This window comes from Medicago sativa, chromosome 2, assembly GCF_051527215.1.
Source record: "Medicago sativa cultivar Bolivia chromosome 2, Bolivia_mono, whole genome shotgun sequence".
Lineage (NCBI taxonomy): Eukaryota > Viridiplantae > Streptophyta > Magnoliopsida > Fabales > Fabaceae > Medicago > Medicago sativa.
The window spans coordinates 4,554,710-4,626,798 of NC_140750.1; the positions used below are offsets into that span (position 1 = coordinate 4,554,710).

Below are 72,089 nucleotides of genomic sequence, written 5' to 3' on the forward strand. Positions count from 1 at the left end.
TGGAACTAAAATCATCTCTGATTTAATTAATTTAATATAATTAACTAAAACATTTTAAATTGAATATTCCTAGATAGATTAAATATTTTAATTTTCAATACATTAATACACAAATTTTTACAATCCTTATCATTTATTTATAATCTTTAAAGGATAGTATTTCACTTATTATTGTCTCAATTTAAAATCCATTAAAAAAAAGTAAAATACAAGTAGACCACTAGAAATGACACGTCACTTATTGTTGCCAGTGCTTTTGCTTGTTTAATGTCAGGTTCAACAGCACCATTGCACATAGTCTTATGTATGTACTTTTAGCAGTTCGCAATGGCAACATCAAGAAATAAAGAAGCTAAACCAATATTCTGAGAGTTTTCTATTCTAGTTTCTAGAAAAGACAAGGTAAAATAGTAAAAGCTAAGTACAAAGTTGATGACATTGAAAACGACTAGACAAGGTAAAACAGTAAAAGCTAAGTACAAAGTTGGTGCCATGAGTTGTCCCACAATTTTTTAAAGTTTAAATGGTCTTTTTAAGAGTAGCCTCTTGATTCAAAAACTAATATCATACCCGATTCAATTAACTAAATATAGTTTAAATTATGTGATTTTCTATTGATATAATATAATTGTAAAATAATCTATTAATACCTGTCTAAATAAATTCTATTACTACTAATATTAATATTATAAAATCATGTTAAAAGGAATATGTTTACTGTAAAATAGGACATACAATACCTTAATACTAAGAAATAATGATGATTGATAATAAGTAAAGGTGAATATCTTGATTGGTTTGTCCAGTTTAATCCGATCTACATAAATCCGTTCGTTAAGACAATTTTAAATCAAATGTTATAAGATTATGGTAACTCAAGTAATTGAGTTGAAATTTGAGACATCCAAGAAAATACATTTTTTTTTGTTGAGAGGATACCCAAGAGAATACTAGTACGTAGATTTCAAATTTTGACTACGAATATAACATATCGGATAATTAATGAAAGTGAAGAGTGGGAGGTGACTCAGCAAAGTTCAAAATGGGAAAACATTGGGAGAAAAGAAACCAATGGCAATGGGATGGGACAGAGCAAACGAAATGTGAAAGGTGGTAGGTACTGTACTATACTACAAAGTACAAAGAGTGAGAGCAACTGAACAATGTAAAAAAATATAAGTACACACCCTCACTGATTGAGAAATCAACGAATCATTTTTGAAAGAGTGGTATTGCACTCTAAACTTGTCTTTATATTCAACAAAGCATTTCTAATTCCAACCACTTTTTGTAAATCTCCATAAATCCATTGTATCATCAACTTTTATACTCCCTCCGTCCCGGAATAACTGACCCATTTTCTAAAAAAAAGTGTCCCAAAATAACTGACTCATTTCAATTTTCAATACAACTTTCATCATTCCCAATACAATATAACACTAAATAATACTACTTTTATCATTCCCAATACAATATATTCCACTTTCCCCTTTATTTATACACTTTTCTTAATCTGTGTGAAAAACCAAAGTAGGTCAATTAAATTGGGACGGAGGTAGTATTTGTTAAAATGTCATTTTAAAAGAAAAAATAACATTTCAGTTTATAAAAATCATAAGGTTTCTATATTTTATTGTAAAATTAATTTTGGTACATAATATAGTATAAAAGTATATTTATAGGATCAAAATCATATTTAACCCTAAATAATTTAAAGACTTAAAAGAATTAAACCATATGAAAGGGAAAAGGAAATGTCACTTGCTTAATACATAGGACATAGACGTGTTGCAGTATGCATATTAAACTAGTTGAATAAGACTCATAACAACCACCTCACCTCATTATGGTGTTTCTATTTTTGATGACTGAGTAAGGGTTTCTCCCTATTTATTACTGCCAATTACCACAGCTAGACTAGAATACATATTTTTGTAAGTTGGATAAAAGTAAGTAGCACATGTTGGTGCAGTTCAAATGTGTGGTTGTGAAGAAGTTACTAGTACTGTTGATGAGTAATGAAAATGAAAGAAGGTGAAAGAAAGAATAATGGGCCGGACAATGATTTGGGCCGAAAGAGAATTGTGGTGGACATAACCGACCCGGGTAAATAATTTGTAACCAAGCGGCCGCTCTATAAATACATGATTTCTGGGCATATTTTACTTTGCTTCAGTTGAATATTTTTTCACCAAGAGAATAGGTTGCTTGCTTTTACTTCTCTTCTTTACTTTCACTTTTCTGTTTTTCTCTTTGATCCCTTTTATCTAATATATGTTCTTTTACTTTTCTGTTTTATTTTTTTGCAGTTTTATACTTCACATAATGTCTTCCAGTGGCAATAGTTACGAGGTTGATTATACTTAATCAGTGATTTTAATTACTTTTTTAGCAGATCAGTGATTTTAATTACTTTTCTTTAGCAGATCAGTTCAGTAATTTTACTTACTTTTTTAGTAGATTGATTATACTATTGAGAAATGATATTTTGACAACCACTTTTTGACAACTTTTAGACAACTTTCTCCCTCATACTCACATGATGTTGTTATCCTCTCTCTTCCTTTTTCTCTCTCCATTGTTTTTGACCAATAAGAAGTGAGAAAAACAAAGTTGTCATCAAATGGGTGTCAAAATATCATTACTCTATACTATTTTGTTTATTAGACTTCTCCCGAACGTTTGGCGAGAGAAAGACGTCGTGAAGAACGACGTGCAGCTGAAAACTCTATGATCGATAATATGTCCAATGAAAAGGCTCGTCATATTTTTAATCTTGATCTTGATCTTGATAATGACGTGGGTTTTCATTTTGTAAGAAAATGTTACAAGAAAATTATCAAAGCTTTGACAACAGTATGGGGTGCTCATATTTCAAAACATGAATCAGACTTGAATACACATCTTGAAAATGTTAAGAGTGCATATGAGAAGGGCGGCCGTGATTTTAGTGAGATGTAAGTAATTTTTTCATCTACTTTTACAATTGGCACCGTTAATGTTTTATTATCTAATCTTTCCTATTATATTTTCAGTGACCCTGGTGATATCATGTTCGAGGACTACCTTCCAACTCAGTATGGTAGGCTCAAGGCCTATGAAGACCGACTTGAGTACTGGGATCGCTTGATCACGCGTGCCAATCGTTGTTGTGCGCCCAGGGTGCAGCCTCTTGGCCCACAACGTCCAGCTAGTTATTATACTCCACCTGATTATGGATTAGAGGATGATGATTGATGGAACTACTTTTCTGAGGATGATGGAACTGTTTTTCTCTAGTTTGCACTTTGGTATCTAAATCCCTAGTAGTATTAGTAAGGAGTAAGTAGAACTGAACTTATCTCTAGTAGTTTGCGGCTTTGGGCATCTAAATCCCTATTAGTATTGTAATTTATGTCTCCTTTTGGGGTACCTAAATCCCTAATTATGTATAATTAATGTCTCCTGCTCTAAACTGTTATTTACTACTCCCTCTGGTCCTTATTATAAGAAACAATTGACTTTTTTGGTTCATAGATTAATTAATGTATCTTGTTATAAATATAGACTAGATACATCACTTACACAATGAACCTAAAAAGTCAACTTTTTCTTATAATAAGGACCGGATGGAGTATGTTATTGTATAATTAATGTATAATTAATGTCCCTAGTATTCTAAATCCCTAGTTATGTATAATTAATGTCTCCTGCTCTAAACTGTTATGTATATTATAACTAGGGTGTTGGTTGCTCTAAACTGTTACTTTCACTGTCTTTTAAGAAAGAACCGAATCACAGTTATTGGATTAAGAATGTGGACTATTATGCTTACTAAGAGCATCCACAATGGTAGTTCCCTAACAAGGACTTCTTAAATGGACCCCACATGACACATCACTTATTTATAATTTTTTAATAAAAGTACCTATCAAGGACTCAATGACTCCAATGGCAATACACTAATAAGGACTCCAATGAAAAGTACTTAAATATGTCCCACTATCTTTACATATTAAACAAAAATAATTTATCTATTACTCATTTTTACAAGTGGGACCAAGTAGTACACATTTTATTACTTCTTTATGCAAGTGGGACCAAGTGGTACACATTTTATTATTTTTTTAAACGTGGGACCCGTTAGTTACTCAAGAGAGAGAGGGTCCTTATATAGTTGTCTGTTCCTTAACGGGGACTCGATTTTTCTTCCTCCAATGGAGGGTCCTTAACGGGGAGTGGTCCTTGTTAAGTAAGGACCCCCCATTGGAGATGCTCTAATAGTGACAAGAGAGTAACCAACACCAACAGTGAAAGTATCGATCTAAAACAGAAAGCTTCTTTTTATAATAAAATAATCATTGCATGGTTCTCGTGGAAATAAAATAATGTTGGATTGGATGAGTTTTTTTTTTTGGTTACAGGATTGGATGAGTTGTTTGCAAGTAATAATAAAATTGAATGCGTGCCACATGTGGCAGTGTTTGTTTATAGTACAAAATTAATTTTATAGTAATTAAAAAGGTTAAATAGATAAGGTAAAACACTAAAAGCTAGGTACAAAATTGATGACATTGAAAACGACTGGACTACACAAAAGTAAAAATACAAGACACAATTTTCTGACAGTCAAATAAATATAGATTTTATTTTAGTGAGTAAATATTTTGGTAGGAAATCATGAACCAAACTAATTTTTTACGGTGAAGTTTGAATTAGTTTTCTAAAAATAAATCACTCAATTCAAAAACTAAAATCATCTCTGATTTAATTAATTTAATATAATAACTAAAATATTTTAAATTAAATATTTCTTGTTAGATTAAATATTTTAATTTTCAATACATTAATACACACATTATTGCGAAATAATTTTATCAATCACACCTCTCAATTTTAGCATCCAAGATCTTTTTAGCAAATTGATACACAATAATGAACCATAATATCATTTCATTCATACATAAAGATGATGATACATTTTTCAAGTTCATACAAGGTTCAATATCAAGATATCATTTTTTTTTTGCATAAATCAAAATAATATATATTAATAACAATGATGTTACACCCCGCACAAGGTATGCGAAAAGTGCTTCACCAAACAAAATATAAAAAGTGCATAATACAGAGTACATGGAATTCTAAATACAAGGTAGCAATTATATTCTAAGAAGCAAGCTAGCAACCTAAAAATATATCCTTGTATACATTAAGTGCGCAGCAAAATCTTTCCAAAACAAAAGTTGTACTTCTAATTATCTCCACCTTTGTCACATAAAAAAAGGACATAAAGCACCCGTGCTCCAAGCAGTGGGAGAAGACCCAACCCATCAGAAGATGATGAATCTGATGGAACCGACATAGGGATAGCAAGAGTTAATCGAAGCCTAAATTTATTAAGTACATTTTCATGTCGAGATCAAACAGTATTATCTTGAACATTTTGCTTGTAATAAATATCCAGAATAAACTCTCTAGGATATATATATATATATTGTTAAAGAGTATCGGCAAAAAAAACTTAATTATAAAATAAATAAATCTGAAGTTAAAAAAAAGATATACATTGTTATCTTCTAAACTTCTTGAACGACCTTTTGTCTTCAAAATCGAAGTACTTTTTTTTTTTTTTTACGAAATGAGACCAAAGTACTTGTTAACTTACCTTGTCACACATACCAATGTATAATTTTGATCTTAAATAACTTTACTAATTTATTAGAAAAATTATGAAAATTTAATATTTTGAAAATATCCATCGAGACGAATCCAACGATATTTTATATGATATTATTTATCTTTGTATATTAGTAGAAAAATACGGTCAAAGTATGTTAGGTCAATAGTGCACATTTTCAAATAGGTCATCTATTATAGGACGGAGGGGGTATAATTTTCAAATAGGTCATCTAATGTAACAACAAATTTTGAGAAAAGTATGCATCAGAGGAAATAATGGACTGAGAATGTATACAAGGGTAAGATGGTAACAAATTTTCAAATGGGAGACTCCTATGCTTTTTACCATTACCGGACTTATAATACCCTTCTCCTAAACTCAATTATAACTATAACACAAAGGTTACACTTGATATTTTGCAACTAAACTCAACTTTCCCACTTTTATCAAAATTTCAAATTTCAAATTTCAAATTTCAAATTTCAAATTTCATTCATTCACTTGAAATTTGAAATTTCATTCATTCACTTTATATTCCCTCTCTTACATTCTTTCTACAAAAACATACTTCATTTCTCTCATGTCTCCTTCTCATTTTAGCTAAAACTCTTTCTCAATGTTATATCTATCTATTTCTTCTTCTTCTTCTTCACATTTTATTGTTTTCTATTCTTATAATTTACCTTCTATTTCTTCAAATTTCAAACTTCACTGATTGTTTTTATATCCATCATTTACCTTCTATTTCTAAAAATGTGTATCTTCATTTCTCTCTTCTATCCTTCTCATCTTCTATATTACTACTACTTTCTCTAATTTTCAATTCATTTCTGTCATCTCTCATCTTCTACAACTAATCTTCTCATTTGATTGTTGTTATTGCTGCAGGTATGAGAGAAAAGAAATTACTCGTCTTCATCAGGTGAAGAAAGATGTACAAACCGAAAATGAGATGATTTTAACTGTTAATTTTGTTTCCTTAAACTGTCGCCTGAAATTGCAAAAACTGAAGAGTGTGTGGGAGAGAAGGTACAAACTGACTCTGTCTTTCATGTGCTCTGTCTCTTTTCTCAACCTTAAAAAAATGTTTGAATTTCTTTTCAATTAGACCAACCACTGTCTCTCTGCTCTATAAATGTTGTTGCAGGATAATGTAATGGAGTTTTTGTCCCTTCATTGATCTACAAACAAAGAAAAGAGACACAAATGAGGTGATAGTTTGCAGCAAAGTCATTGTTATGAAGAAATAAATATGAGGTGATGATTCTTCATTTATATATGAAAATTATATATCTATTATAACAAACAAATATCTAACAAACCTGCTTTTTTAAATCTACAGATTAATATATTTAGAGAAGAAAAAAAAAAACTTGACAAGACTTTTAAACAAACTTTTTCGAGATAAAAAATACAAATAGAATAATAAATAACAAATTTTAAAATGAATTACTTATTTTTTCATAAATGTATTTTGAGAAGAAAAAAATAGTTAAAATCTGATTTTTAAGTCACTTTCAAATATTTATATGATAAAAAATATTTGGAGATGTATAGTTTAAATAAGAAATTCAAATAGCTTATTTCAGATCTATAACAAAGTTTAACACTATACTCGATATTGTTACACAAGAATTTTTGTACAAAACTTTGAATTTGCATTTTGACTTAATATCTGAAAATATTTTCAAGAATAACAAATTACCCTTATCTCATTTATCTTATTTGAAAGATTGAAAGGAAGATTGAAAGATGAAGAATACAAACAATTGCAGAAAGGAAGAGAGAAAGAGATGAAGATGTACATAGAAGAAACTTTTGAGTAATTTACGGTGAAGAACATAGAACCAAAACACGTTTTACAGCAATGAAGTTTGAGTAATTTAAAGAAGGCATCTTTTTGGAACATAGAACATGATGTTTTGAGTAATTTAATTAATGTATGTGACTTTTGGAGAATGGTGTTTTTGTTTTGTTGCTTGCCACTAAGTTGTATTGATTGCCTCAATTATCACGTGAAGGTTGCTTTTCTTCTTCTTGGTTTTTGCATTGCCCACCATCATGCCTTTTGTTTAATTTATCTTAAAAACACTATATATTAATGCTAAATATATTTTTTGTAACAAAAAACAATTACTAACTATATTTTTCATTTATATTAATACTCAATATTTAATATTAATACTAAAATTCAATTAGATATTTTGTAAAAATAAAAGTAAACTTATTATTTGTAAAAAAAACCAATCAATTATCTTTAACCTTTCATTTCTTTTTTGAATATTATTAATATTAAATATATATTTTTCATACTTTCTTACTCCTTATATAAAAAAATTCCGTGAAACTATCACAATACACGATTATTTTTTTTACCGATTTATAATCTATAAACATTAAGTGTCTTCGTAACTATTAATACTAATGTTTTAAGATATATCTATACAAACTGTTCAAATTTGAATACATAAAATAAGAGTGCAGCCAGGCAAATCAATAAAAATTCATAACTTTGCAAAATAATATTCTACTATGTTTATCAATTTTTCAGATCGATTTAATATTAAACCGTTTATAAAAAGGTAAACATTGATATTTCTAATCTCAAACAAAATTGTACAAATTATAACATAGATACTTCTGAAAACAAAGTTTTTTTTTTCTTTGTTATGTTTGTATCAACAATAATAAATTCAAAAAATCATTAAGAAAATGGAAGTGTGAGTGATCTTCATACAAAATATTTTTCATTAGAAAATTCAAAAATAAACACAAACATATCCTACACTAAACAATAAAATAAAAGCTTACATGATCAATCTTGCAGATCTGGTACTAATCTTTATGCGAGTCAAATCTAGATTACAGGGAAGAAGTTTTATTTTTTTCTGGTGGAGAAATATGAGAAGATTATAATGACCCTTTTTTCAAAGTGACTCCTTAAAAAAATTTGTTTTAACAGAAATATAGAGGAAGATTAAAGGATAAAAAATATTATTTTTATTTGCAAAAAAGGTGATCGGAAATGGACATAGGTGGCCGGTTTGTGGCTGGAGGCTTGAGTTTTGGGAGAGATTGAAGAAGAAGGAAAGTGATAGAATGAAAAGTAATAATGGAATGGAATGGGTGAGAGATTCCCGAAACATAAATGGGGAATAAGACAAAATTTAATGTCACTTGTGTGAGTTGAAAAGTCAAAGATGGAAAGAAATCATAAAAAATTGATAAAGTTTCTATTTGAGAGCAAATTGATTTGTTTGTGGGACAAAATTAGTTTTTTTTTTGAGAGATTGTGGGACAAAATTAGCGTTCTTGCTGCTCTGTTTTTTGTTAAAAAAAATTTAGGTGGGTTTTGTATAAAAGAACAACAATATCATAATCTATTATGATTAATTAAACTTCAATTTGTTTTGTTGTTTTTAAAAAATATATCACTAAAAAATTCGTTGGAGTGTCAAATTGTAAGATGAGATCCATTTTAAGGACTACAACGAATGATCAATTTTAATTAGTATTTTTTTTATATCTCTAATTAAACACCGCGATTGTCTAAATTTTATTAATATATTAATAAAATATATGTCGATGTATCAACTATTATTTGATCACTTCACTAAATCGCGGCAAAACACTTCACGACCCTAATGATCTGACACCATCAACAATTCTATTCATGACAGATTTAAACAAATTCAGCAGATGGGAATTTCGGAGTGCTTCCCAATTCAGTCAAAGTTCCCCAGTATTCACAAAATCAAGATATTATGTCTAAAACCACCTTCATCACTCTTGCTCAGATTAATAAAATCAAAAAATAAAAGTTATATCAAAACTATATATATCAAAACTATATATATATATATATATATATATATACTAATTAATATATTCATAAAATAGTCTATGAAATGTATTTTACGATAACAATATTATATAATACATTAATAATAATAATAATAATAATAATAATAATAATAATAATAATAATAATAATAATAATAATAATAATAATAATCGATAAAAAATACATATGGGACACAATTTATGGGACACAATTTGATCATTGGTCTGATGTATACAAAAATACATATGTAACTTAACGATTGTCAACCCATATTAGTAAATACAACAAGTAATCAGTTTTAATTATTACCTTTTTTAATATATTTAATTAAACATCATGATTGCCTAAGTTTTGAATATATTAAAAAAAATATGTCAGTGAATTGACTATATATTAATATATATGACTATATGTTTGTTTTATGGGAATATATATTGATAGAATACAAATGATTACTTAAACTATATATTAACAAAAATATATCTCACTATATTTTTTTTATGGAAATATTTTAGTATATTTTTATTTATGAAATGTATTTTACGATAACAATAAAATATAATACATTAATTATGATTTTTCACGGGATGTTTATTAATATTTTTCACACTAAAACAGATTAGTAAATAAAAACTATGATTATTTTTATTTATTAGGTTTTTAATATCGTCAATACTAAAATTTAATATATATTTTTTCATATTCAAATTTAATTATTTTATAATTTTTTATTATTACTAATCAATATATACATTATTAATTGACATACTTTACATATTTTCACTATGGACAACAAAAATACTATACGAAGCACAGCCGAGACACGACACGCGGCGGAGCCGCGGCCATACAGCGCGGCGAAGCCGCGCTACCCGTGCTTAGCACGGGTATCTCGACTAGTTGAGTTGAAATTTGAGACATCCAAGAAAATACATTTTTTTTTGTTGAGAGGATACCCAAGAGAATACTAGTACGTAGATTTCAAATTTTGACTACGAATATAACATATCGGATAATTAATGAAAGTGAAGAGTGGGAGGTGACTCAGCAAAGTTCAAAATGGGAAAACATTGGGAGAAAAGAAACCAATGGCAATGGGATGGGACAGAGCAAACGAAATGTGAAAGGTGGTAGGTACTGTACTATACTACAAAGTACAAAGAGTGAGAGCAACTGAACAATGTAAAAAAATATAAGTACACACCCTCACTGATTGAGAAATCAACGAATCATTTTTGAAAGAGTGGTATTGCACTCTAAACTTGTCTTTATATTCAACAAAGCATTTCTAATTCCAACCACTTTTTGTAAATCTCCATAAATCCATTGTATCATCAACTTTTATACTCCCTCCGTCCCGGAATAACTGACCCATTTTCTAAAAAAAAGTGTCCCAAAATAACTGACTCATTTCAATTTTCAATACAACTTTCATCATTCCCAATACAATATAACACTAAATAATACTACTTTTATCATTCCCAATACAATATATTCCACTTTCCCCTTTATTTATACACTTTTCTTAATCTGTGTGAAAAACCAAAGTAGGTCAATTAAATTGGGACGGAGGTAGTATTTGTTAAAATGTCATTTTAAAAGAAAAAATAACATTTCAGTTTATAAAAATCATAAGGTTTCTATATTTTATTGTAAAATTAATTTTGGTACATAATATAGTATAAAAGTATATTTATAGGATCAAAATCATATTTAACCCTAAATAATTTAAAGACTTAAAAGAATTAAACCATATGAAAGGGAAAAGGAAATGTCACTTGCTTAATACATAGGACATAGACGTGTTGCAGTATGCATATTAAACTAGTTGAATAAGACTCATAACAACCACCTCACCTCATTATGGTGTTTCTATTTTTGATGACTGAGTAAGGGTTTCTCCCTATTTATTACTGCCAATTACCACAGCTAGACTAGAATACATATTTTTGTAAGTTGGATAAAAGTAAGTAGCACATGTTGGTGCAGTTCAAATGTGTGGTTGTGAAGAAGTTACTAGTACTGTTGATGAGTAATGAAAATGAAAGAAGGTGAAAGAAAGAATAATGGGCCGGACAATGATTTGGGCCGAAAGAGAATTGTGGTGGACATAACCGACCCGGGTAAATAATTTGTAACCAAGCGGCCGCTCTATAAATACATGATTTCTGGGCATATTTTACTTTGCTTCAGTTGAATATTTTTTCACCAAGAGAATAGGTTGCTTGCTTTTACTTCTCTTCTTTACTTTCACTTTTCTGTTTTTCTCTTTGATCCCTTTTATCTAATATATGTTCTTTTACTTTTCTGTTTTATTTTTTTGCAGTTTTATACTTCACATAATGTCTTCCAGTGGCAATAGTTACGAGGTTGATTATACTTAATCAGTGATTTTAATTACTTTTTTAGCAGATCAGTGATTTTAATTACTTTTCTTTAGCAGATCAGTTCAGTAATTTTACTTACTTTTTTAGTAGATTGATTATACTATTGAGAAATGATATTTTGACAACCACTTTTTGACAACTTTTAGACAACTTTCTCCCTCATACTCACATGATGTTGTTATCCTCTCTCTTCCTTTTTCTCTCTCCATTGTTTTTGACCAATAAGAAGTGAGAAAAACAAAGTTGTCATCAAATGGGTGTCAAAATATCATTACTCTATACTATTTTGTTTATTAGACTTCTCCCGAACGTTTGGCGAGAGAAAGACGTCGTGAAGAACGACGTGCAGCTGAAAACTCTATGATCGATAATATGTCCAATGAAAAGGCTCGTCATATTTTTAATCTTGATCTTGATCTTGATAATGACGTGGGTTTTCATTTTGTAAGAAAATGTTACAAGAAAATTATCAAAGCTTTGACAACAGTATGGGGTGCTCATATTTCAAAACATGAATCAGACTTGAATACACATCTTGAAAATGTTAAGAGTGCATATGAGAAGGGCGGCCGTGATTTTAGTGAGATGTAAGTAATTTTTTCATCTACTTTTACAATTGGCACCGTTAATGTTTTATTATCTAATCTTTCCTATTATATTTTCAGTGACCCTGGTGATATCATGTTCGAGGACTACCTTCCAACTCAGTATGGTAGGCTCAAGGCCTATGAAGACCGACTTGAGTACTGGGATCGCTTGATCACGCGTGCCAATCGTTGTTGTGCGCCCAGGGTGCAGCCTCTTGGCCCACAACGTCCAGCTAGTTATTATACTCCACCTGATTATGGATTAGAGGATGATGATTGATGGAACTACTTTTCTGAGGATGATGGAACTGTTTTTCTCTAGTTTGCACTTTGGTATCTAAATCCCTAGTAGTATTAGTAAGGAGTAAGTAGAACTGAACTTATCTATAGTAGTTTGCGGCTTTGGGCATCTAAATCCCTATTAGTATTGTAATTTATGTCTCCTTTTGGGGTACCTAAATCCCTAATTATGTATAATTAATGTCTCCTGCTCTAAACTGTTATTTACTACTCCCTCTGGTCCTTATTATAAGAAACAATTGACTTTTTTGGTTCATAGATTAATTAATGTATCTTGTTATAAATATAGACTAGATACATCACTTACACAATGAACCTAAAAAGTCAACTTTTTCTTATAATAAGGACCGGATGGAGTATGTTATTGTATAATTAATGTATAATTAATGTCCCTAGTATTCTAAATCCCTAGTTATGTATAATTAATGTCTCCTGCTCTAAACTGTTATGTATATTATAACTAGGGTGTTGGTTGCTCTAAACTGTTACTTTCACTGTCTTTTAAGAAAGAACCGAATCACAGTTATTGGATTAAGAATGTGGACTATTATGCTTACTAAGAGCATCCACAATGGTAGTTCCCTAACAAGGACTTCTTAAATGGACCCCACATGACACATCACTTATTTATAATTTTTTAATAAAAGTACCTATCAAGGACTCAATGACTCCAATGGCAATACACTAATAAGGACTCCAATGAAAAGTACTTAAATATGTCCCACTATCTTTACATATTAAACAAAAATAATTTATCTATTACTCATTTTTACAAGTGGGACCAAGTAGTACACATTTTATTACTTCTTTATGCAAGTGGGACCAAGTGGTACACATTTTATTATTTTTTTAAACGTGGGACCCGTTAGTTACTCAAGAGAGAGAGGGTCCTTATATAGTTGTCTGTTCCTTAACGGGGACTCGATTTTTCTTCCTCCAATGGAGGGTCCTTAACGGGGAGTGGTCCTTGTTAAGTAAGGACCCCCCATTGGAGATGCTCTAATAGTGACAAGAGAGTAACCAACACCAACAGTGAAAGTATCGATCTAAAACAGAAAGCTTCTTTTTATAATAAAATAATCATTGCATGGTTCTCGTGGAAATAAAATAATGTTGGATTGGATGAGTTTTTTTTTTTGGTTACAGGATTGGATGAGTTGTTTGCAAGTAATAATAAAATTGAATGCGTGCCACATGTGGCAGTGTTTGTTTATAGTACAAAATTAATTTTATAGTAATTAAAAAGGTTAAATAGATAAGGTAAAACACTAAAAGCTAGGTACAAAATTGATGACATTGAAAACGACTGGACTACACAAAAGTAAAAATACAAGACACAATTTTCTGACAGTCAAATAAATATAGATTTTATTTTAGTGAGTAAATATTTTGGTAGGAAATCATGAACCAAACTAATTTTTTACGGTGAAGTTTGAATTAGTTTTCTAAAAATAAATCACTCAATTCAAAAACTAAAATCATCTCTGATTTAATTAATTTAATATAATAACTAAAATATTTTAAATTAAATATTTCTTGTTAGATTAAATATTTTAATTTTCAATACATTAATACACACATTATTGCGAAATAATTTTATCAATCACACCTCTCAATTTTAGCATCCAAGATCTTTTTAGCAAATTGATACACAATAATGAACCATAATATCATTTCATTCATACATAAAGATGATGATACATTTTTCAAGTTCATACAAGGTTCAATATCAAGATATCATTTTTTTTTTGCATAAATCAAAATAATATATATTAATAACAATGATGTTACACCCCGCACAAGGTATGCGAAAAGTGCTTCACCAAACAAAATATAAAAAGTGCATAATACAGAGTACATGGAATTCTAAATACAAGGTAGCAATTATATTCTAAGAAGCAAGCTAGCAACCTAAAAATATATCCTTGTATACATTAAGTGCGCAGCAAAATCTTTCCAAAACAAAAGTTGTACTTCTAATTATCTCCACCTTTGTCACATAAAAAAAGGACATAAAGCACCCGTGCTCCAAGCAGTGGGAGAAGACCCAACCCATCAGAAGATGATGAATCTGATGGAACCGACATAGGGATAGCAAGAGTTAATCGAAGCCTAAATTTATTAAGTACATTTTCATGTCGAGATCAAACAGTATTATCTTGAACATTTTGCTTGTAATAAATATCCAGAATAAACTCTCTAGGATATATATATATATATTGTTAAAGAGTATCGGCAAAAAAAACTTAATTATAAAATAAATAAATCTGAAGTTAAAAAAAAGATATACATTGTTATCTTCTAAACTTCTTGAACGACCTTTTGTCTTCAAAATCGAAGTACTTTTTTTTTTTTTTTACGAAATGAGACCAAAGTACTTGTTAACTTACCTTGTCACACATACCAATGTATAATTTTGATCTTAAATAACTTTACTAATTTATTAGAAAAATTATGAAAATTTAATATTTTGAAAATATCCATCGAGACGAATCCAACGATATTTTATATGATATTATTTATCTTTGTATATTAGTAGAAAAATACGGTCAAAGTATGTTAGGTCAATAGTGCACATTTTCAAATAGGTCATCTATTATAGGACGGAGGGGGTATAATTTTCAAATAGGTCATCTAATGTAACAACAAATTTTGAGAAAAGTATGCATCAGAGGAAATAATGGACTGAGAATGTATACAAGGTAGCAATCCTATGAAAGAAGCATGGAAGTGATGAACACAATCAGTGCAAGCATAACTAACAATAGCTTCTGATTCACAAACATCCAAAACTGATGAAATTTTGTTATTAATTTAATCCCACTCCTTTATAACCTGAGTGCTCTCTTTTGTGCATAAAACACCATTACCCATAATTTACTTGCTATTAAACTAAATAAAATACTTTTACTTTGCTTAATCTATTGTATTTGTACTACTACTACTACTACTATGTACCCATGATTGTATTGTATCTCTCCGGTCTAGCACAACTGTTTTTTTTTTTTTTTTTTTTTTTGAATTATGAGCACAATTGTTGAATATGCATGCATTAAATAGGTGGTTTTGTTAACCTACTTGGACATTTCATGTTGTGTTTTCTGGGAAGAGACTAGAAATATACACGTCATCCATATATCAGGTTTAATATGAATATTTGAAGAGGTTAGCTTGATAAACATGACAAAATTTAATGAGAAAAACATTATGTGTAGTAGTTTTTTTTTCTTTCTTTTTTATATTAGATGTGGTCAAAAGCAAGCAGCAGATATATTCTAATTATGCAAACTTATGAGATTTCTACATCTACACGGGTAACATTAGGCACAAAGGAAAGATTGAACTAGGTAGGTAGCCTAAACCAAAGCTTGCTACTTTTTAAGTCATGTTCTGGTCTACTTCTAAAGTAACATCAAACAAATGCATCAGACCACAGTGGCCATCCATTCATAATTTTTTCTGTAGTATCACATCCAAGGTATTAAAAAACGGTCGCGGTCAATGTCGCGATCGCGTATAGGATTTCGCGTTTTCGGCCGTTACGAGCGTTGCGATACGGATTGCGCTTGTCGCGGTGTGAATTAATCACAACATTGCACAACTCTTAAATAATGATAGTTACTTAAATAACTTAAACTACATAAAGATTTGGAGTTCAAAACTATATAAGGAACTTAAACTATACTCCCTCCGTCCCGGAATAACTGATCCATTTTCTAAAAAAAAGTGTTCCAAAATAACTGACTCATTTCAATTTTCAATACAACTTTCATCATTTCCAATACAATATAACACTAAATAATACTACTTTTATCATTCCCAATACAATATATTTCACTTTCCCCTTTATTTATACACTTTTCTTAATCTGTGTGAAAAACCAAAGTAGGTCAATTATACCGGGACGGAGGTAGTATAAGTTATCTCCTTATATAGTTTTGAACTCCAAATCTTTATGTAGTAGTTATTTAAGTTACTATCATTATTTAAGAGTTGTGCAATGTTGTGATTAATTCACACAACTTATGTAATCTATGATCAAATATGTACTAAAAATATGATTTTCATCTATCTCAATTGAAAAAATATCCGGATTCTATGTCTATTGTCATGAACGGAATTTTTTTACGGCCGTAACGGTGTTTCGTCGCGGTTGTAACGGAGTTTTGTCGTGATTTTTGTTCACTCTATAAAAACGGTGAAAAACGGTAACGTCCGCTACCTATACCTTTTTGTCGCGGCCTTTTTCTCGGTAACGGACCGTTTTTTAAAACCTTTCACATCTTTAAAAACCTCATCAAGACATATTTTTACCAAGTATAACTCACTTTAGGGAAAAAATAATTGAAAGATTTCATTTGAAGCAAGGCACTGAAACGTGTTAAAAAAAACATGAATATTGGCTTGACATTTCAAAGAATTTTCCACATAAGTGTAGTATGAAATAGCCTTTAAATGGCCTCCATTGGGTTATGAAACTAATAAAATAAAATAAAAAGGCTCCATTGGCCTCCTTTGGTGTGTTGTAGGTGATCCAAGACTCGTCCAGGCGTCCCAACCTTCAAGAGTGAGAAACCAACATATATAAATAAAAAATGCCAGAAGATATCAAATTTAGGATATTATCCCTCACCTATTTGATGTACAACAAAGAAAGAAATGAAATCGAATAATGTCTATGGCAACATAAACACTTACAATAATATGAGGTCGCTTTGCTATTTGGATGGATTGTTGTAGTTCCTCCAACAAGCTAGGAAAAAGGAAATGATACCAATCAAAATTGATTGATTTGTATATTATGCATTTGAATAACCAACCAGGACCATAAGGGATTTGTTTAAGAGAGAAAAAAAGAAAAAATAAAAACTCACCACAACACACTTGACACCACCAATTTCAGAACCTAAAGCTTCAAAATGAGCAGCAATTTGAAACGCAAGCTCCCTATGAGGTAGCATAACATTATAACACACCTAGAAAGTCGATATCTACATATTCCCACATAGCTTGCTTAATAACTAATGAGGTAGCATAACATTATAACACACCTAGAAAGTCGATATTAGAAGGTAGTACTTATCAAGAAAATCATATACACCACATGTCAAACACACTTTATAAAGAGAAAACAAATCCATCTAAATAAACTTGATGCTTAATGCAGAACAAGAGCTTACTAGCCTTAGTAGTGGCAGAAAAATAAAAATAAAAACAAGAACACACATTTCATAGAAAACAAAATGCCTAAAGGAAGAAAACATATGATATATTCCACCAAGAACATGGGTATAATAATACTAACAAATATTTCAGACTTCACAAACACCAAGGAAGCCTTCTTCCTGAACCTTCCCTGCATCTATTTCCTCCAAAAAAATGGCCTCAACTTAAGTTAATCTTTGATGAGGTTATAGTCAAGTTTACATATGCAGGATAGAGTACATAACATACAAACTGAATAATTGGGTTAGAAATGGCATACCCTCATATTCTAATGCAAATACATCATGCAAAGAAACCGGACTAAAGAAAAAGTAGGGACTAAAGAACTGAGAGGAAATAGGAAATTAAAATCCCTCAAGTGTGAAATGCTTCAAGGGGAAGAAGGTTTCTACTTTCTACTATAAAAAGGTCTAAAAAAGATTGAATGAGGGTAGGTTTTAACACCAATAAATAAATAACCCCCCTGGATGGAATTCTGCAAGCATAGAGCTAAACATGTATCCAATCTTAAGGAAATATCATCCAGATTTTATTCATAGAAAAGCCCAGATCTCAAGAAAATAAGCTTATGATAGAATGTGTTTTCTATCAGCAATCCCAATTCAGCAGATAACATTTAACTATTGGTATCCAAAACTAAAAGTGTAGTCTTTGTAGCTAATAAACAGGTATAACTATTGTATCTAACAGTAGCAAATGAATTTGATTTTAAGATGTTTGATTAAAATCAAATAAATTTAAACATCCAAATTTTTTAGAAGAACGATGTATAGGGGGAAGGGGAACTAATAAAGAGAGCAAGGACCAAAGAAACACGTCCATCTTTGAGCAAGCATTTGCAGATAGAATGAGGCACCAAACCATAGATGGTTTGGACTTGGAAATTTCAGTAAAATCCTCTTAAAACTATTGGTTAAAATAACACTTTTATTATTAAAAGAGCCATGACAGGAGCACTTTCTAAATTCCTCTATAACCAAACCAGGAGCACTTTCTAAATCAAGACACTGCTTACAAGTGCAGCTATCCTTTGGGTAAAGCTACAGCAAGTGCAACCAACCTGGATAAATTTTATATCAGTTAATCCTCAACAAACTCAAGTAGTCCTGAGAAACCTGCTATGAAACTATTTTATCTCGGAGAATATTGAAACTTGAGGATTTCATAAGTTGTGGTTGATTTATTTCCCAAAAGAAAAAAGCACACAGATCAAAGTGCGATTTGTCATCCATTTTTTAAGGGAATTTTGTTGAAGTTTTATGTTTCTTCCTTTGTTTTATTATGTCTATGCTTCATGGAGTATATCATATCAATTGCTATTTTGTGATACTCTCCTTTTTTTTTTTATAACTCTTCTTTCCTCTTTTGTCTTGCCTTCTTATTTATATTGGTGACATTTTTTCATTCATTTTAAAAGGAGTGATGAAGGTGATCAAAGCATCAGAAATTTCACACTGAAGAACATATATCAGGCATCAGCCAAAATAAAAAGGCTTTAGCAAGATTATGTAATTGCAAGATTCACCAAAATCTACTATAGTAAATTCTAGAGAGCAATGATAAGAAAATCTTCTTAGATGAAAAAACAATCATTGATATTGTTTGTATTGCATCATTTAGATTTCTGCATTCATCATTTAGAATGGACAAGATACGTAATTCAACCAACCCATGCGAAGCACGGGTTTGTAACTAGTTACATTGAGAAAGGGAAACTATGATATAGGGGAAATAACAACCAACTTATTTTCTCTTTTCTTTTTTACTTAATTTCCAATCAAAAACAAGTATCTTAGTAAAATTCATTTTTAATTTGCAAATGAAAAGAGTTACAAGGTTGCTCTCTTCTATTTTTGGTTGACCCTATCCTAATTGAGCTAAATTCAAATAGAAACATCGAGTAATTTAGTTTTCTAATCCAAGTGGGCGTTTGCTTCAGTAAGATCAAATAAATGGAAAGACTAATCACCAAAAAAATTAAGTATAGATTTCAACAAAAATAAATAAATAACCAAAGACCAATCAACTGATTTAATATTTCATTCATTGCAGTAACAAATTCCCATAAAAAAAATTATACCTCACTCCCAATGTATTCTGAGAGTTGACCCTGACAATTCTAAATTTTTGTCCCTTTCGAATTACTTCTGCATGCATTACATAAAGTTGAATAAACCAAGGTGGGTAAGAAAAAACACCCCCAAGGAGGTAAGTTATCCTCCATGATAAATAAGAGTCTTTATAATCTCGTCGATATCTTTGTCAAGAGCCTCTTGGATTTCAAAAGCATATAAATATGACACAACATAATTGAGTTGCTTTGCATTGGTGCAACTATGGAGTACAACATAACACTAATAGCAAAAAACAAAAACTGGTTTCTCTGAAGACACCATCCTCTTTGCCCAAGTAGTTCCAACAATTCTTTCCAACTAAAATGTAAAGAAAGTTATAATATCAATACAATAAAAAATAACTAGGGAAGAAAATCAATAGGAAAATAAGATTACCAGAATTGCAAGATAAATTTAATTAACAAGCACTGCAAAAGACTACTGCAATCCAACAATGAAGACATTATTGGAAAAATCACAGAGACGTCGTGATTTTGACAAAATCCAACAATTCTTTGTTGAAGCTACAAGTGTAGCTTTTGTCAAAATCACGGTGGCTCGCCGTGATTCTGACAATCCCACCGCAAAATCAAACATGCATGGATGCCTCTCTAACATCGATCACCTTTCTATTTGTTTACGAGGATTGGTTTTGCCATCCAAAAAGGTTTAGCGGCGCAGCTTGTTGCCCGCTTGCCTTCTATTCAAGTGTAAATAATGGTTTATAATATATAAAAATATAAGGCCGCATACACTACATTTCAACAACTAGCATGATACTGAAGGACATCGGAGAGTGAGGCATTACCCGAGACTTGTCGAAGCGTGAAAAAAGGGCGGTGCACTGAGGGTTTTCAGACCCGTCAAGCAGATTGGCAATCTGCAAATGGAAGAGAGATATCAGTGGAAAGAGTGAGATTTTAGAATTTGTTTTCACTTCGTGCCACTCATAACGGCAAAATGAGAATAAAAACCATTGCAAATTTATATCAACAGAGAAAGAAAAGAAGCCATGGACTATATTGTCTTCATTCATAGGGCTACAGGAACAGAATTTTTGGTTGTCATTTCTTATAGAGTAAACCAATGAATTTGGCTGGAAACAATTCAAAAACATTTTTCAGCCATGAGATTCTTCCTCTAAACCTTTTGTATGACAGGTTTGTCTTCTTATCTCCCACTTGGGTCTTTGCACACCCTTTTTTGTTGTTGGATTTTTCATGACTAGACATCTTTTGAGACAATTTTATTTTTTTCCGCTGATTTTATTGTTAGCCTTGGAGGATTCCTACTACATCTGTCTTACACTCTTTCCTTGGTGAATTATTGTGAGAGAAGAGAAATATACTACTTAATTTACAAGCCTGCTTACCTCAGGGTAAAACTCCTTCCTCTCTGGGTGTGAATACATGATTAAATTCTTAACCCCGCGAATCTGCCATGAAGAAATAAACTAATTTGTCAATTTTGCATCAATATAACTGTTGAGTAAGAGGAAAGTAAGATCATATAGGAATAATTTCAATACTACCAGAACATACCACTATTAAATACAAAAGAAATTAACTTTAGGAAAGAAAGGGAGGAAAAAAAAATATTTCACTACACACAACCTTAAATCTGTAGTAAAAATGAGCTCTCTCTGTGTAGAGCATAATATTTCTTTTCCCTTCAGTGAACAAACGACGTGCATTAAAAATATCATTTTCGGCCATATACCTAAATTAAAAACATCCACACATAAATTACAATGGAACACGAGAGCTACGTTTTAAGATTAGAGCTGTAATGGCACAATAAAGGAAATGGTTCCTTACTCCCCAAACAGACAGAAGGAGGCATTCTGGGACTTCAAAAAATTTCGGATTCGAATAAATTCTAAGTAAGAACTGGCAAATATCATGGTTCCTCCCTGCATCAAAGATTTCATTAAAAAATCATTAACATCTGTTATAAAAATTAAAATTATAAAAATCATTAACACACATGTTCAAAAAACATGAAGTTTATTAAAAAGTTAACCTGGTCAGAGTCTTTTATTCTTGGGAAAACCTGCAAGAATGATTCACATAGTATCTCAGAACAATTTGGTGTCATAAATTTTAGCCAACAACACATAATTACCATTCGTTTATACCGTTTAAACATTGCTTATAAGATTCGATTCACATTTTATCACTCTTTCGGATTTTCAGTCTAAAATGTTACAAAAAATATGTCCATTTGCTTCAGACTTTAGCCAAACTACTCGACAAAGACTAGCAGCAATGACTGAAAATTGCTTGACAGAAAGAATGAACAACTAAAATTACTTGAACTTGACACAAAGTTTTCAAAAGCACTGTTAGAATAAGATATCTATCGCAGTTTGTTTTAGTGATCTTAGTTTGTATTAGTGACTCGTATAGTGTTTAGTGTTATAACTCTATAAATACTTGTACCCTCCGTCAGATTCAATAATGAAAACATTCACATTTACAATTTCAGTTTCCCACTCTTTCTTTTTCTCTATTCTAACTACTTTCTCTCTCCTCTAACAAACTCAAGCTTCTTCAAACTCATCAATGGAGTTTCTCCATTTCTATCAACCACAATTCCAGAATACATACCGTCGTAACAAAATAATTAAAACGTTCATCATCCGCATCTACTATTGACTTTACATTAAACCGTACATAAACCTACAGGATTCAAGATACAGAAGAAGTATTAGCTGAATAGAATAAAGAGTAAGGAACACACCCACCGAGATATATCTCAATAAGTATAGACAAAGCAGCATAAAGAAAAATGAAAAGCCTGAACTCAATAGTAAAGAAAATTTAACAAAGAAGGAACATAAGTATATTAAACAAATTAATCGCGACAATAATGAATATTCAGCAAACAGAGCATAATTATGTGACACGGTTTACAAAAGTCCTTTTCCAGCAATATGCCAGATTTAAATGCAAACAACAATCCAATTAATTTCCCCAGGGCTTACAAACACTTTGAGAGCATCCTCGACAAACCCCGTAATGAACAGAAGACAAATAAATCACGCATGTCATAAAAAGATATGCAATAATTTAAAAGTTATGTGCAATTTAACAGAATGAATCGTTGCTATTTATGTTTAGGATTATTTATCGTCCATGAGATGGGCACTGTAACTTAAATGCGCACCATCATGGCAGATGGTTTATGTGATTTATCATGAACCCATGCCGCCGACATTCAACCCCAGCCACCTCCATTCGACTGTGGTTGCTAATACACGTCTGGTACACTCCCTATCACATAAGATCCAAGGAAATTGAGGAGCAATATTATCACCTACTAGATTATCAAAATGCACCTAAACCTAATTCGCTTCCTTCAGATATAAAATGCCTACCATGCATTAAATAGAACTTCAGTGCATCACAATAGCATAAAAAGTTTCACAAATAGCAAGAAATTTTGAGAAAGTGTACCTGTTGAATTTTAGGGAGCACTTTTTGCAGAACACCTTTATATTTACACATCAACTTCACCTGCAAATACCAATTAAAAAGATCGATTACAGTATGATGTAACAATTATTTTGATCGTTATATATAAAAACTATAAAAAATAGAGAATATTCCAACTAACTTTTATCTCAATTTGATTTTCTTTTCATTGAATGAGTGATTCTGTTACAATGCAGCTTCTATAGGAAGCTGGGAGAATACCTGCTATAGCAGGTCATCCTATCCCCAACTGACAGGTTTCAGTTACATGACAGCACATATGCTAGCTGTATACAGCTGGCTATTACAAGGTTCAATCTAGTTATATGCTAAACTAATTGATACACTTATTCACCCCCCTCAAACTCACCGAGGGTTTCCACAACATTGAGTTTGGAACGCATCAAAAGAAACTTAGCAGTGGAGAGGGGCTTGGTGAGGACATCTGCCCATTGATCACTTCCAGGAATGTGAACAACAGAGAGCTGCTTAGCCAAAACCTTTTCCCTAACAAAGAAAAGGTCAATTTCCTTATGCTTGGTCCTGGTGTGTAAGATGAGACTATGAGCAAGTAGTACTGCTGATTGATTATCACAAAAAATAGTAAGAGAAGAAGATGGAACAGTGAGTTCTTTGAGTAAAGTCTGAACCTAGAGAACATCAGCAGTAGCTTGTGCTAGAGACATGTATTCAACTTCAGTACTAGATCTTGCCACAACTGGTTGCTTTCTAGACCACCAGGAGATGAGATTTGGACCAAAGAATATAGCAGCTCCAAAGGTTGATCTCCTATGATCAGGATTTGCTGCCCAGTCAGCATCACATAAGACTTGAAGAGGGAGAGGCTGATGAATAGGGGTAGGAAACAGCTTCATACCAAAATTAAGTGTCCCTTTGAGATACCTGAGAATCCTTTAAACATCAACTCGGTTAGATTCCAGATGTTGAGACGTAAACTGTCAGACTTTGTTGACAGAATAAGCAATCTCTGGTCTGGTAATGGTAGCATACTGCAGAGAGCCAACAAGTGTCATGAAAGGAATCTGAACCATGTCTGGATAGCTTACAGCTGGACATCATAGGAGTATTAATGGAATTACAGTCAAGCATGTTAGTTTTTGAAAGCAGATCTTTAATGTATTTACTTTGAGTGAGCAGATCTTTAATGTATTTTCTTTGAGTGAGCAGTAAGGAGTTATCAACAAGGTGGTTGACTTCAATTCCAAGGAAATAGTCTAAGTCTAAGGTACCAAGATGTATCAGGCTAAAAACTGGATCCAGTTTGTTAATCAAAGTAGTAACAAGAGCAGAAGAGCTGCCTGGGATTATAATATCATCAACATACACAAGTAGATAAACAACATGCTGCTGCTTAGCATAAGTGAATGACAAAGGGTCGCATTTACTTGCCTTAAACCCAAACTGAATTAAATTTGCTGTTAACCATTGTCTAGGAGCTTGCTTGAGGCCATATAGAGCCTTATGAAGCTTACAAACCAACTAAGTGTCACTGCTTTCAAAACCTTGAGTTCAGTATGTGTTACTGAATTATTCTAATGATATAGGCTTCACAACAGGGGAGAAAGTTTCAGTAAAATCAAACCCTTGAGGATGATGAAAACCCTTTGCAACCAAACGTGCCTTATACTTATTGATAGTACCATCAAAATTCTCTTTAACTCTAAACACCCATTTACACCCAATAGCTTTTCTATTGGGTGGGAGAGCAACAAGTGACCATGTATTATTTTTCTGAAGAGCAGCAGCATTCCATTGAGGAAGTCAGGGCTTGTTTTACATTCCTTGGTTCAGTATGTGTCAGCAAAAGGGTTGGCTGAGACGGGGAAGAACTATACCAGACATAGACCTAGTTTGCATAGGATGATTGTTAATAGGAAGAACATTAGTGGGATTAGGAGTAGGAGATGACACACCTGTGAGGAGGCAGACGGCTGGGATATGTCAACAGAAGAAGGTAAAACTGATTGAGGAGACAATATAGTAGGAGAATTATGTGAAGGTTGTGAGGATGGGGAAGTAGATGTAGGGAGGGACTGAGATGTATTGGCAGGAGGGTTGTGGAGGGGAAGGGATCATAAGGGGGGGGTGGTGAACAAGGTGGAATAATGGAACCTTGATTCATTGAAAAGAACATCTTTGGAAATAAAAATGCGACCACTAGTAACATTTATGAGAAGAAGAATAGCGCAGAAAAATACATTCATGGGATCTAAAATCAAGTTTATGAGCATTTTAGGGTCTAAGTAACGGAAAACAAGCACAACCAAAGACTTTTAAGAAGTTATAATCAGGTTTTTAATGGAATAAGACTTGATGAGGAATTTTAAGTTGAAGTGCGCCAGTACTAGGAAGTATGTTTATAAGGTAAACAGAAGCAAGTAATGCATGGTCCCAATAGGTCAAAGGCAAAGAAGCTTGAGTAAGAACGGCGAGACCAAGGAAAACTATATGCCTATGTTTTTCCACAACCCCATTTTGGTGGTGAGTGTGCGGGCAGATTGACAGGAATAACATCTAAGTGGACTATATCCCTGTCGTAAACCTTCCAAAATAACATCTAAGTGCTGACTGACAGGAATTGGATCACCAATTGAAGCAAGATTGTTTATAAGATTGCGAGTACCAATGAGATACTCTTGTACCGTACGATTATCAAACGAGGTAGCGCGCAATTCAACACGAAGTTGTCAGGCCTTTGCAAGCATCCGCTTTTGAAAATAGGTCACAAGCTTGTTCTAGAGTTTATACACATGCAAAGAACCAACAACACACACCAAGATTTCACCGGAAAGAGTAGATTGAAGCCAGGACAGTAGCTATTAGAACTGAAAATATGTTTATTATATCATATTATGTGGTGAGAATGTACATTTATATAGGTAGGAGTCTCCTAGTTAACCCCTAATTAATAAGGAAGATTAATCAATACAATCAATACAATGACTAGTGGAGTTAAAACTAAATAGTCACAACTTTCCAATATCTCCACTAAGTACTTGATTAATATTCTAACAGCCCCCCTTCAAACCGAGGGTGTCACAAACCCTCAGTTTGTCTCTAAGATAAAGGAATCTGGCAGTGGACAGAGGCTTAGTCAAGACATCTGCCCACTGGTCTTGAGCAGGCACATGTGAGACATTCAATTCCTTCCCTATAACCTTTTCTCTCACAAAGAAAATATCCAATTCCATGTGCTTGGTTCTTGAGTGCAGGACTGGGTTGTGAGCAAGTGAAACTGCACTGAGATTATCACAATAGACATGAGGAATTTTACTCTTAATTTGCAATTCATTGAGAAGAGACTGGATCCAAATAATCTCAGCAGAAGCTTGTGCAAGGCTTCTATATTCAGCCTCTGCACTAGATCTAGCTACAAGGGTCTGTTTCCTTGCCCACCAGGAAACTAGATTGGGACCCAGAAATATGCAGGCTCCCGATGTGCTTCTTCTGTCATCAGGATCTGAAGCCCAGTCAGCATCACAAAAGCCAGTGATTGCAATAGGTTCAGTGGAGCTGGCAGGTGTAAGCATTAACCCATGGTTTAAAGTACCCTGCAGATATCTAAGTATCCTCTTGACTGCCTTCCAGTGATCTTCAAGGGGATTTGATAAGAACTGGCAAACTTTGTTCACAGAGTAGGATATTTCAGGTCTTGTTATGGTTGCATACTGCAATGCACCAACAATTGACCTGAAAAATGTAGGATCTGAGACCGTACTTGAACCAAATTTAGACAATTTTGTACTAGATGCCATTGGTGAGGGCATGCTATTAGCATTAATCATGTTAGCTTTCTGAAGAAGGTCCTTGATATATTTGGTTTGAGAGAGAAGTAAAGAGCCAGATGGTGAGTGATGCACCTCTATGCCAAGAAAATAATCTAGTATACCCAAATCTTTAAGGGAGAACTCAGAATTGAGCTGATGAACTAGATTCTGAATAGCCAGTTTTGAGTTTCCAGTGATGATAATATCATCAACATAAACCAATATAAAAATGCAGTGAGCTTGAGTGTGCAAAGTAAACAAAGAAGGATCACATCTGCTTGACTTGAAACCAAAGCTAAGTAAAGATGATTTCAATCTCTCAAACCATGCTCTGGGAGCCTGTTTTAACCCATAGAGAGCCTTGTGTAGTTTGCATACAAGGCTCTTGTCAGAAGATTCAAAGCCAGGAGGCTGCACCATGTAGACTTCTTCAGTTAGCACTCCATTTAGGAAGGCATTGTTCACATCCAACTGCTGAAGAGTCCAATTATAAGTAACTGCAAGTGTCAGAACTGTCCTCACTGTAACGGGTTTGACTACAGGGGAAAAAGTCTCATTGTAGTCAAAACCTGCTTGTTGATGAAAACCCTTAGCCACTAAACGTGCCTTGTACTTGTTTACAGTGCCATCTGGATTTTCTTTTACCCTGAATACCCATTTACATCCAATGGCATGTCTGTTTGCAGGAAGAGGTACTAAAGACCATGTCTGATTATGAAGCAAAGCATTATATTCTTCTTGCATTGCTAAATGCCACTTAGGATCCTGAAGAGCTGTTTTGTAAGTAGTGGGCTCAACATGAGTCAAAAGGAGTGTAGGATTAATTCTAGGCTGCACAATTCCATGTTTACCTCTCGTTCTCATTGAGTGACGGTTTTGAGGATGAATTCTGTGAGGAACAGGAGGAGGAGACTCGGAACTTGTAGACTGAGAGCTAGTAACACTAGCAGATGACTCAGGTGAGGAATTTTGAGATGGAGAGGGAGATAGAATGGTGATGGGTGTGGGATTTAGGACAACATTATTTCTGTGTGAGGACTCAGAGTGATGAGAACTAATAGATGGAGTCTGAGGGGTGTTTGATATGGGAGTAGTAGGAACAGACTCAGAATGAGAATTTTGGGGAGTAGGTGAGTTTACAGTAAAGGTTGTTGAGACAGGAGTGGGAAGAAAAGTGGATAAAGTGGGACCATCTGGTAAAACAGAACACACTTTCTGAGATTTAAACAAGTCAAGATAAGGGAATTTTACCTCATTAAACACAACATCTTTGGATATAAAAATTCTACCTGAAGCATCTAAACATTTATATCCTTTGTGATTGTTGGAATATCCCAAGAAAACACACTCCTTTGAATGAAAATCGAACTTATGAGAGTTATAGGGTCTCAAAAAGGGAAAACATGCACAACCAAAGCTTTTAAGGAATTTATAGTCTGGAAATTGAAGGTTAAGTAAGAAAAAGGGTGATTTATTTGCTAAAACGGGTGTAGGTAACCTGTTGATAAGGTAAGTTGCAGTTAAAAAGGCATGGTCCCAAAACTTTAATGGCATTTGTGCATGAGATAAAAGAGTGAGACCAGTTTCAACAATATGTCTATGTTTCCTTTCAACTGAGCCATTTTGATGGTGAGTGTGTGGACAAGTGAATCTGTGAGTGATGCCAAGGCTATTGAGATATTTTGTGAAAGGTAAAAACTCACCACCTCCATCAGTTTGGACAGAAATAATTTTGTGATTTAACTGCAATTCAATCATGGTTTTAAAATTCTGAAATGTAGAAAGTGTGTGAGATTTGAGTTTCAGAGGATATATCCATGTGTATCTAGAATAAGCATCCACACAAGTAAGGAAATAGGTATATCCACAGGAGGATTCAACTGGTGCAGGTCCCCAAAGATCACAAAAAATTAGTTCAAGAGGTTTAGTATATGTCATTTGAGATGCAAAAGATGGCAGTCTATGAACCTTACCAAGACAACAAGCAGTACAAAAATCTGACAAGCTTTTATTTGGTAATTGTATATTACAAAGTTTGATAATACTTTGGAGCACCTCATGATGAGGATGTCCAAGTCTGCTATGCCAGATACCATACATGGAAGGAAAAGACTGAGTAGAACTAGATGTTGAACTACTAGGTAAATGTTCAACATTATTACATTGAAAATTATTGAAATTGAAACCAGTTGAGGGACCTAAATGAAAAGAGGCAGAGTTGTCAGTTTGTGCTGGAACTTTATTGCAAACAGTGTTGACACTAGAATTTTGAGAGACAGGAGCAGTGGTCTTGAATGAGTTGGTGTGCTCAAACTGATAGAGACCATCATGTCCTAGAATACCTCTTAAAAGCACCTTAGAAGAATCCTGAGATTTGACAAAACAGTGATTAGGATGAAACTCAAAGTAAACATTGTTATCTTTAGCAAACTGACTCACACTAACAAGATTTTTGGTTATAGAGGGAACAAGAAGGAGATTATTCAATTTAAAAGTAGTTTGAGGATGTAAAGGAGAAGTAAATTGTAAGGAACCAATAGAGGTAATAGTCAAACCTTGTCCATTTCCAATATGGACCTGATCAGAACCTGAAAGAGACGTGGAATCCATGAGGTTGGATGCATCAGGGGTGACATGATGAGTAGCACCTGAGTCAGGGTACCAGGCATTGTTGAATGAATTGTGTGGATCTGAGCCAGTTAAGAAGGCCTGGGGAGCTTGACCTCTCTGATTCCCAGCCTGTGTAGGAGGCCTAAGAAACTGTCCAGAATGCTGAGGACGTGACATGTTCTGCATCCATACATTTGGAGGTGCACCGTAGCCTCCTGGTGAGCCATAGGGACTGTAGTAATCATACTGTGGGGCAGAGAAACGGTAGTGACAATAGCTTGCATCATGACCTGTTTTTGAACAGATTTGGCATTGAACATTGGATCTTCCACCAAAACGGCCACCACGTCCTCTGAATCTTCCACCAAAACGGCCACCACGTCCTCTGAACTGGCCATTTCTTCCTCCAAAATGAGGGTTAGAGTTAGGAAACTGATTGTTTCCAGTACCATCAGTATAATTGTGGTTTTGAGAATTAGGACCATGAGATTGGGATTCTGAATTTGCAGTTTCAGTGATATTAACTGAAACAGGTTCAGTGATAGCAGCTTTCTTGAACTTCTCATTTCTAGATTCTTGTGTGAGAAGCTGAGATTCAAGTTCATCTAAAGAAACAACCTCAGATTTCGCATTCACACTAGCAACAATAGGGTCAAACTCTTCAGGAAGTGCTTCAAGAACAACTTCAATCAGGTCCCTGTGAGAGACTGGATCTCCAATTGAAGCAAGAGACTCTGAAATTGCGCGAATTCGAGCAATGAATTCAGCAACAGTGCGTGAACCTTTCGTAATGGATCTAAGTTCAGATCGAAGTTGACGCGAACGCGTCTTCATTTGCGTGAAGCAATAACTATGAATCTCATCCCAAACCTGCCACGAGTGGCGAAGGAGAACGAATCGCGAAAGTAGCGAAGGCGAAATCGTTGAAAGAATCCAGGTGCAGAGCAATGAATCTTGTTCTTCCCATTCAGTGTAAGCAGGATTCTCTGTTCCTGCTTCGCGCGCTGCATCTGTGAGATAAACCGGTGGAATCTCAGGTGAAATCACAAATTTCACCATCTTCGTTCCGCGAAGAACACCTTCGACTTGTTGCTTCCATTGAAGGTAGTTCGTATCATCAAGCTTAACTGAAACTACTTGTTTGAAGGTTTTGGATGCTGCAGCAGTTATGCGTTGCGCATCAGAGGGAGTAGGAGAAGACGTAGCAGTAGACATGGCTCTGGATCAAGAAGCTCTGATACCATATTAGAACTGAAAATATGTTTATTATATCATATTATGTGGTGAGAATGTACATTTATATAGGTAGGAGTCTCCTAGTTAACCCCTAATTAATAAGGAAGATTAATCAATACAATCAATACAATGACTAGTGGAGTTAAAACTAAATAGTCACAACTTTCCAATATCTCCACTAAGTACTTGATTAATATTCTAACAGTAGCATCTAGTAGCGCTGATCGGAGCAACAAGATATTCATCGAGATTGTTTGCATTCACATATGGTTCAACTTGTTGACACCAAACGAGGGAGTTTTTCTCGTTCAGCTTCTCATAAATCTTCAGAGAGAAGACGATTTTGGAGCGAACTGTAGTGTCGTCATCTACAGAGGATTGGAGCGGAAAAGCGTTCGTCACCACCGGAGAAGTTTGGGCACCGGTTGAATGAGGCGGCGGCGGTGGAGTACGCACAGGAGAAGTCGCCATATATCGGAGATCAATAAGATACCATATAAAACTAAAAGATATAGAGAGAGAATATTCTAACTAACTTTTATCTCAATTTGATTTCCTTTTCGTTGAATGAGTAATTTTGTTACAATGCAGCTTATATAGGAAGCTGGGAGAATACCTGCTATAGCAGGTTATCCTATCTCCAACTGAGGTGTCAGCTACATGACAGCACATATGCCAGCTGTATACAGCTAGCTATTACAAGATTCAATCTAGTTATATGCTAAACTAACTGATACACTTATATTAAAACTTGCTTAAAAACCACACACTTCATGGCAACGTTCTATGCATAACAATCCATATCAATCATGCCCATTTGTTGAGTTGTATATTTAAGAATAAGAGAAAACAAAAGAAAGGGAAAATTGAGAATAAATTGATGTACGGAGAACTTCTCAGCCATGAGACATCTCTAATGAACTGATAAAAATAGACAGCGCAACCAAATATGCTACATACCTTCCCTTCATAATTAGAACACTGATGATTGAATGAAGCTTTTATTTCTACAACAAGGAAATGTGGGGGTTATAATATGTTTGGCCATGTTTCCATGATGCAAGTAAAAAAAAAGGAGTCAATAGCAAAACTAACAACAATTCAGTTCCCATATAACTTGTTTAAAAAACAACAGGTTAACCAACAATCCCCCCTCCTCAAGGTGGCAATTTTGTAATCAACGTGAAGACATACACTAAAAACAAAAGGTTTTCTCTACCCAAACAGGCCCAATTCAACTTTGTGTACTTGGAAATTGTTGTCAAAAGCGGTCGCGTCGGCTGCTATAGCAGAAAAATCAGGACCACCGTGCCAGGCCGCGAGCAGAAGTGGAATGCGGTCAAAGCAGACCTATCAATAGTAAAACGATAACTTGTACTAGTTGTATATATTTGTTATTAGCGATTATCGATTTTGCTATCCCTTTTATTCCATATTATGAATACTTCATGAAACTTTGAGTAATGTTTAAGGTATTTTAGTATTTCTTTTTGAATAGTATGGTATTTAGTATTAAATTTATTAGTGGCCACACCACCGAAACAGCGCCCGCTACGCACCACGCCGCATTTTCACGACGACAACAGAGCTTGGAAATAAACTATCATGATGATTGTGGGGTAAATTCAAATGGATGAAAACCATTTTCACAAAAGGAAGGATGAATCACCATGTGCAGCAAAGAAATATTCACTTCTCAATCATACTAATATCTGCCACATTTATTAAAGGCTTAATTGCATGTTTGGCCCCTTGTGTGTATCTTAGGTTTCATGTTGGTCCCTTATGTTTTAAAAGTTTCAAGTTGGTCCATTATCTTTTAAAATTTTCAAGTTGGTCTAAATCCCTTCTGTCACATAATATTTAATAAAACAAAAATAAAAATAAAAAATGTGACTAAATTATTCCAATGTGAGTAACATTTAGGACAAACTCGAAACTTTTAAAACATAGGGGACCAACTTGAAACTTTTAAAACATAAGGGACCAACTTGAAACCTGAAATAAACACAAGGGGACAAACATGCAATTAAGCCTTTATTAGAAAGTATAAATGAAGAAGAATGGGAAGACCCATATTCAGGAATACAGATTACATGTGGTTTTCTCTAAAGAAGGAAAAACACGTTAAAAATGTGAATTGTTCTTAAAATATTTGGTAACAAGAAGGAATGTTCATCACCTGGATTTGAATAAAAACCCAGAATTATTGTCTGCCTGTAAAATCTGGCTTGCTCATCAAGATACCTAAACAAGGAATACAAAATTACGTATCTCAATATATTTTTTAGGGAATGAATCTTGAATTTCTCGTGTATACTTCAGACCCGTCGCCACTAAAAATCTGAGTGCATCATGTAGTTCATACAACATATAAACAATGTGTTGAAGTTACAAATTTTTCATAGAAGCGGAAGAGTAAGAAGAAATAGGACTACTGTGTAATGTAATAGATAACAAAATTTGATACACAAGACAGTACTAAACACTAACCCTTATTTAATATTTAAAGGGATACAAGACTCTTAATCCTAAATAAATAGGGAAATCAAGAAACAAATCAAGATAATAACATGAAAACTAATCCTAAGAAGTAAACTAAGATACTCTAACATAATATCAAAGATATTATGAAATATTTCATATATTGTAACACAATGAATTATAATAAAAGCAGGGCACTCCTTTCTGTGCCGTCCAACTGCATAGAAATGATAGAGAGAATACAAACAGCATGCGTAACAACAGCCACGGGCTCTATTTTACTAACCAAGCTTCAGCCTAAACATATTTTTTTTCATAAAGTCAATTGCATTCTTTTGACCCATAGTGGCATGCATACTTCTAGCTTTCCTGCTCGCAGACCTCAAACTGACTCTCTAATGATTTTTCTAATTTGCGCACACCTACACAAGTACCTTAAGGCAAGTCTTACGGTAGGAAGAAATAATACCAACATAACACACAAATAGTGTTTGTTTTACTACTGACTCGTGATCCAAAGCAGTTCTAATAAAAGCAGAAAAAAAAATGGACTTGATGGACCTCTGAGCACTTAGTATGCTAACACGAACACGCTATAGTGTTTAAGGTCACTCATCCCGCTGTAGCATTTTGAAGGGCCAGCCCCTATTTGGGATTGATAAACACTTATTCTAACACTTATCTTTTATTTTCTGTGTATAAGGAATAAGGATATCTTATCATCCTCCCATTTTTTAACTTACCCCCTTGCCCTTATTTAAACTCTCTTATTTTAACTATAAGATAATTATTTTGTTTTCAAAAAACAAAAACAAAAACAAATGGTCTCACTTTATTAGTAAGTGACAATAATTTTGCCATATGCCAAATTAAAAGAAATGAAAACAACAACGGAAAACAAACATACAAATTTTATATTGATCAAGCAAGTGTTCAATGAAGAAAAACATAAGAACATAAGAAATTTTATATTGATCAAGGAGTGGGAAACATAAGAAAAACCAGCTCCAATGAAGAAAAGGCAAATAGAATATACCATGGTCTAATGCGCATAACATCTGTTCTGGGCTGCTTAGATGGTAAGCGGTTCAAGTGTTCAATAACTGTACGCACATGAGACCAATTCTGACAAGGTTCAACAATAATGAGAAACATGACTACTGTAGTTCAAATCATGGGAAGAGTCAATTTGTTGCAATAATTGAAACAAACAATGCTAACCTGCATTGCCATTACATCTGCATGATCAATAATAAGAACCTGCTTAAAAAAATACACTTTGTCAACTTCATACGATATGATCCAAATACACAGTATCTACCTACCCAGAAATAAATATAAAGTATAAAGTATAATAAAGTATGTATAACAATTAAGAGTGGGACAATCACCTCTATGGACGAAAGAAAATCTACATCTTTTTCCTTATTGCATTCAGTATCTTCAATTTTCTATATCCAAACCAAACTGATGTTAGCTTATATAAGCAATACATAAAAAAAAAAACTGTTCAACAAAATTGCAAAATCTTGACAGGAATACTAATAAAAAACAATTTAAATTCACAGAGGAACAAACTACACAGCAAAGTGTTTGTTGAGATATTTCTATTGTAAATAGGATATTTTGGATCTGATGTGCGATTTGATTTTATCCCAATAATCAAGGGATCTAATTGAACACATTGATCCGTGTAGTCAACATAGGCCCCGGGGTGCGACACGACGAAACCCCATTTTGCATTGAAGTTTAGAGTAGCACTACTTGTAGTGGTCAGATAGCGCTGCAGTAAAGCTCATGTAAAATTATAAACTTTTTGCAATATCATCATATCCCCCCTCTTGCGGCTTTCCAATGGTACCTATAAAATATTCATCGATCCGTGATCAGATTTTGGGTTCTCCTATTTTATCCACTTTCAACTTTGCATGATATATCTTGTGTGTACTGGAAAAATCATAAGATGTAGATGTGCATCATATCATGAACCTGATAACTCCTCTGCTTTGGTCTCTTTATGTAGTAATCAAGGTCGATCCCTCAAATAAGCAAGTCCTATCCTAAGTGAGACTATTGCCAGCTGATTCACAGTATTGACATGATTTGTTAAGCTTCAAACAAGTAGTATCTGTTAAGATTGATGATATGAACTACCTTCAATGGAAGCAACAAGTCGAAGGTGTTCTTCGCAGAACAGTGAAATTTGTGATTTCACCTCAGATTCCACTGGTTTATCTCATAGATGCAGCGCGCGATGCAGGAACGGAGAAACCTGCTTACACTAAATGGGAAGAACAAGATTCTTTGCTCTGCACTTGGATTCTTTCAACAATTTAGCCTTCGCTGCTTTCGCGATTCGTTCTCCTACGCAACTCGTGGTTTGGGATGAGATTCATAGTTACTGCTTCATGCAAAGCAAAGAATCTTGTTCTTCCCATAGTTAGTGCTTCACACGAACGCGACAGTGCGTGAACCTTTTGTAATGGATCTAAGTTCAGATCGAAGTTGACGAGAACGCGTCTTCACGCACTGTCGCTGAAATCATTGCTCGAATTCGCACAATTTCAGAGTCTCTTGCTTCAATTGGAAATCCAGTCTCTCACACGGACCTAATTGAAGTTGTTCTTAAAGCACTTCCTAAAGAGTTTGACCCTATTGTTGCAGTGTGAATGTGAAATCTGAGATGAACTTTAATCACAGCTTCTCACACAAGAATCTAGAAATGAGAAGTTCAAGAAAGTTGCTATCATTGAACCTGTTTCAGTAATCTCACTGAAAAAGCAATTTCAGAATCCCAATTTCATGGTCTTAATTCTCAAAACCACAATTATTAAGATGGCACGCGAAACAATCAGTTTCCTAACTCTAGCCCTAATTTTGGCCAGTTCAGAGGACGTGGTAGCCGTTTTGGTGGTAGATTCAGAGGACTACCACGTCCTCTGCCACTATGTCCTCCTTTACACGAAATGAGCCAAAATTAGGATTAAAATTGGAGGAATCAGGATTAACAATAGTGTTGACAGAGGAAGGAACTATAGTGGAATCAGGTAGGGACTGAGACTTAGAACTGGATGCAGAAGCATGAGTCAGATTAAGATTATGAGATGCAGCATCATCAAGAGTTTTCTTCTTGAACTTGTCAAGACGAGTTTCATGAGCAATTAGCAGAGATTCAACCTGTTGGAATTATAAAATAAATACCTTATTAATATGTACAGTTATTGATGTAGCTAGAAGATCAATAGTTAATTATCTGCCTAGTAAATCACATTCATGTACTTAGGAACTAGAAAGCTGATTAATATTCTTGTAACTCCCATATTGTATTTACTCTCTAGAGTGTATATAAACCAGATCAGCTGAGTGGAATTTCACTCAAGCATTCCATAACTATTAGTCCTTTAACACAACCATTAAGAATGGGCACAAAGAGGCCTTTAGCAATGCAAGAAGAATATAATGCTTTACTTCATAATTACACATGGTCTCTAGTACCTCTTCCTGCAAACAGATTGGCAATTGGATTTAAATGGGTATTCGGGTAAAAGAAAATAAAGATGGCACTGTAAACAAGTACAAGTCATGTTTAGTGGCCAAGGGTTTTCATCAACAAGCAGATTTTGACTATAACGAGACTTTTTCCCCGTACTCAAACCTGTTACAGTGAGGACAGTTCTGACACTTGCAGTTACATATAACTGGACTCTTCAACAGTTGGATGTGAACAATGTCTTCCTAAATGGGGTGCTCACCGAAGAAGTCAACATGGTGCAGCCTCCTGGCTTTGAATCTTCTGACAAGAGCCTTGTATGCAAACTGCACAAGGCTCTCTATGGGTTAAAACAGGCTCCCAGATCATGGTTTGAGAGATTGAAATCAGCTTTACTTAACTTTGGGTTCAAGTCAAGCAGGTGTGATCCTTCTATGTTTGCTCTTGCACACTCAAGCTCACTGCATTTTTATATTGGTTTATGTTGATGATATTATCATCATTGGAAACTCAAAACTAGCTATTCAGAATCTAGTTCATTAGCTCAATTATGAGTTCTCTCTTAAAGATTTGGGCATACTAGATTATTTTCTTGGTATAGAGGTGCATCACTCACCATTTGGCTCTTTACTTCTCTCTCAAACCAAATATATCAAGGACCTTCTTCAGAAAGCTAACATGATTAATGCTCCTCACCAATGGCATCTAGTACAAAATTGTCTAAATTTGGTTCAAGTACAGTCTCGGATCCTACATTTTTCAGGTGACAAGATTTGTGTCCTTCAGCATAGTTGAATAAATCAAACACAATCGTAAAATTGGATCTAGGGTTCATACTTCATGGAATGATGGTTCATGGAATGATGAACAGAGAGAGAGTAAAAGTATAATTTGATATTAACTTTGTAAAATGTTATTATGGACTGAATAGGCTGAGAACACCTATTTATAGTATAAACAGATAGTTGGGAGTTTGTGACAGCTCTCAACCGTTGTCACTAACCTTAGTACATAACAAGCTACACTATGCACATAGTTAGCATACACACAAGATAAATAGAAGCTAGAACTATACACTAAAAACTCTAATCTAAAAAGAGAAAAAAGAGGTCTACATAGTCAAATTCTGATTAAAGGAAGTAAAATAAATTCAAAATGGAAACAAGAAAAATCAGCTTACATTAAGCAAACAAAGTGGCGAAGCAATAATGAAGTCCGAGGTATGGAAATCACTGAACAACTTGATTGTCTTCCTGCACGAAACAAAGCATTAAGATGTAACAAGACTATTTACGAAAAACTTGCCAAAAAAAATGTTACTAAAATAGGTCAGCTGCTAATATAATTTAGACTTTGGAAAACAAATTATGCTTACACCAACAATCAAAATCATCATCATCATCATCATCATCCATTAACCAATTTAAAAAAAAAATAACAACAAATAACAAGGATAATAATGACTATAATTACAGATGTTGACAGGGGACTTTACAGGCTTTCACAGAATGTCTCGGAGTAGGAAAGAGAATAAACAATACTAATCACTTTACGAGTGTAATTACCTAGTAAATTTGATGCCAATCATAAAGACATCCTCATTATTGCCTTCAAGAAGTAGTTTATGGTCATACGGTTTGGATGTCATCTGTTTATCTTCTTCATCTCCAAACTTAGCCGAAAAATGATCCATGTGCTCGACATTGACCTGAGAAAACAGATACAAACATCACAAAGGAACGCTAGAATATTTTATCTTGCTCTAGGCAAATGTAATACAATAAGATGGATAACAGTAACATGACTCAACCCCTTAGTTTTGAAATTTTAGGCAAATCACTAGTGTGCAGGCTTAACAAAGCTATGTGTGGGCTCAAACAGGACCCTCGTACTTGGATTGGATGTCTGTTCTACATTACTTCAGTTTGGTTTCAAAGCTAATGTAGTCCGTCTCTTTTCATCTATTCCAAATTATCTGTTGTGGTTTATTTTGTAGTTTAGGTTGATGACATTATTACCTCAGGAAACCCTCCACTAATTCAGCAAGTTATATCATAATAACTTCAGTCTGCTTTAAAACTGCTCAGGACCTATAACTTTATTATTTCATTTGATTTATGGTTAGATCTTCCCCTCATGCTCAATGTTACTTCACAAAAAATGTATTCGAGATCGCTTGGCGAAAGCCAACAGTCCAACATGATTGAAGCAAAACCAATATCATATGGTTGCAAGATGTAAAGTGTCAAAAGCAGGGGCTGATTATGTTCAGGATTATTTCTTATATACGTCTACTGTTGTGCTTTGCATTTATGCTACCATCATCAAATATGAAATTAGCTTCTCATTAACTGTCACAGGCTGACAGCTTCTTGACTCTCATTGGAAGGCTGTTCAACCGGCTCCTGCTCTACTTCAGTGGCCTACAAATCTTAGTGTTATGTTGTAGGCGGGGATAGAACCCTCAACTTCCTTATCAATCCACTCCTTAACTCCCTCACCCAAACCAACGAGCCAATCTTATATCCCCGCAGTGTCCAACAGTTATATACTGCTAGAACTGTTATAAGAATATAACTAACTCTAATTGTCTTGTAACAGTTCAGTAGGTAGATTAATCTGAACCAGGACACCTATATATATTCATATTGGTGAATTGTACTCTTTCAAATAATAAAAATTAAACTTAGAGTTAACTCCTCTCTTTCTCGCACAACTACAATTTTCATTACAACAAGCAGGGAAAAACATTTTGTATCCCGAAAGAGATGCACAAATAAAGATAACTGACTGGATTCTATAGCATATCTAACCAGTGTGATATTTCATTGAAAAACATGATGCGCAGAAAAAGGTCAACCAAATGCCCACAGCTTAAGGGCTTAGGCAACACCTCGGAGTCCAGTACAAGCATTGATATTATGTCATGATAGTCCAGAGCATGGTTAGCTTGACTAAACTACAAGCATTAGAAATAAATTAAGAAAATAGAAAACTAAACTACCTTGTAAGCCGAAGGTGTAAGTTGTATAAGCCTCTTTACAACACGGTACGCAATATTTGCCAATGGCAACAAAATTAAAACCTGGATCATGCAACAAAAAAATATATTTGTTAAGTATGCTTTACATTTCTTAAGTAAATCTTTTATGTAAGAGTTCATTTCAAGGGAATATCAAGTGAAAATTTCAATTATGGTAGAAAAACATCCACCATAAGTAAAACTTTAGGACGAGTAAAACCAGTAACGACGAAAAATTCATTACCTTAGGACGAGTAAAACCTTGATCTCGGAATCTCTCAGTATCAGCGCCCTCTTCAAGCCTAGCCAGTTTGGAATCATTCTTTTTGACACAATCTCTAGTTTTGAAGACGTGATTGAGCTGTGCAAAATAGCTATTAAGCAATTTTGTAAACAGTTTTTATATTTTATATAGATTAAAATGAAAATTTGCTTACAGAATGCATTATGTATGCATCCATGATGCTTGTGTCTTCTAGGCCTTTTAGATAGAATGGTCTCTTGTTAAGGTCAAGTATATCCCGGTAGCTGCTGCCTGGAACCAAGTCAATGATGTGAATGCCCGTATAAGGATTACAAAAATTAAAGTTAAAATTATGTCATATACAAATGTGCAACTGAATGCCTGAATCCCCTATAACAGACAACCAAAAACATATGCAAAAAAGAAACACCAACTCAACTTAGTGAATCTTGCTATAATAACAAAGAGCACAACAATACATATAATATTACAACAACTTAATTATTTATACATTGATGATTTCAAATAACTTACAGAGGGAGAAAAACATCTTCTGTTTTGGTGAATTAATATCTTTGCCTCCAGATGTCTTGGAGACATCCATATCCAATGCTCATATAACTTCTCCTTCAGACCGGGACAGGAGTTGATATTAAAATCCTGCAAGAGAAAGCAGCAAAGAATGTTATATGTACTTGAGGCACAAGTTGAAAGAAGAACGTCTTTTATAACACGACGTAAGATTATAATTTTTCTTTATGCGTAAAGAATTGCATAATATAAAGTTTACCAAAGCCAAGAAATGCATAATGTTAATGCCAGGGGACAAGGGAAAATTTAACATTAAAGGAAAGTAGTATCCATAAAAAGATGCTTATTCCATTCGAAACAAACCACTGCACGGTTTATTTTTACTGTAAGGACAACCAATCAAAATCTCTAAATAGACAGTAAACAACGCATCATTGGCTCAAGTTAATGTCAACTTGAAAACTTATCCCACGAAAAAATGATCAGGATGTAATCAAATAGTCGACAGTTAGTTATATTTACTTCAAAAACTTTGGGTAAAGGGCATCAAAGACAGTTGATAACCCTCATGCAATATTCCATCTAACACGTAACATTATCTATTCTAGGGCATCATTGTACAGAGAAAAAAGAAGTTTCATTGTTGTGTGTCAAGGACAACCATTCATTAATGGTAAGGAATATTGATCAGCATGTGGTTATAAAACTATACTAAATTTTGAACTTACAAAATGAGGCCAGAGACAAGAAATCTTGGATATACCAATACCACTATATACCTTCAAGATATTTTCGCCAGTTCCTCTCCATTTGCAATTTGAGACACCAATAACTGGTACATCCCAGCTGAATTTCAAGTTCTTTTGGTTGTCAATCTCTTCTTTTGATAAATTATGTTGCAAATGTAAATCAAAAGAGCTGCGTGAAAAGAAAAAGAAAAAAAGTAAAAATAAATGTTAGATTAAGCAAGCTAAGAGAGCATGGTGTTATGATGAGCTATGTATGTATAATGATCAAGTAATACAAAAAGTAACCCTGTCAGATAGCTAGATAGTATTAATCAGATTCATTACAAAACATGCAAGAGAGAGGTCAAAATCATACTGACGCAATTATGAAAGTATTTAACATGGAAATCAGTTGTGCAAACTTGTAATAAAAAAAGTATGACCGGAAATAGCAAGATTTTCATTTCTAATTGGAATAAAGATTGGAGAGCTTTGGTTTAGAGCAGCTCTGCTAACTTTGGTTGTTCTCTCAAGTCAGAACTTTTCTATCCAAAGTGTGAAAGAAAATATATTTAACGTTAACAAACCTCAAATCCACTGAATCCTCAGATGTGGCTCCACCATTTGTCCTAATATCCTCTTGATCTGAATGAGAAAACTCATTATCCTCTTCAGTCTCAGAACCTTCTATTAATCCAGAATCATTGTCATCAGAATTTTGCTGCAAGCTTCCCGCAACATTGCTTATAGGAGAATCAATGTCAGACCCTAAGAACATAAAAAAATTACAAAATCATCAAAAAGATATCCCACAAATATATAACTATTGTATGCTACTGAAAAGAAGGGATGAATGCAAACAAAAAATCATTATTCACAGCGCAACAAAGGGTTTTACTTGGACTTCTATGAGGACGAACAACAACCACTAAACCCTTTTCCCACCAGGTGAGATCAGCTAAATGAACTACACAATGCTTGAATGTTTGATGATAAATCATGTCTAAAAATAGACCACTTAGCTTAGATGTCTTTATGGATTGGCCTATAGTTTTCCTTAACCCTTGTCTCTAACTAATGATCTATCCCCCATCTAATATACCCTCTTTGCACATATTCAATTCAAACTGCCTAAGACGAGACTCTTCCACTCCATTGTATTTAAAATGGCTGCTGCCCAGTCTGTCTCCAGTGGCACTGCTCTTTATTCATAATCATGTGACCAGTCCTATTATTTCTATGACATCTTCATTTTTTGTGAGCTCATTTCTATAACATCTAATCGTGAACCTGATCACAAACCCCATACGGAAGTCCTAGTAAACATGTAATCTACAAGCATGACTAATCAAACCTTTTCCATCATGGTCATCCTCCAGCAAGTTCAAAGATTTAATGATGTCAACATTTGTCTCTTTCTCCACCCTTCTACCTTTCTTTTTTTTCATACCTTTATCTTCTTTCTTTTTCCTGTAAAGAGGGGCAGAGCAATGTGAATTTCAAAACAATGTGTTATTATTAAATTATTTAACAATGTAGTAAGTAAATTATTATGGACAAGTGTCCCTTGAATTTGACAAACACACAAACAGAATTAACATCGAGCTTTATTATACAGAAACCAAAGGCAAAAAGAATTCTGCACAAAATAGAATAATTTGAATTTACATTACATTCTTATGCTATGAAAAAACAGGACACGCCTAGGATCGTGACTGACACATGTCTGACAAGTGTCTAAAAAAACAAAATTATTTAATTTGCATCGACAAGCCTTGAGCACTGCTCGGACACAACTCAGGCGCATCTACAATATTAATGGATACATTTTCTAATTTTCCTAAAATCATTAGAACAAAAAAAAAATTATCGGTAATATATTAGTATTTTTATCAATTGCCTGCATATGCAAATCTTTTTACATACACACATCTTCATCTTTCACAGTATTCGAAGATAATCAATGACGGGCTAATTACCTTAAATTTGTTGTACCAAAATAAGAACTTAAATTTTATTACATTAGTTTTAGCTTTTCGTGAGTATATAGATGAAAAAAAGGTGAAAGCCGCCAGGCATGTCTTGTTATAGAAATATATATATCGGTGTTGGTGTCTTATGTTTTTGACATTAGCGAACTCAACGTGAGTCTATGCATGTATCGTGTTCAACACAATTCACTATCAGAGCTTCGTACTTCTTATGTTCTTTCTTATAATCAAAAAAACATTTGCACTGAGTAATTAACAAACAATAATCAATACCAAATGGTAAACGCAATAAGAACAAAAAAATGTACAATAAAGCCAACCATTACTATTAATTAGGCATGGCAACGGGGCAGGGCAGGTTCAAGCATCACCGTCCCCGCCCCAAACCATATAACTGGGTGCGGTTGCAGGTGTGGGGGAAATCTGGGTTTCTAGTACGGGGATGGTATAAACATCCCTCACCCCGTACTAAAAACCCATATTTCCCCGCACCCACATCTAGTAAAATCGGCTTTTCCCGTTAAAATCAGGGTGGGGGCGGCCAGACCTAAAAAATCATTAATGGAATGAACCTAAAAAGTCAAATTTGCTTATAATTAGTAACGGAGTATTAACTAACATTATAGGCCTATTTGAATGACGTTTACCTACATATATAAACACTTGTGAGACTGTTTGTGAGAACTTATAAAAATCATACATTGTTTTCAGCTTATTTTCATAATCTCTCTAAAATAGCTTATGAAAACAATTTAACTTTGTTTTATTTTTTTATTATAGAAACAGCTTAAACACAGTTTATGAAAACAAGGTCTGTAAGTGTTACCTTTTCAAGTTAAACTCAGAAGAAGGAGCAACAAGTTGACACTTCTTCATAATGTTAGGGTTTGATTTGAACAACTTCTCTGCGTACACAAAAAAAAAAATTAGAATTAAAATGGGTATGAAAGTTCAAGCAGCGACTAAACTCACCACCGTTGCTGTTTCCGGTATAACACGTTGACGACATAAGGGGCGGATCTATATGCACCTGTTGTGCACCAGCAAACCCTGAACTTTTCAAATATACACGTAAAATCTTATATTCTGACTTCGCACGCCCTGAATAATTATCTTTGCACCACCGATCCACTATTTCTCTCACACAGAAATTAAAAATCAGGAGAAAGAAGGGAAATATAAGTGTGGCAGTCAAACGAAGAAGAGGAGCAGAAAGTGAGATGAACCAGAAAAGAAGACGAATGGAGGCGGCTAGTGTTCTTTATTGATGAAGTTCTTAATTGATAGGCAGCGCCGAACATTTTACCATATACCCCTACATTTATACCTTTACCCCTACAAATCATAAAATATTCCAATTTTACCCCTTTTAATTTCATCCCACAAAACACTTTTGATTTGCAGTTTTGCAAAATACGGTTTCAATATTTTTTTTTTTACCGGAGTGTTGTGGTAAAGTTTTTTGGAAGGTTAAAATTTGGGTTTGAAAGCTCACCTGTGACTCAAAGATTTGCAGAAACATAAACAACCATTTACGTATGAATGCCAGTTAAATTATTCATATATTTGACAATAATCAAATCCAACTTCTAACCTAACGCAATAACAAATTACTTATGGCTTCAATTCAACCTACAAACAACATGAAAACCACAAAGTAACAATTGCAATTTTGATATATTATCAATCAAATTCACAAAATCTAAGAAAACAACTTTTTCCACAAATAATGACAAATCCGTTAAAAAATTAGATCTGAAAAATTCACAAAGCAGCCGAATTTTCCATCAAACATTCATAACTATCAATAACAAAACTGGGGACAATCTCCTTTAAAAAAATATTGGGTACAACCGTCAAATCTTGTTTATGGAAAACTTTTTCCTCAATGTCATCTAGTCATTTATAATTTTTACTCTTTAGTTTTTACGGTCTCAACGATCATCAAATGGTATAGACTCAATTGCAGATCAATTTTTTTTTTTTTAGGAATTTTTCAGATCTGATTGTAATGTTCTATGTTTGGGTGAATATATTGAAGTGTAAGATTTCAAGGCATCTTTAGTTTAGCAACCTGCCGATTTATACTTTTGTCTAAAATTTTGGAAAACCTTTACATGTTAAAAATATTTTGTGGGGGTGAAGTTAAAAGGGTAAAATTGGAATTTTTTATTGTTTGTAGGGGTGAAGGTATAAGTGTAGGGGTACATGATAAAATGTTCGGCAGCGCCTGGGCAGTTGGGCCACATAACTTTTGTTAGTAGAAGAAGACATTTACTTTTCCCACCCTGTCCATTTCTCCCGCGCCCTATTTTGTTCTAAAATACCATCGGATGAATCCGGATTGTATAATTCGGACGGATTATAAAATCCAGAATGCTTTGGTGCACAGAATTGAGACAGAACAACCTAGATTTGCATGTCTTTGTGGTTTTTACCACTGTTTTTCAATAGATCATTATATAAGAGACAATTAACTTAAAATTATATCAAAAAATGATTATATATATATTGGGGCTGCTAACTTACTCCCACCTAAAAACATGAAGGAGTAAGTTAGCAAGCTTACTCCCACTTAGTTTTGACCAAAAAAACCCACTTTTCATTATTATAAATCACTTGAAATTAAAGGATAGTTTTGTCAATCTCACTTTATTGTTTTTTTAATAAAAAATCAGCTACCGTTATCTTTTTATTAGGGGATCCTTTTTTTATTTTGTTTTTAAACAAGGAACTACACATATTTACTTTTTCCGTAAGTCTTCTCAACGCACGTCAAATGTTTTATGGTGATCCAAACACATACAACCATTATTCCATGATTTTTACACTAAGCAATAACATAGAGTGTGATGTCTAGGGCTGAAAATGAGTCGAGTCGAATCGAACTTGTCTGAACTCGGCTCGACTCAATAAGAATTAACTCGGCTCGAAACTCGACTCGAGTTTGACACGAACTTTTTTTTGAGCTCGAGTTCGGCTCGTTTAAAATTCACGAACAACTCGGTTCAGCTCGACTCGGTTCATTAGGCTCAAATTTTTAGCTCAAATCACACAATTTAAAAATCTTTTATTTTTCAATAAAACTACTCCTTTGGCCTTTCAATTTAATTTTTTTTTAAAAGGCAAAGATTGAACTAAAATAAAACTAAAGTACCAAAACGTTGTGTCTCTATCAGACTATCAGACTAGTACATGATAACTCATATCCATATGGAAGAATAATATGTACCAGAAAACAAAATAATAATACCAATGTCCTTCAAAAATAAATATTACTAGGGGAGAATGGTAGTTGCACTTTATATTTGTTGAAGTGCTCACCATCAGAAGCTTACTCCAGTGAGGTGATGCGCTTCCGTTATATAGACACACCTCCTCTCTATTGTTTATTAACTCCCCGATGTGGGACTATTATAATTTAAAAGTTTGAACTATAAAGACTGCCATTGCATCAACATTCTGTGTTACACTATTATAATAATTAGCTTTTATTTTTTCTCTTATATATTATCGAGTTAATTCATGAACCAAACGAGCCGAACTATATATAGCTCAAGTTCAGCTCATTTAATTAACGAACTTAATTTTCAGCTCAAGTTCAGCTCATTTGGTTAATGAACCAAGTTCAACGAGTTAATTGTCGAGTCAAACTCCGAACTTTGTTCGAGTTAGCTCGGTTCATTGCCAGCCCTAGTGATGTTTTTGTACCAAAAAAAACATACAGTGTGATGTCCTTAAAAAATATATAGTCTTATTGATAATAGTTTTTGCCTTTAATTTTTTTGAAATTCAGACCAATGCCATCAATTAGTAAATGCAAAAAAACAAAAAAAAATGGCATCGATTAATTAAAAAAAACACCGGAAAAAAGTGACAACTTTTTTTGACTAAAAAAAAGTGACAATATAGAACTTTAAGGAAAAGACTTAAATATGTAAAAGGTCCCTGTAAGTTGGCGCGTTTTTGGTTTTAGTCCCTGTAAGTTTTTTTCTTGCGAAACAGCCCCTGTAATTACCAAACGTTTTGGAACTCGTCCCTGCCGTCAGGTTCCGTGAAAAAAATGGTGTGTTGGCTAACATACGCCTACGTGGCACATGCTGATATGGCAACTGGTGCCAACTGGGTTAAGTAGAGGGACTAAAACCAAAAACGTATTTTTACACAGGGATGTAGTTAAAAAAAAGGCTTAAACGCACTTTTCCCCCCTTAAGATTGCACAAGTTGCGATTTTGGCCCCCTTTTAAAAAAAATGGCAAAAATGACCCCTCATGTTTAGCCCCTTTTGCAAAACTCTAATTTTGACTTAGTCAAGCCTATGTGTCATGCCACATAAGTCATAAAGATGCCAACTGTGTATTTTTTAAATTTAAAAAAATTGTAAAAGCCACTTAATCATTTAAGTATTAAATTAAATAAATGAAAGAAGAAAAAAAAGAAATTAATAGCAAGAACAACAACACGCATCAACATCATCAGCTTTTCCTCCTTCTCCCTCATCCCACCCACATTTCAATCCTTCTATATTCCATAATTAAAACCTCTTAATATTTTCAATCATCATCACCCAGAACAAACAAACAAAACCCAAAACAAAGCTCAAAATAATCATCAGAATTTTGGGAAAACCATGATGCTCAATCATCTTCTTAACCCATCAGAATTCCATAATCATGATGTTCAGATTTGAAGGTTGAGAAAACATATCCAAAGGTTCCATACATAACCGAACCATCGTGAGCGCCGCCGCCCGCACCACCTAGCTACCACTCTCATCGGTCATCTCTCTCCTTTTTGGTCCTCACTTCTACCTCTGGTTCTCTCTCTTCAGATCTATGGGTTTATGAGTTTGGCTGTTTAAGGAGGATTTTTTTAAGGAGAAACAGAGAAGAAGACACAAATCATCCAAAAACTTTACGTTGATGTATGAGTGAAGAAGAGAATGATGAATTTTTTAAGGATGAATTTAAGAATGAATTTAAGGAGTTTTATGAGTTTCCCATAATTTAAGGATGAATTTATGCAAGAGTTTTATTTTTTTTAATTTTCAAAATACACTTGCCATTTACATTAATTTTTAATTCAAAAAAATACACAGTTGGCATCTTTGTGACTTATGTGGCATGACACATAGGCATGATTAAGTCAAAATTGGAGTTTTACAAAAGGGGCTAAACATGCATGTTTCTATTTTTCTTTGCAAATCTTACAGACCACCATCATGTGAAAACTAACGTGTGAAGGTGAGAAAAACACAAGAAGGGGGGTTGAATTGTGTTTTTGGAAAATTCTTCGTTTCTCCTACAAACTGAACACACTGGTCAGAAGCTAAGTGAGACAGCTTCTAAAGTGATAATCAGAATCTAAATGCAGCGCAATAAAACAGAGAGAGAGAGAGAGAAGAAGAACGACACAAAGCAATTATACTGGTTCCTTCCACAATCCGAAAGTAGTCCAGTCCCCCTTGCACTTCCAAGGAGATTTCACTAAGAGTAATATCTGATTACAATTGCTCAAGCACACAAGCAAGAGACTTCCTTTGCTCAAGCACACAAGCAAGAGACTTCCTTTGCTCAAGAACACAATTAAGAGACTTCCTGCTCAAGCACAACTGCAAGAGACTTCTAACTAAACAAAATTACACAGAAAATTGTTTAAGGTTGAACACTTGATATACAATCAGAGGTGCTCACAATACAAATCAGATACAGACTCAATTGACTTAAGAATTTCTAAGATATGACTTTGAGACACAGAAATTCTAAGTGAATGCAGAACAATTTCAGCAGAGGTTTGACACTTATAAAAATGTTGTGAGTCTTTTGTTCAGCATTGCCAAATCTCTAAGTCTTCACTCCTTTATGTAGAGGTGTGAAAGAGACGTTGTGAAATTGCCAGCACATCAAAGAGTCGTTGTTGAAGCTTGATCTTTCACCAATGATCTTTTGCCTGATTTGGTTGTTGTCCTATAAAGAACCAATTTGAAATCCATTCCTTATCCAAAGGAACATCTATGCAGGCGAAGCCGTATTCTGGAGCTGTTTTCTTGTCTTGTAGCGTGGACACAAAACAGAGTAGTGGAGAAGGTGGTTGTACAGTTCGTACAATAGTACAATGTCAACGCTTTCGTCCAAATTGCAAGCACATGCCTTCAAACATCTTTGAAATGACCGTTGCAAAATTCCACTAATCTTTTGTTGTGTTTTCGAATCCAATAGACAGCTTTTGCAGTGATGATTCTTCAATTCTTGAATCTTTTGCAAATCCAGTTGATCTTCAGCTTCTGGTGAAATGACTTCTGATGAGGCAGCTTCTGATAACATAGCTTCTGATGATGCAGCTTCTGAATGATACAGCTTCTGATAACGCAGCTTCTGATGATGTGGCTTCTGGACCTCTTGTCTTCAGGAGCGGCTTTTCTTCAGGAGCGCTTTTCTCTTCAGGAGCGAGTTGCCTTCAGAAGCACTAAGCTTCATTTTTGTTGATTCCTTTTGCTCTTCATTTGCTCATTCAGAACCAATAAATGATGTAACATTTTAATTAAAGTCCTGTACACTTGAACAAATATTAGCTAGTCCAATTTACAATTTTTAATACCTTGTTATCATCAAAACTCTTTAAGGTTTATTGTTAAACACATTTTGTTCCAACAACGTGCTCCTTCATAATTTCATAATGGTGAAAAGGGAAAAGCTACTTTTCAAATGTGTATATGCATGTTTCTATTTTCCTTTGCAAATCTTACGGACCACCATCATGTGAATACTGACGTGCTCCTTCATAATTTCATAATTGTATACCATCACTCGGTACAAATAGTAATTAAAGGCTATACATAATGGTGAAAACGGAAAAGCAATGGTACAGAGACGCGAGCATCAACCGTATAAAAAGAAAAAATATCATTGATAGTAAAAGGCTATACATTATGACTTTAGTAATTTAAAGTTTGATCAAAAGATAAGTAAAGTTTTTTAAAAATTGTTTCAATCTGAAATCATTTATCTTAATGGAAGTTTATTAACCACTTGAAATCAAACATTTAGTAAAAGTTGTAGATATTTTGTAAAGGCTTTTTTTTTTTTTTTTAATTTGCAAAAGCAAATTTTATGGAAACCTTTCTCCCTTTTTGAAACCCTAGCCAACTAGGTACATTACTTACTAGACTTTTCACCCGTGCGACAAACGTTACCTGCACATTTTATTACAAAATGTAGATGCGATATACCATAAGGTTTGTTACGTATAATTCATGTTATACGTATATATGTTAATTTGTTCTGTAGAAATAAGTTTTTCCCTAATTACTCAATTCACGGTGCTCAATGAAGGCCATGCATGCTGAAGGTTTTTAATATTAAATGCACACATCTATCAAACAAAAAACGTAATGGAAACCGATGAATTCATGATTGAATGGCAGCTAATTAATTTGGTTAGTTTCTCAACCAAAAAAAGGATTTCCCAAGATACATTTACATGACTTCAAACTTAACCAATGCAAGTGACTTTTGGAATACCCAACGTGCACATATACCAGTATGCAACAATCAGAAATTCAATGCATTAATGTACTCATAATTTTCATATGTACCTCAACAAAAACATAGGAGTCGCAATTCATTTATTTATTTTTTAGGAAATAGGAGTCGCAATTCGTAGTGAGTTATAGTATCATTTATTTGAGATATATATACTTGTAATATTATAAATTAGTGTCTCGAAATTTTACAATACCTCACATTTTATTTATAATGATTTATTGCTAAAACTGAGTTGATCATTCTATATACTTTTAATAATTTGAATGTCAAAGATGATATAAACTTATTTCACCATATATATATATATATATATATATATATATATATATATTTACACCATAATATTTCATATCAGTGCAATTTTTTTTTACAGCAATGAAGATGTAGACAACGACAAAATACAAAACATAGATCGGAAATAAAATTAAGGTGCGTAATACAAAAATGAGAAGGACACTCAATTGTTTGGTGCAAGAGATAAACCCATTCTTGAGCAAATTACAACATAATTAAAAAAAAAAGTGTGCATAACAAAAAAGAAAACCTAATGAAAACACCAAAAGTCAATTAATATTACCCAAAGCAGTTCCACACCAACAATCCTTCAGTGAACATTCTGCAAGCACCACAAACAACTCCTAATACTTAATGATTCGGAAATACAGTGTCTCGTTTCTGCCTAAAACAGGTGCACCAACCATAACATGGACACCTTCACTGAGCTGTCTTGCAAGAACCATTCATTTCAAACAACCACCAACCTAAAAATGAACATACGGACGCTTCTCAAACATAAAAGTGCAATCCCACAAATTCCCACAGTCGTCCACCATCCTCAACGCAGTAGCCCTCCTATCAAGAGCTACGAAGTCAGAATCCACTATCAGCAAGGTTCTGGAAAATCTGGTAAAAAGTCAAGATACATGAAAATAAAAACAACTACGAAATACACATATATCAAATATTAGCGCCCCATACCATCACACCATTCTTAATCTCATCGCAATCTAACTTATTTTCATAAGTAAACTGGAAATTCATTATATCATGTGCGAAGGGGGCCAGAACACAATGAATCAAATTGTCATAGATCTCATCTTTGTCAACGATAAACTTCACAGGAAAGCTGAAAGTTGGATATGGAATTGTCTTCCCAAACCTATCCTTGATTCTTATCTTAAACTTCCATGACCAACAAAAACCACCGTAACCCAAGCACCAAGGGAAACATAGTCTGATCTCACGTTAAGGGTTTAGGGTTGCCTGTCCATCTGGTTCACAGGGTTTGGATTAATGGGTGCTGTTCAACAAATGAAATAAAATCTGATCAGATATAGAAGAGATTGAAAACTTAAGAAGGATGTAAGGCTGTGTGATAACTTAAGAGTTCACTAAAAAATACCAGTCAAACATGCGTATGAAAGGAGGTTTCTAATATCATTGTTGGCCATGATTCTCTCTTTTATATGGTTTAGTTAAAACCTAATCAAACCATTACGTGCATCTAGTCTTGTTTAGCATAGTCACTATTTTATAGGCAGAATTTAGGGAAAAGGTAGGTTGTAAATAGCATAGGAAATGCAACAGCATTTATTAGGGCAAGAAGGCAAGCGGTTGAACTCACAGCCGTATTGCAGTTTCTTATGTGAGTGGAGGGTAATTGAAATTCAAATTCCAAATTAGAGCTGAAATTAGAGGGCGCCAAAAAATTAGGTTAAGGTAATTTAGATTAGGGTTTGGATGTCAGCTAAGATTAGATATAAAAGATTACTCAACTTTGAAAGATAAATTGAATATTAAAAAAAAACTTTAAGAGGGAAATTCAACTTGCATATTGTTAAGAAATCAACTTGCATATGGTAACTATAGTCATAACATCGGAGTGCAATTTTTTTAATATTTTTAAAATATATGTATATTAAAATAAATCAGATAGTATAAAAAAAATCTAGTAGTATAAAATAGTGAAAGCATCATTAAATTAAATATAAGCTTAATTGTAATTTTAGCCCGCCTTTTTTACCAGTTAGGTTCAGCTTCAACCTATGTAATATATGCTATATATAACAATTTAAAGCCACCTTAGACTCTTCTGTCTACAACGAACATAGTTTTCCGAGTTTCCAGACCAAGACCCTAGTAAATTTAAAGCCACCTTAGACTCTTCTGTTTAAAAAAGGTCGTCAAAATGTCAGGTTTTCATATCGACCAGGATAGACTATAGAGCAGAAAAACATCACAAGACATATATGATATGTTGCAGGGTGATATTCCTGTAAAACAATATTCCTTACAACAGAGGTTGCTGCACAATTGTTTGCAAAGGCACAGTGGGAGCTTTAAGTTCTGGCTGCACAAAATAATTCAATCAATGATATTATGTCTACTCTTGCTACAAAACTTCTGCAATGATATCAGCTGCGAATGTCAGAAAAGGAGCATTTGATGCTACAACCGCAGGAATTGTTGCTCACATCATCACATATGAGATGGCTCTTATTTCATATTCTATGAGTCATCCAGCTCAACAAGTTGTGCCCTTCTCTCAGCAGCCTTCTTCCTAATAAATATGCCCCATCTCAAAGCTGCCTTAAGTTTGAGCCAGCCCACAACAGCCTTTCCTGAGGAACGGTTTCGCTCATCATCTACGTTGTAGTTCGTGGAGGTTGCAGGCATGTAAGCAGATGAATAAGGATATTCATCTTCAGGAGCATTAAAGGAAGCATGAGGTTGCCCTCCCATATTAAAAATACGGAGCAGATGCTGCATATCTTCATTTTCTAGCATCTCGTGACTTCTAATACGAATATCATCTTCCGGGAAGAAATCTTCAAATCCTCTATAAGTAGGATCTGAAAGGCCAACAGTCTGAAAGCCCGGTGTGGCTGATTGTGGGGGACCAAGTGACAACTCATTTTCATTTCTTGGAAGTTGAGATTGGTGTGAAGCACTCGTCAAAAGATTTTGTAGAGGGAATGCAGTATTACCAAACTGAAGAGCAGGATTAAGATCAGCATTCTGTGGTTGCATTGAGAATCGGGTAGTTGTACCATGATGATAACCTGCACAAATATTATACATATGTAATCAGCTATCAAAATACTCATTGTTTGAAACCATTCTTTTAACGACAAACATCTGCTGTGAGAAAAATATTATACACATTGATGTGTATGAAATCAACTTGCTATATTAGCCATGTGATGCCATCATTCTCTTCTGCTAATATTAACCCCTAGAAATCATGTTTTCGCAATGTGACACAGAACAAACCTATCATATGAAAGGAATGATAAGATGGCTTTTTGGTCTGGGACTGGGAGAGGAACATGGGGTTGGAGTGATAAGGAGGTCATGGAATCGACTCCCCTCACTAATAAAATAACAACTAACATTTTCTATTTCAAAAAAATAAAAAAAAACTATCATATGAAAATCAGGTCAAAGAAGAAGCACACTAATATAAATAGGGTCTTGCTAACCAGTGCCCTCAGGGCAAATGGTTAAGGAATCTACAAATAGAAATTTTGTTTTGGAAATATAAGATGTTATTTTTTATAAAGTAATTATTACACAACTTTTTTATAAAAGCTTACTTCTTTTAGATGTTTAACCATTTCCCTTGGGGAACTAGTTAACATTCTCCATATAAATACTATCTTTAAGTTAATCTAAAATAAAACGCAAGTTTGTTGCTTGGGCAGGGTGTGTGTGTGTGTGTGAAGAACTGTTCAATTAATCAAGTTGAGAAGAGAAATAGTAAGGGTGGTGGGTGCATGAACTGAGTAAAAAAGGAAAAATAATACATGAAGAGAAACATGGGGAAAAACAAAGGAGGGAAGTAAAAGATGAAGGATGTAAACTAAAATTGCAAAAGCCTTTTGCTTGTGTTGCTAATATAATAATCTTTACTTTAGAACTATCCAGTATATACCTCCAACTGTTGCACCTGGATCCATTGAAGGTTGTCCTGTTGGTACATGAAATGGTAGGCTTGGGGTGGAGATCTGCTGATCAAGTGAGTTTGAAATAGAATAATCATGGGAACTCACTGGAACCTGATGTTGAGACATACCCAAAGTTCTATTTTGATTGTAATTTAGCAGAGACTTGCCATCATACTCAATAACGTGCATCCAATTCTCATATGCCTTCTTCACCAATGTGTCCACATGAACCTACCAAAACAGAGACATTGTTTAGAAATTTCACTTTTTGTTTTTTTAGTGCAGTTTTAAACAACTATTTCTTTTGCCATTCTAGAAGGGGAGAATGTACAGCATAACTAATAACACCTGTAACAATAAGCGATATATTCATATTAAGCCAACTGTGTATCTGATCTGTTCACAAAATTTTGAAAAGCCACATCATGGATAACCCTATGCCTGTAAGATTTTAAAACTAGGAAAATGTTTTACACTGCAAGAGTTCCAACAGTAAAAGCAAAATAACTTGTGCCAAATCCCAGGATCCAATTTAAGTGTATAACTGTATATATTTATAGCTGGATGCCATCAAGATGAAGAGCTGCTTTTACCCAACAAAAAGCCAAAAGGATGGTCCACACTTTCAGTAAATGCAAAGAGAAACCAGATTTATTGCTCTGTGGAAGAAAACCACCAACAAAATCCTAATTCAAACAAAAATGCAAAATTTACTGTGCTGGGTGACTTACCTTTTGACTATCAGAGAGAGAATCAGCAGAGTAATATTGGTCATTGGTGATTAAGCCACTCAACTCGTATATATTATTGAAAACAACACCAACATTCCTTGCATCATCAGGATAGTATACATAGAGTTTTCCACTGAGGACACAAGTCTTTGCATGTTCAACAAGAACCTCCCACATTTTATTTGACATGCCACTCCCAAGAATCTGCATATGGATAGTGAACTTATAAGAAACTTGAAGTGATAAATATTAAATCAAGTTAACCCCAATTCCCAAATCAAATAGATTTGAACATTTGATCAAACTTAAAACTCCTTCCCCTGACAAGAAGTGTCTAGATTCTTACATTCCGCAATCTCTGTGGGTCTCTAACCACAAGTTGAAGGACATCTTCAACAGAACATATTCCTGCTTTATTTAGCCTTTTGTGAAAGGACCCATCCTTGCCAATCTTCTCCAATCTCCAGACCTCATCGGTCAAGGCAGGTGGATAGTGTTTCTTGTATACTACAATCAAGTATAAGTTTCATTATGATATGAACTGGAAAGAGAGATAAGATAGAACAAAAAAAAAATGAAGTTATGTACTTACATTCTCCACGGTGATCCTTAACGGTGAAAGCCTCTGTTTTGGCTTCACGAATACGCATTCCCTCACAACAACCCGAGGAAACTTTTAGCCCCAGCCTAAACTTCCGACTTCTTATCCAGCTAGAGTTGTCTGTAAATGTAAGATCGGACAGTGTTCCTACACCCTCTTTCAGTGTCACTTGCAGATCACCAGTCAGAAGAGGTCGTTTTCCTTCTCGCTCTTTCACAATATGGCCATCAAATTCTTCTTGACTCCAAGTATCATCATCCTCATTATTGAAATCCCCTTCAAGTACAATAACATCTAGTCTGACACATGATGCTGGGCCGGAGGTGACAACATGCCCTGTGTTTGCATCAATCAATACAATATGTATGGCAGTGCCCTGCTCCCCCTCCACTTTCCCGCCAGTAAAGAGGGGAAGGGATAACCTGGTCCTAAATTTTAACTGTAAATTTCCTCCATCTGGGTTTTCTATGCGCTTTGGAGAAGATCTGTATTTTACTTTGAGTATTAGAAAAAATAAATTATAGATACAAATACGTTAAGAAAAGATCTACACAGAAACCACACCAAACATATACAAGCAAAATTATATTTGAATTCTAAGATACAACAAATCAAAAATCTATTGGTCATTAAATTTAATTTTTTAAGTTACAACAGGGTCCCTGTTGATCTTAGACTGTCTGTCTTACTCCAATTTTTTAAGTTACAAAACAAGTCAGTTGCAAGAGAGATCATGCCATGAGGCAAAGCAGAAGAAATGAATGATTTGAATAACATTTGTTGTATGATGACTTTGAAAGTTTAATTTTGATCCATTTCAGTTACGACATAGACCAATCACGTGTTGTTAACAATTTGACATATTGTTTAAGGATTTTGATCTCTGAAATAGTTGTTATCATAATCAAACTCTTTTTAATGATGCGGTAGTACTTAATTGGATAACAGTGTGAAGAAGTGTTACACTAATGGTGAATAAAATCTTTTTAATGATGCGGTAGTACTTAATTGGATAACAGTGTGAAGAAGTGTTACACTAATGGTGAATAAAAATAACTCCAGTTATGCCATAGGGTTAAATCTTGTAAGAAACTATATTAAGGAGGTGGGGTGACAACAAAAATACCTCCCACTAAGATTGGCAGGGGCTAATTTTGCTAAAGCGCGCTCCACTTCTTCGCTAACCTGTTCAGCAAAAAGAAATAAAAGTCCATGATTAAACACCAATCATGCAAAGTAGCACATATATATACATTCACTTAGCTACAGAGTTGTTCGAAGGAATTATTTTATACAACACAGGGCAAATAAACACCATGGGACAAATTAATCGATTTTATCACAATCTTACAAAATAGCAGCTAAGTGATATAATTAAATATGTTGCTTTATTCCAAAAGCCTTTCTCACAAGGAGCATTTATGTATATAGATATAAAGATTTCACGTATTTCAGCTTGTTAAGGTTTTGTCTAAGCCTCAGAGCATCAATATTTAGCCGAAGTCTAATAGCCTAAAGGACAAAAGTTTTTTCTTTCCTAATGGGCTAGAAGCACAGGTTTTATCTTTTAGGGGCTTGATTGTTTGGGTGACACATGCAAGTGATATAACTTTGATAATACAAGCCAACAGGCATCGAATGAATACCACAATCAACTTAATTTTCTTACAACTCTTCGTAGAATAGGCTCCAGTGATGAGCAAAGTTTCTGCAGACTGTCCACCTTCAACGCTTCAACAATTACACTGAAAATTGACATAAATAGACAGAGGGAAAAATATGAATGCATTCATCAGAAAATTTAACACATGAAATGAATGTTTAATAAATGAACACAAAACTACTAAAAGTATAACAAATAAAGTACTTCTAGCTGCAGCCATTTTTTTTTTGGTCTGTAAAGTCTGACTCCCAAGTTTAGAAGATTTTATTTTCTCCCCCCAAAAAAATAGAGATGGTGCCTATTGATGTGTTTGGTATCATGGCGGGATTATCAGAATCATAGAAAGCTAGCGTGTTTCTGCATAAGCTACTATAAAATCACCATGGTTCACAGTCATTCTAGCAAACCCACATTGATGACAAACATGCACGTAGAGGATCCATTCCAAACACGTCATTTCCACGTAATAATGATCTAAAAATGACATTATCCCATTCAAATACTCTTCCTATGTACTTTCATTTAACCTACCACATAATAAGTCAATAGCTGCTCAAACCTTTTTCATTTGTAAAACTCAGAAAAACAATACCTAGGGCATGTTTGGATTAACTTATTTGAACTTATCTGCTTGCATAAACACTTGCGAGAATGTTTGGGTGAACTTATGAAAACAGCTTACGACATGTTCGTAAGCTTTTTCAGCTTATTTCCATAAAACTCTTCATAATAGTTTATGAAAACAGCTTATAGTATCTTATACGAAAACAGTCTAACTTATTATGAAAATAACTTATCATAAGCGTTTATATATGATAAGCATAAGCTGAAAATTAAGCTGTTTATCCAAACAGAATATCAACTGTAGAATCAAAATCCAATAACAATAGATATTTCATTTACACTTCTAATAATTGAATATAAAAACTTTCTCAATCATTTTTCATTCAAAACAGATTCCAGCATGAAATCAAATCCAAAAGCTGAATAATAACAAAATCAAAAACCTACTATATAATCAATAATAATCGATTAATAATGAAAAAAATGAACCTAGCTAAAGCAGGTCGTTTTCTTTCAGGTTGATCTTCATCAGTAGAAGTTGAATCTAAGGTTCGTTTCTCTCTCGCCATACTATTCGATCTCTCCATATATCTCGTTTGCATTCTTCTTCTGTTTGCTTGCTTGCTGAGAAAGTGAAAGGAAAGAAAATGATCTTCTTCTATAAAAGCTTCGTGAAAAGAGAATAATACGAAAGTAAAAAGGGGAAATTTGAGTGGATAGAAAAGTTATGAGAATTGAGAAAGTGAAGAATCAGTGAGAAATTTCTCAGAATTTTCACTTCAACTTCAACGCTTACTTTTCTTCACAAGAATGAAGAAAAGCAAACCCGGTTTTTTTTTTTTTTTTTGTTTTGTTGGGATAACGGTGTGAGTGACGGGTTTAACTGTTGACGAATCTGGGTGTGAGAAGGGTAGTTGGATTTGGACGGTGAGATTTTGATGTTGAGATATAAACCGTTGGATGGAGAATCTTTGTCTATACTTTTACATGTGCTTGCCACGTGGGGTGATTCAGCACTGTTCACTGAATGTGTTACTGATAATGATATGAAAATATTTTTATTTTCAGTGGGAAATTTTTGAAGGTATCATGCTGATACGAATATATAATATGAATGTGATATGAATCTAATATGATATGGTATGAATTTTTGGACAGATATTTCATTTTTCATTTTTTTTTGCTAAGATATTATGTATATCTATATGATTAACAATGTTCATTTTTTTTTTTTTAACAAACAAAAATGGTGTATATAAAAACAACTGCAGTTATCTCCGTATAAGGCGTGCAAAATGGTTAACGATGTTCATATTTCATATTTCATTTGTCAAATTGTATAATCTACTAAAATGATCTCTAAACACCACATCATTCACCTAAAAGGACTATGACAAAGCAGCGAGTCCCTCAAATTGCCAATAAATTTTTCCAATTATTTTGAAAATCAATTAACTTGATCATTATGAAACTCACCCTTCACCGAATATGTCTGCAGTCTGCACCATATTAAATTTCTACTTGAACCTACAACTACAATACCATTTAAGAGCCCATATTTTCTGCTAAAACATTGCCAATTTTGAACACAGTTAACTACTTGCCAAGTCACTTTTTTTATTGAATAAATCACTTATTAAATGTTAAGTAATACATATAAGCTTGATTCGAAGAAGGTTGTGTAGTATTTTTTAAGGCATGAATGACATTATGAAATTAGGGATTATTATTCGTAACGGTAAACAATAGTAGTACAATCTATTTTTCCAAAACTTTTTTTGTCGAGTTTACTCAGAGACAAACAAATTCGCTCACATTGACGCAGATAGTACCATTAACAGCTAGCTCACACACTTATGTTGATATACTACCATCTATTTATGTTTTGATTATTTGATATATAATGAAATTATATAAGATTGCTTCTCTAAAAGAAAAGAAAAAAAACTGTTACGTCATAGACATGGAAATACAGATATATTCTTTCAGAAAGGAATGATATTTGCCACAACTCATATACTTTAATGGATTATCCATCAACTCACCCTTTTCTTCCTCTAAAAAAACTCACCCTTTTCTTTTCTTTCAAAAAACCTAAAAAAATGTTTTATTCCATTGAAGTAAAAAAGACACAAAAGTAAGCACAAATAAAACAAAAGATACCCGAAAAAAGAATAAAGGAAATCTTTCAAAAGAAAAAAAAAAGAATAAAGGAAATTATTCCCATTAAAAAAGTAAATTATCAGTTAGATAAAGAAATTGATAAAGATACGTAACCTTAAAAAGGTTTATTCCGTTCAAAAAAAATTGATAAAGATACGTAACCTTCAACGCATGTATCTTTCTTCTTTTTGTTTGTAGGTTTTTTTTAGAGGGCAAAGGTTTATTTATTTATCTATATCTCATCTACTACGTCCTAATAATTTAGGAGAATTCTTTGAAAAAATGTGGATATCAATAAAAAAACAGGTGACGTCAAATAATTAAATGGTGGTACTATACATTATACACACAAAGAATAAAAGGGAATTGAAGAGAATTGAGTAGGCTAGCTTGAAATTTGTTTTTAAATACAACATATGGGGTTAATAGTGTTTTATCCCTATAATATAAGTTATTTGCGGGTTTGTCCTATGTAAAAAAAAAAAAAAAAATTGGACTCGGTCCTTAAAAAATAAAGATTCCTCTACACTAAAATATTCTAATAAATATTTTCGTAAAAGATATTCCAATGTGTTAAATAATATTCTTTGTCCTACCATGAGTGTTATCTTTAATTATTTCACATGAATTAAACAGAATATAAATGAATGAAAGAATAATCAATTTTAACAAACTAATCTTATATCCTTCAAAAACAAACTAATCTTATAAAACATTAGTTATTCACCATTGTTATAGATGTAAAGTAAAATAGCTTGAGAGTGTACGTACATATAGTATCATTAGATGCTAATATTAAAAAATGAAAATATATTAGACTGAAAACAGAAAATAACATTTACTGAGACACCTTCTCAGCAGCAAAACCTTATTATTCATCAACTTTATTCCCCATTTACTTGTTTAGACAATAACTTCATGAGATCTCGGTGAACTATGCATAGATTCTTATGTGAATTTCTCTTTTCCTGCAGTTATTTAAGAACTAATGAGAAAGTGTAATGAATTCATGATATGAACATCAAAATTGTCACATTAACAAGATAAAATGAATAAAAGACAACTAGGACAATCTCTATGTACAAATCGAGTCAGAATTCACCCAAAAAAACCAAGTGTCTTATCCCAGTTGTCTTAACCAATATATTGATTAACTAATTCAATTTTTGTGAAGACAATTATATGATATATTTCAGTTAAAATTGAGACAAGGGAGTTAATGTGTCACAATATAAGATACGAGAAACACTTGTGTGGACCAGGACCAAAGAATTTTGGTTTGGTCACACACACAAGTTTTTTTCCTTCTCTCTCTTCTCTTCTCTCTTCTCTCTTCTCTCTCTTCTCTCTTTTCTCTTTGTGTGACCAAAGAAAACTTGTGTGGACCAGGACCACACAAGATTTTCTCTATAAGATACTACTCACATCCCCTTCAAAATCTTCTGAGACATTTTCACGAACATTCATCGGAGGTTTTATACGTCTAACTGACCCATCAATAAAAGTGTCTCCTGATTAATAATGAACAGAACAACAAAATTGTTACTCACATCAACAAATCTCTAGGTTTCCTTCAAAAAAAAAATTAACATATCTCTAGCCTATGTAACAGAAAACATACAATACAGTTGAGAATGCAACCCTAACAATGGGATTTGGATTAAATGAAGTCAGTGGTGGGTGTAGTCAGCACCACTTAATTGCCCGATCAAGAACAGACGGTTGATCGAACAATTCATATCTTAAAACAACTTTTGATTTTTGCGTATATAAAATAATTCAGACGCTAAAATGTGGATCTTTGGATCTTGATCGAATGACCTAAAAATTGACGACTACATCGACTTTCGACTGCAAGCCAATCTATAAAAAATATATTTTATAATTCATGTTTGTGTTTTTAATTCTAAAACGTAACCACAGTTGGTTGTTGACAACCACTCTGACACCATCCGACACCATCGATCACATCTCTTACCACCACTCCGATATCGGTAGATCACAACCCGATCCACATCCAATCGCAAATCTAACCACCACCGACTACCGCTATGTCCACTACTCTAATTACCGTCTTAGCCACCTTCTATCACCAATATTACCACCATCAATCACCACTATGACTACCTCCAACCACCTCATATAACCGCTTCATCCACCATCGACTACCATCCTGACCACCGCTGATCACCATTTCATCCACCTTTGATCACCAATACAACAACCGCCCCTTTGACCACCAGCAAACACCACTCAGACCACCTAGTCATGACCGGTGCCAACCACCAGCAAACCACAATCGACCACCATCAATCGCCATTCCACTCTTCTCTGATCAGCAATCCAATCACCATCGACTACCATTTTGACCACCATCAACCACCACTCAGACTACCCCTCCAACAACAATACGACAACAACCACACTATCAACCACTATTGTTAAAATTACTATACATTATATATTTATAATATTTATTTTTATGTTTATGTTCAATACATATTTGTAATATTTATTTTTATGTTTATGTTCAAAATTGGTTCCGGTTTTTGAAAATTTGACAAAACTGAAACAAATTTTGGTTTTTCAAAAGTTTCAAAATAAGAAGTAGAAAGCCACACTAAAGGGCCAAAGAAATCAGATACACCCTCTAGTCATTATTATCAGCAAAAAAAAAAAAATTAGAAATATAATGTCAAGTTTCCAAAAAAATTAAACCACAAAAAATAGATTCATGTAAAATCCAATCTTAAAAAATACGAACAATGTAAAATTCAAGAAAAGAAGCATACGCCTTGAAGGATAAGAAAAGGAGAACCTGGTGCACAAATAGGTGAAGTAAATGAAGAATATTTGTCATCATTATACAACATTAATATTTGCCCAGCATGAGCCTCTTGAATGTCCTGCAAATTTGGCATAAGAATCTCACTTTGTACATTACTCCCTACGTCCCATAATATATAAAACATGTTTGATCATTTCACATAGATTGAGAAAGGGGTATAATTGAAAGCTAGAGAATAATACTTTTGCTATATTATCCTTATCAAATATTGGTGTAATTATGATTACCTATGATGCACAGATATGTTACGGTTTGGACATGTATAAAAAATAAAATTAGATGACGATTTTACCCTAAGAATGGATATCCCTTTTTTTTAAATATTAATCCTTAAATATTATTCTTATGTGCATAGCATAGGTTCAAAATCTAGTTAGAATTTAAAAACAGATGACAAAGAATAACAATTATAACATAGTTCTCAAATCTATAAAGCAGTTCAATTTAATGGGAATATACACTTGTCATGATGAAAATCTAAAAACTAACCTTATCATCATGCATTAACAAACGATGAACCTGCATTTCCACAAGAAAGGCTTCAGCCACAAAATCACATTAGTCTCAAAATGCAGTAATGAAAGTAAAGACATGTAAATGATCTTATGAGTGGTATACAACTGCAGATTGTTTTCAATCTTGCATGCCCTCGTTAAGATAAATAAAAGCTGAAACTAAAATCAGTCTTTGTTGTAGCAATGTTTTTGGGAAAAAATACAAAATGAGGTACAAGACCAGAATATGCAGGACGTAACAATATGAAATACGGACACATCTATGATTGGAAGTGTCCCTGTGTCCAACGTGCGGTCAATGTCTAAAACTCGTACGGCATGTGTCCAATAAGTTAGACAAGCATCCCAAAAAAATATTCTTTGCTTCCACACGCCTTAATATTCCTTGGACACATTTACGGCAATGATGGTAAATAAGAGGGTTAAAGACATTAAATTTACATCATTTATAGTTTTTCGGTAGTAGATGGATTAATGAAGGCATCATATTTTGTTCTAGATTTTTTTTTTTTTGTAATGAAACAAATGGTTCAATGTAGATGCTCATATATGTTTTGATACACAATTTAGATATTTTATAAATAATGTTCATATTTTGTTTGTGTGTGCATGTGTGTTGGTGTCCTATTTTTTGACATTAGCTTGTTGGAAGGTTTGTGTTGTGTCAGATGTCTGTGTGAGAGTCCATACTTCATAGGAAAACATTAAAAGTATGGTTAAATAGATACCTTTTCCATGTAAGATAAGTTTAAATACATGCATGGACTACTATGAATTGGATAATCTGAGGGTGAATTAAAGTCGTAAGATCCCATAACTTTGTATGCCTTTGGTAATTTATTCTTCCCATTACAGGAGTTAATAACAACAGCAACTACTGTAGATAGGATTTTTTTTTCCTAAAAAAGTTAAGAATGCAATCAAACGAGAACAATGAGAAGCCTTAAGCTTACCCAAATTTTCTCGCCATTTCTAACATTTACAATACAATCTCCTTCTCGAAGGACGCCCTCGTAAATTCTTCACCCAAAAAAAAAATCGATATAAATAAAAGAAAAACAACGAGATTGTAATAGGATTTAACAATATTTAAAGGTTCGCATACCTTAGATATGTCGTCAACAAACCATCCAACAGTTCCGCCTTAAATGTGACCACATATGCCACAAGTGGTTTATCAGGACTTCCATGTAACTGAACCTTGACAAGTATACACCGTTAAAATAACCTAATATTGTTCTTTTCTGAGTAGATTAAAAAATAGCATAACAACCATGTTTATCATGATTTTGCGCAAATGTTTTGACATCTGCTTTGATTGAGATAAAGATGAAATATGGGCAAGTTTCATTGGCACACAAGTCTTGGTTCAATTTATGACAAACTTGTATGACCTTCACTTTTGGAAGGAAATGATATCAGTGTATGAAAGAAATGGAGACTATGAGTTTGACTCTAGAATGATTTCCAGGCACTCAACAGTTTTGATCAGACAGTGAGACACAGGGAAATTCCATATTTCAATGGTAGTACGTAATTGCTTACAAATGTTGTTCAGAAATTTTCTCACTTTCTACAGCTTGCTTAATTTTGTATAGGATAGAAGGAAGATTTGAGGAATCCAAACTGATGTTAAATACCAGAAATAGGATGTACGATAAAACCCATATAAATTCCCATAATTAGTCACAATAAATCATAAATTGTAATATACAATTCCAATATATGAAAATATGAAATTGAATATCTCTATTCCCTCTGTTTAACAGCCAAAAAAGAAATTGAGATATCACTCAGCTTCAGGTTTTACTTCATGCACAATCTTTGAATATGGTTGATACCATCATACCAATCCTTCACGGCTGACCCCTCTCTTTCTGAATCACGGGTTTGCAAGAATCAACATCAAACAATTTCAATATAGTCAGATCGCATCAAAACTAGGATGATTCCAACACAACTCAAATGTAGAAGCACTAATCCTTAGTTCTTATAAAGCCAACCCACCACGTTAGCTTAAATTTGAGGCCCCAGCTCTATCCCAAAATTCTCAGCCTGATTTTTTTTATTAGTAGGGATATAAAGTTTTTTAAGTTAACCTTTCTTCATTAAATTGGATTTGGTTGTTTTAGGTGATGGGCAGGAAACTCATAATGTTACTGCACATGTATTAATGTATTAATATGTCTAATATTGATATTTCATGGTTCCGAATGATTGTATTATGTTTCATTAAATAGAACACTTCCTGTGCAATTTTCACCATCTTAGCAGTGAATCTTATAATAATTCAAGATTCAAGAAACTGGCCTCCAAATTCAGAAGTCAGAACTCCATTCGCAATTTCTGACGATCATGATAACATAATAATAAATCAAAGCGTCATGCAAACATGTGAAATAAATTGGCACATTTTTCGATGCAAATTTTTTATCTTTGGTACCTTAACATGTGCCTGGGCACATGTTAGCATTTCCCTAAATCAAAAAAGGGATAGAGTTTATTTGAATCAGGTACCTTCTCCCCGTTCTTGGTTTGATCGAGAGCATACTTACTAACTTCAATCGGGCATGGCAAATAACGAAGTACACCATCCAGTAGTGGTTGTGGACCCTGTACTCAGAAAATGAAAAATATAAGAGACTGATAAACACATAATTAAGTTGTTTCTATATATTATCTAAAGAATAGTAAGAAAGAATTTTTCTGAATATGCTTGAGTTGCATAGCAGCCAACAACATGCTTGCTTAATTTACATACATGATAACTACAATGATAGTAAATGAAAGATGCAATTTACACGGCTCTCCCTCACTTTCCCTCCTAAATGTAAACCCCCTGCTAGGTGTAACTAACTGCCCAATTCAGCAAGACCACCAAATCTCCCCCTAGCCCACCTTTCTGCCTTTTGAAATAAATCTTCAAGATTATACGTCTCTTTAGGATTGGATTCAATATTTGATCGCAAGTCTTGTTAAGCCCCATTATCTAACTTACCCAGAAATTAAGAGGCTGTATTGAATTGATATTTTAAAAGACTTGAGATAAGACCGGAAAATTGAAATGTGGAGGTTAATCCCCGATATGGAAAATCATTTGCACTAATAGCATGCCAATCAGGACCAGCTTCCGTGCTAGTAATTCAATACCTCAGATCCAATGTCATCTAAGAAGTAAAACTGACTAATATGTGTTTTCACATGGTAAATTTCTTTGGTAGCTGATGCAGTCGCAGTGAACCTGGGCAGTTAAGTGCTGGCATAGTTGTAGATATGTATAAAAACCTACTTATAGACAGAACATGTAGCTAGAATCAATTACTACTATTAAAGGGTAAAAAGAAATTACATTTTCTTTCTCCAAACCCTATAATTTTTTATTATCTTTTAAATTTATAGATTCTTATTTCTTATGTTATATACTTTTTTTTATTATAAAAATACTTTAAAAAATATAATAAATCATTGCATTCCTACGTAGTCTTTTAAAATCCACAAATGCCAAAATAGTATCATAAACTATGTCTCTTGTCAAAGTAAAAAACTAAAAGTCTATGATAGTTTTTCTTATAGACTGTAATGATCATTCATACTTTACGAATCCGTTTTTTTTTTTGATGCCGTCTGTAACACCCCGTTTTCCCAACGTAAAAATTTCATAACAATTATCAGAGTTTTTCATCACAAAACGGAATGTCACATTTCTTAAAAATCATAAATGGAATAAATTAATATTTATCCTTCAAAATTCAATCAACAATTAATTAATACTTTGCAGCGGAATTATTCATCATCTAAAATAGTCTTTGGCATGCAAGCCTCATCATAAAAGTCTCATAAATCTTAGTTCAAAAATAATTCTTAAACTTCAAAAGCAATACGTAAAGGAACAGAAAATACTATTAAAATCTCCATCCCGTTACGTATCAGAGCACCTAATGACACAGTGAGAGATAGTCACCCACGACCGCAGCTAATCTTGATTACCTGCAAGTTACTCATACGAAGAGCAACATTTTCAAGCAAAATGGGTGAGATTTCTCAAACAATAATATTAAGCTTATAAATCATAAATTACATTTAACAACTTAAATATCATCACATATCTTAACAATAATCATGTAACATCATAGGATTATCTAAACATAGCATTATCATAAACATAACATTATCATAATCAACTTCATAATCAAATTCATAAACAACTTCATATTCAAATCATAATCAATTTCATATTCGTTCAGCAACATCACTTGATAAATCGACTTAGCACTTGACTCGACAATGCAACTCAACTCGACTATGCAACTTAACTTGAATATGCAACTCAACTCGACTATGCAACTCTTAATCATTGTAATCATCTTGATATGCAAATGCATGTGGTGCCAATCCAGGGCATCAAGCCCTCAACATAATTGAGCGTAAAGAGGCTCCAGAGCATCAAGCCCTCAACATAGTTGAGCAAAAGCTCCAGGGCATCAAGCCCCCAACATACTTGAGCAAAAGCTCCAGGGCATCAAGCCCCCAACGTAATTTGAGCAAAGCTCCAGGGCATCAAGCCCTCAACTTGAATGAGTATGCAATGGACTCAACATCTTACAACTTGAACTTCTTAAACAACTTATATGATTCCAATAATTTGGACAACTTCTTACGACTTCACAACTTAGACCGACACTTACAACTTTATGACATTAATGGTTAACAACAGCAAACAGCAACAAGTGCAGCATATAACAACTCTTATATAACACATCTTTAAATCACACAACTTCAAATAGCACATCTTTATATAACTCATCTTTAAATCATCAATCAATATCTAATCGATTTAAATCATCGTTTAAAAACATAGTATATTAAACATGTTGATGACAGTCAGTCATACACTATTTTTAGAGTCACTTTTAATTAAGTTTTTAGTCTATTTTTATTATTTTAGAATTTAATTTAGAGTCATTTTAAATAAATTATGGTTGTTGATTTAGTGAGTCAAGTAATGTATTATTACTATTATTGGTCAATTAGTGGCTAGTAAAGAGAATGAAACAAAAACATGGTTCTATGATAAATGTGATTGGCCAAGGAAAATGATATCAAGTAGAAACAAAGGAAGATGAAGCCACACGTGCAGCATGGTTGGGGTGCTAGAATTGATAAAATAATTGGGTTATTGGCCAAAGTTATGGGCTTGACCCGTAATGGAAAAGAAACAATATGTGGAGAAAGAAAGAAAACTAGGTAAAAGGAACCTATTAAAGAGAAGCAACACGCAGGAAAGAAAAAAAGCACATTTTGGAGACGTTTTGGAAAATAGAAGGATGGTCACGCAGCACGAGGCAATATTCCAAGGAGGGACTCCACTTGTGTGACATAGTGGGTTTTGATGTTATGTAACATTACCCAATCAGGGTGTGACACGTGGATTTTGTACTTTTAGCCTTTTAAATCGGTTAACCAAAAAAGCGATTTTAAAAGATTTTTGTCTTTTCTGAAAATAATATTTTTATTTTCAGTTTCATTTTTATCCCTTAGGATTGTATTACTGGCTCTGATACCAGGGTTGCGGCAGAATCGCCAGCGGAATTTTCTCGAACTTGATTTAACATTTGTTCGATTTTGATTAAACCTTGAAATGGTTTTAAGAGTGTTTTAGCTCTTTCTTTTTGTATATTTGTAAGATTTTCTAAATCTTCTATTTCTCTTAGAAAGTCTTCAATATATTCTATATGATATTGTACGAATTCTTTAGAATGAAAAAGAATTTGTCTTAGAACAATTCTTTGATTGTAATATTCTATATCACAGACTATATTTTCTAGTCTTTCTTTAAAAAGTTTTAATTCTGTTATCAGACCTAATCCGGGCATTATTGGTTAGGTACAGAATTACTGGTGGAATCTTCTTTAGCCTTTTTCAAAAGGTTTTCTAAGTAGCTTAATTTTTCAGCGGGCCATAATAAGACCTCAGCCTTTTCTTTTTGTTGGGTAGAAATATTTTCTATTTCTTCCAATTCTTCTAATATTTCTTCTATACATGAAATATGTTGAATTATTAAGTCACGGATTCCCCAAAGGGTATTTTTCATTTCTATTCTTAGAAATTTCCTTCTATTTTGTCAACTAAATTTTTTAGCCTTATTTTGAATAAACTTAATTCGTTTTTTATTGTTATTCCAGGCATTATAGCTTTTTATTAATGTTTGAAACCTCTGATTTTAATTCTGAAATAGCTTTCTTAAGCTCTTCTTTTTCTTCATTTCCAAACGAAGATCTAGGTGCTAAAAATTTTATCAAAGAATTTTGTCTTGGTCTTAGACTATTGCTCCGTAATAAAGGAGTTCTTTCAATAGACATAATTGACTTTGATTTTTCTAATGGTTTTTGAATTGGTGATTCCAATTTTAAAAATGATGCAAATAGTTCGTCTATCTGTATCTTTTCCTTCCCACTAAACTATATACTATGATGAGAGTTGCTTAGTGCATAGTTCATCTTATAACATACAGTAAAAGGATGATTTCCTGATCTCATAAGATCTTGATCTTTGAGTCTATAATGAATTACTATGGATCTATTCAGATCTATATCTTTTAGACTTAAACCTACTTGTAGATTTATGTCAAATTTTAATTTTCCATATTTTAAATTTCCTTCACCTTTTGTTATTAGTGATTTATTTTTATTCATTCTAGCATCTTCTATTAGAAGTTCTAGTTCTGAATCTATTCCTGTCATAAAAGTACTTTTTATGATTATTTGGATAGTTGATATATGAATATATCCTATCTTTTTCCTTTTTTCTATCGATAGATGTTTTAGTCTTTCATCTATTTGTTCTTTATCTATCATAGTTATAACAACAGATCCATCTGTTGATTCCATTAATATGGGTATTTCTCCTACCATCATTCCATATTTTAGAATGTTTTCTCTGGATATTTTTTCTTTTATTAAAGAAATAATATTCTTTTGTTTTTCTCTGAAATTTTCTTCAGGTTTTAAGGTGAAATCTACCTTTTCTATATGATCTATTAATAAATCGGCTCTAAAGCCTGATTCATCTTCCTTAATTACACTAAATTCCATTTTAGTTTGATGATTTTATAAAATTATTTGTGCCAACAATAATCGGATTGATTATATAACACTGAATAGTATTTTTATAAGAAATCGTTCTTAAATTCATACCTGATTGTTTTGCTAGGACTTGAAAGTTGTTGATCTTCTTGATTGTCCGGAAGATTTGTTGATGTATTTGGTTTTAGTTTGAAACTTTTTGTTGTGTTTGATCTTTTGATTTGTTTTTTGGGTATAACCTAAGGTTATATTTTGAATAATTTGGGTTGTATTTCCAAGAAATACGTGATTCCTCCAGAGCAGTAGCTCAAGAATCAGCTAGTTTTAGAAACTAGGAAGAGTTTAAGAGAACAATTTAATACAAGAAAACTTAGTTCATTTACTCTTATGTTACAATGAGCTGAAAGCTCTTATTTATAGGCGGAAAGGACTCACAAGTGGTTACATGTCCTTTTCCTAGCCAGCTAAAAAGAAAAGCAATTACAACACGCAATAAGAAAAACAATGCATTATCACCTAATGTGATAAGATTCCTTGCCTAAATGGGCCCCATCTGACTCAGATGATAAGGCTCCATTATTACAACAGGTCATCTACATGACGCGTGTCTCAAGCTTTCTCAGTAGCCTTGTCTTCCAGTGCCGACAGTTTTGACGCATACCATTTGCACATGTGTCCCTTGTATTTTTGAAAATACAGGCAACACTCCTT

At 33.5% G+C, this 72,089-nt stretch overlaps 5 protein-coding genes and 4 long non-coding RNA genes across 16 annotated transcripts; 3 read left to right on the plus strand and 6 right to left on the minus strand.

The window, feature by feature from the left end:
* Positions 1-1,838: 1,838 nt before the first annotated feature.
* Positions 1,839-3,679, plus strand: LOC146943807 (uncharacterized). 2 transcript variants are annotated; one of them, XM_085742079.1, is made up of 3 exons: positions 1,839-2,203; positions 2,310-2,957; positions 3,036-3,679. In XM_085742079.1, exons 2-3 carry the CDS (start codon positions 2,731-2,733, stop codon positions 3,235-3,237), a joined length of 429 nt encoding a protein of 142 aa, XP_085598205.1. In that variant the 5' UTR covers positions 1,839-2,203; positions 2,310-2,730; the 3' UTR covers positions 3,238-3,679. The 2 variants fall into 2 exon arrangements, with proteins under 2 accessions (XP_085598205.1, XP_085598204.1); XM_085742078.1 differs by lacking the exon at positions 1,839-2,203 and having other exon boundaries at positions 2,224-2,957.
* Positions 3,680-6,070: 2,391 nt separating this feature from the next.
* LOC146943808 (uncharacterized) lies at positions 6,071-9,443 on the minus strand. The gene is made up of 2 exons (XR_015025712.1): positions 8,474-9,443; positions 6,071-6,843 (listed from the first exon to the last, which is right to left on the minus strand). It is a non-coding gene; the product is annotated as an uncharacterized LOC146943808 (long non-coding RNA).
* LOC146943809 (uncharacterized) lies at positions 6,780-7,698 on the plus strand. The gene is made up of 2 exons (XR_015025711.1): positions 6,780-6,919; positions 7,395-7,698. It is a non-coding gene; the product is annotated as an uncharacterized LOC146943809 (long non-coding RNA).
* A 2,146-nt stretch (positions 9,444-11,589) lies between the features above and the next one.
* Positions 11,590-13,202, plus strand: LOC146943810 (uncharacterized). Its single transcript, XM_085742080.1, has 3 exons — positions 11,590-11,726; positions 11,833-12,480; positions 12,559-13,202. Exons 2-3 carry the CDS (start codon positions 12,254-12,256, stop codon positions 12,758-12,760), a joined length of 429 nt encoding a protein of 142 aa, XP_085598206.1. The 5' UTR covers positions 11,590-11,726; positions 11,833-12,253; the 3' UTR covers positions 12,761-13,202.
* Positions 13,203-17,159: 3,957 nt separating this feature from the next.
* Positions 17,160-19,257, minus strand: LOC146943811 (uncharacterized). Its single transcript, XR_015025714.1, has 3 exons — positions 17,655-19,257; positions 17,479-17,533; positions 17,160-17,339 (listed from the first exon to the last, which is right to left on the minus strand). It is a non-coding gene; the product is annotated as an uncharacterized LOC146943811 (long non-coding RNA).
* A 775-nt stretch (positions 19,258-20,032) lies between these two features.
* Positions 20,033-44,953, minus strand: LOC146943812 (protein NUCLEOLAR FACTOR 1-like). Of its 6 annotated transcripts, none has more exons than XM_085742083.1 (24): positions 44,751-44,953; positions 44,547-44,625; positions 43,084-43,199; positions 42,317-42,497; positions 41,781-41,919; positions 41,005-41,130; positions 40,664-40,761; positions 40,471-40,587; positions 40,209-40,289; positions 38,770-38,912; positions 38,385-38,457; positions 35,106-35,165; positions 34,936-34,974; positions 34,751-34,839; positions 33,413-33,477; positions 32,191-32,237; positions 23,579-23,638; positions 22,730-22,801; positions 22,143-22,172; positions 21,938-22,032; positions 21,734-21,839; positions 21,493-21,555; positions 20,929-21,000; positions 20,033-20,438 (listed from the first exon to the last, which is right to left on the minus strand). In XM_085742083.1, exons 6-24 carry the CDS (start codon positions 41,072-41,074, stop codon positions 20,361-20,363), a joined length of 1,458 nt encoding a protein of 485 aa, XP_085598209.1. In that variant the 5' UTR covers positions 41,075-41,130; positions 41,781-41,919; positions 42,317-42,497; positions 43,084-43,199; positions 44,547-44,625; positions 44,751-44,953; the 3' UTR covers positions 20,033-20,360. The 6 variants fall into 6 exon arrangements, with proteins under 6 accessions (XP_085598209.1, XP_085598208.1, XP_085598207.1 ...); XM_085742082.1 differs by having other exon boundaries at positions 44,696-44,953; XM_085742081.1 differs by having other exon boundaries at positions 44,693-44,953.
* On the minus strand, positions 35,437-36,006 carry LOC146943813 (uncharacterized). The gene is made up of 3 exons (XR_015025713.1): positions 35,869-36,006; positions 35,704-35,794; positions 35,437-35,575 (listed from the first exon to the last, which is right to left on the minus strand). It is a non-coding gene; the product is annotated as an uncharacterized LOC146943813 (long non-coding RNA).
* An 8,557-nt stretch (positions 44,954-53,510) lies between the features above and the next one.
* On the minus strand, positions 53,511-59,622 carry LOC146943814 (calmodulin-binding protein 60 C-like). The gene is made up of 8 exons (XM_085742087.1): positions 59,260-59,622; positions 58,213-58,288; positions 57,670-57,728; positions 56,535-57,028; positions 56,289-56,449; positions 55,943-56,146; positions 55,199-55,442; positions 53,511-54,326 (listed from the first exon to the last, which is right to left on the minus strand). Exons 1-8 carry the CDS (start codon positions 59,370-59,372, stop codon positions 53,773-53,775), a joined length of 1,905 nt encoding a protein of 634 aa, XP_085598213.1. The 5' UTR covers positions 59,373-59,622; the 3' UTR covers positions 53,511-53,772.
* Positions 59,623-61,709: 2,087 nt separating this feature from the next.
* Positions 61,710-66,911, minus strand: LOC146943815 (elongation factor G-1, mitochondrial-like). 2 transcript variants are annotated; one of them, XM_085742088.1, is made up of 4 exons: positions 64,271-64,596; positions 63,752-63,839; positions 62,359-62,444; positions 61,710-61,901 (listed from the first exon to the last, which is right to left on the minus strand). In XM_085742088.1, exons 1-4 carry the CDS (start codon positions 64,304-64,306, stop codon positions 61,818-61,820), a joined length of 294 nt encoding a protein of 97 aa, XP_085598214.1. In that variant the 5' UTR covers positions 64,307-64,596; the 3' UTR covers positions 61,710-61,817. The 2 variants fall into 2 exon arrangements, 1 of the variants encoding a protein (XP_085598214.1); XR_015025715.1 differs by lacking the exons at positions 63,752-63,839; positions 64,271-64,596 and adding an exon at positions 65,402-66,911.
* Between the last annotated feature and the right edge of the window lie 5,178 nt (positions 66,912-72,089).

Coding starts and splice junctions, on each gene's coding strand:
- LOC146943807 (XM_085742079.1), top strand. CDS start 2,731: ATGATCGATAATATGTCCAATGAAAAGGCTCGTCATATTTTTAATCTT. Junction 2,958..3,035: donor GGCCGTGATTTTAGTGAGAT/GTAAGTAATTTT, acceptor TTATATTTTCAG/TGACCCTGGTGATATCATGT.
- LOC146943810 (XM_085742080.1), top strand. CDS start 12,254: ATGATCGATAATATGTCCAATGAAAAGGCTCGTCATATTTTTAATCTT. Junction 12,481..12,558: donor GGCCGTGATTTTAGTGAGAT/GTAAGTAATTTT, acceptor TTATATTTTCAG/TGACCCTGGTGATATCATGT.
- LOC146943812 (XM_085742083.1), bottom strand. CDS start 41,074: ATGGATGTCTCCAAGACATCTGGAGGCAAAGATATTAATTCACCAAAA. Junction 38,458..38,769: donor ATTGGCATCAAATTTACTAG/GTAATTACACTC, acceptor TGTTTCGTGCAG/GAAGACAATCAAGTTGTTCA. Junction 20,439..20,928: donor CACGCTTCGACAAGTCTCGG/GTAATGCCTCAC, acceptor TTTACATTTTAG/TTGGAAAGAATTGTTGGAAC.
- LOC146943814 (XM_085742087.1), bottom strand. CDS start 59,372: ATGCAAACGAGATATATGGAGAGATCGAATAGTATGGCGAGAGAGAAA. Junction 58,289..59,259: donor AAACGACCTGCTTTAGCTAG/GTTCATTTTTTT, acceptor GTCAATTTTCAG/TGTAATTGTTGAAGCGTTGA. Junction 55,443..55,942: donor CTCTCTCTGATAGTCAAAAG/GTAAGTCACCCA, acceptor CTGTTTTGGTAG/GTTCATGTGGACACATTGGT.
- LOC146943815 (XM_085742088.1), bottom strand. CDS start 64,306: ATGCAGGTTCATCGTTTGTTAATGCATGATGATAAG. Junction 62,445..63,751: donor TTCACCTATTTGTGCACCAG/GTTCTCCTTTTC, acceptor ATTATTAATCAG/GAGACACTTTTATTGATGGG. Junction 61,902..62,358: donor CAGAAGATTTTGAAGGGGAT/GTGAGTAGTATC, acceptor AAATAACTGCAG/GAAAAGAGAAATTCACATAA.